A 72,089-nucleotide genomic window follows, 5' to 3' on the forward strand; every position below is an offset into this window, starting at 1 on the left:
AACCTATCAACCCTCAGCTTACCCTCATCTTCCATCACTCCCACTCAACTGTGAGACTTTCTTATAGAGGATAACTGAAAAAACAACCTCACTCTAATACCACTTGTTAGGATTAGACCATGAGTAGAAATAACAATTACATGCGAATATAACCAAAAACAAAAAATAATAGATCACATAGAAAAGAACACAGAACACCAAGATTTGACGTGGTTCACCCAATCCCTAGGTTATGTCCACCAAATAGCAAGTTCGATATTATTATGATCTAGTGATTGTAACCTTATTACAATCTATAACCCCTTACAACTTAGTACTGCTGCAAGAACCAATTTTGCATCACAACTATGAAACAATCCCTAACCCTAAGCTCTTTTATTCAAGTATTTTTACCACTTTAGGGTTATAATTAATAATTACATGTCAGCCCAAAATCCTGATAAAATAGGGCCCTAAATTTTTTTTTTTGGGCCTATGCTCCAAGCCCCAAAGAATTTATGAAGTATGTACAGTACTTTCCTAATCAATCACCACAATCTAACATAACCCTATTAAGATTTGTGCCAACCATGTTAGGAGTTGTAGAAGACAGAAGGACCCACTATCCAAATAGCTTATGGGGCAAGACCACTCAACTCACTATCCAACTGATCTCTCAACTATTCCTTGCAAAATATTTTTTTTTATTTTTCTTTAACTTCTTTCCTCTATCCTATCAACTAGATCAATCACTATTATACCTTGTAGACTAGATCATGAACCTCAGATCTAAGTATCAAACTTTGGATCACACAATAAAAGCTTAGCAATGAAGTTTCCTTCACCTTTTCTCTATTCTGCTTATCTTCGGATTCTACTCTTTATGATACTTAAAATCATTCACTTTCATCCATACATGATAAAGGAAAATTTCCTTTGATTATATCGAATCTATACCACAATTCCCTGAGTCAACTATTACACCTTCTCAATTAATTATTATAGAACCACATTAAGAACATTTTACACTTAGCGATAACATTAATCTTTCACCTTGTAACTTAAACAACTTTCCACACATGTAAAATTATGAAAAGCAAGCTTATCTATGTCATCTCTAGAATTTATTCTTTACATCTTTAACTTTGGCTTCTTAGAATAACAACTCTTCTAAGAGATGTAACAAGTTTACCAGAACATGGTTTTGTAAACTCTATCTCAGAACAATCTTCACCAAAAACCTACATAACTATTTATAGACTTAATATTTTATGCTTCTAAGGTTAGCTACATATACTAGACACTTAGTAGTATCTCCCTTTAACCTTTTCTAGTGAAAGTACTCAACAATCTATCTGTACCAACTTGATCTTTTTGTTATTCTTCTATCAAATACCACAAAAAATTGCTATGTTGACATCAATGACAAACATAGTCATGAATGTATTATATCATCATGATAATAATCTAATCATATTTATAAAATAATCCCCCATAGGAATATCATCAGCATTCATGCTTCCAACATTCTCCCCCTTTGGCATTGATGGCAACATAGATGAAAAACATCTTAGTTCCAAAAATGCCAACTACAAAAGACTGCTAACCTTTCTTTTCAAATCCTCTTCATAAATCATTCTTCCCCATTGATATGCCTCAATGTGCTTTATATAAAACTAATTTTCCATGTTGTAATTTTCCCAAACTATTACTTAGAACTCCCAAACTATTTTTCTATACTTCTTCCAAATTATTTTTATTCTCCAAAATAGTTTTTCATATTGTACTTCTCCCCTATTGACATCAATGTCAAATGTTTCTGCAACCATCATTCTTTGTAACAACTATCTCTAACCTACTGAAGTGTCCAAAGACATTGTTAGAAATAATATCCAACAAGAGTCTTAGATGACTTTGTCCATCATAGATACTCCCTCATATAAAAAGCATCAGCATTCAGTCTAGACAAACAATAGTGCTCTATTACACTAGACTGATGCACTCTGGCATCATCTCCTCTAATGTAGGAAGGGGCATAACCCCTAACATAGCTCACAAATACTCAAAAGTCTCTTTGGGAAGAGGCTTAGTGAAAATATCTACAATCTCCTCTTTGGTGCTTACATATTCCAATCTAATTTCCTTTTCTGTAACTTTTTCTCTCAACATGTGATACTTGATAGAAATGTGCGTAGTCTTAGAATGTAACACTACATTATTTAACATATTTAATGTGCTTGTGTTGTCACAATGTATGATAACAAGTTCACTAAATTCTATCCTTATATCCTTTAGCATCTGCTTTATCCAAACAACTTAATTACAACTGTTTGCTGCTACAACATATTCTGCTTTTGTTGTACTTTGTGAGGTATTGTCTTGCTTCTTACTTAGCCAAGAAACCAATCTTCCTCCAAGAAAGAAGGCTCCATCATTGGTGTTTTTTTTTTCATCCATACTACCTACCCAATTAGCATCAGTATAAGCATATAAAGTAAAATCATTAGATCTATCATATCACAATCCAAACTCTAGTGTTCCTTTTAGATTTCTAAATATCCTTTTGACTATTGCATAATGTGCTTCTCAAGGGTCAGCTTGAAATCTTGCAACAATTCCAACTACATTTTCTATATCTAGCCTTGTGTGAGTCAGATATTGCAATCCTCTAATCATAGATCTTTACTTCTTCTACTCAACAATAGGTGTCTCATCCTTTGTAGATAACTTGTGTCCTTTTACTATAGGTGTTACAATGAGTTTACATGTTTCCAAACCAAACCTTTTTAGTAGATCTTTCAAATACTTAGCCTGAGAAATAAACATTCCTTCTTTGTCCTACATAATTTGTAATCCTAGAAAATATTTCATTTCTCTTATCATGCTCATTTTAAATTCCTTCTTCATTTCTTTTGTAAACTTGTCACTTTCATCATCATTTCCTCCAAATATGATACCATCAACAAATATTACCAAAATCATCAATCCATCGTCAATTTATTTCCAATATAGATTACTACCTACCATACCTTTGCTATATCCAAGCTTTTTCAAATTCTTTTCTAACCTTGCATACCAAGTTTTGGATGCTTGCTTCAAGCCATATAATGCTTTCTTCAATCTACATGTTGTCTTTGTCATCTATTAAAGGACAACCTTCAGGCTATTCTATGTATACCTCTTCTTCAAGTTCTACATTTAGAAATGCTGAATTGACATATAGTTGATACACTTTGAATTTGTTGTATGCTACATATGCTAAGAATAACCTTACTACTTCTATTCTTGCCACAAGAGCATAGGTTTTGCCATAGTCTATTCCTTCTTACTATGAGTAACCTTTACATACCAATCTTGTTTTGTTCCTTACAACTTCACCTTGTTCATTTATCTTGTTTCTAAATACTCATTTTGTTCCTATCACATTCTTGTCTATTGGTCTGGGGACCAATTCCAATATCTTATTCTTCACTATCTGATCCAATTCTTCTTTCATATCTTGCTTCCAATAGTCATCTTTACATGCTTCATTTGCATTCTTTGGTTCAACTTTAGATATCAAACATAGTTCTTCATTGATTTTGCTTCTTGTCATCACACTTTTATCTTTTCTTCCAATGATCTATTTAGGTGGATGATTCTTTTTCATATTCTTACCCAAAGTCAGAGTTATTATCTCAAATCTTAGCTTTTTTGAAGGTTCCAAGATTTGTTCCTACCTTATCCCTCATTCATTCTACAAATCATTGTTAGTCTCAAAGAAAACTTCATCATTCCTTGGTTTAGTAACAACATTCGCATCATCTGAATTGTAGTAAAATATTCTTTCTTGTATCATGAATTTCTCATCACTCTTATATTTGAACTTTCTACAATAGTTTTAGTTCTTAGATTATAGCATCTATAGGTCTTCATTTTCAATTAATAACCAAGAAACATACCTTCATCACTTCTAGCATCAAATTTACCATTATCATCATCTCTTTTGATATAACATTTACTACCAAAATTTTTGAAATACTTAACTATAGGTGAGTGACCAAACCACAGTTCATAAGGGGTCTTTTTTGTGTCTTTCCCAACTTGCACTCTATTCATAGTGTAGACTATTTTATTCATAATTTCTCTCCAAAATATCTTGGATACATCATTCTCAGCTAACATAGCTCTTGCTACTTCTGTTACTAACTTGTTTCTTCTCTCTGCAATTCCATTCTACTCAGGAGTCATCAACTCAACTATTTCTTCTGCTCTAGGATAAGATCTCTTCTCATCAATCTAATTCCCATTCTACAAATCATTGCTAATGAAAACTTCTACATTTCCATGGTTAGATTTTTGATCAACAATAGCTACCAAAGTTATATCTTTTAATACTTCCTTTTTCCATTCACTCTTATCATCATAATCATTCAAGAATCTTTCTATACTTGCTTTAAATTCTTCATCTTCATTAGAAAGTGAACTCTTTCTAATTTTGCTTACTATTTTAGGGCATGTAGATGAAAAATGACCATACTCATTACAATTCCAACAAGAAAAAATTTCCATACCTTCTTGTTCTCTTTTCATAAGTAGATCAATACCTTCATTGATCTTCATGTCTTCTTCAGATATGGATCTATCCTTTCTTGTGCTTCTATCTAGAAACTCAATGCTGAAATCTATACACAATTTTGACCTCTCACCAAGAAGCTCTACCTTCTTACTAACAAAATTTCCTCCATTGGACTTAATTTTATCTTTTCTGAATATGTTAACCATGGATCTCCCAAAGTTGTTAGACTTTATCTTCAAGGACCTGATGCTCTAATACCAATAGTTAGAAACAATAGTCTACCAAGATAACTGGGGTGGGGGGGGGGGGGAGTGAATTAGTTATCCAATAATTAAAGCAATTATCCACCTTATATAATCTTAACCATTAAACCAAAGTAACAAAAACCATAACAAGATGCACATACACAATTACACCAAATATGTTAACTAGGGAAATCCTTGATTAGAGGGAAAGCCCCATTGGGAATGATGCCCACAAGATGATTTACTAATATAAATTTTCCTTGTTAGAGGATGGACCCTATTAGGAGTCTATTACAAAATTTAATATATATGAGTCCCTGTTAGGAGACTTTGAATCCTTGTTAGAAGAATCCAACCCTATTAGGAGTTGTGCCAACCCTATTAGGAGTTGTAGAAGATAGAAGGACCCACTATCCAAATAGCTTCTAGGTCAAGACCACTGAACTCATTGTCCAATTGATCTCTCAACTATTCCTTGTAGAATAATTATTTGTACTATTCTTTAACTTCTTTCCTCTATTCTATCAACCAGACCAATCATTGTCAGACCTTGTAGACTGGGTCATGAACCTCATATCCAAGTATTAAACTTTAGATCACACAACAAAACCTTGGCAATGAAGTTTCCTTCACCTTCACTCTACTATGCTTATCTTCACATTATGCTCTTTGTGCTTCTCACAATTATTCACTTTCATCCATACGTGATAAAGAAAAATGTCCTTCCTTTATACCAAATCCATACAACAATTCCCTGAGTCAGCTATTACATCATCTAAACTAATTATTATAGGACCACATTAAGAACATGTTACACTTAGTAATAACATTAATCCTTCACCTTGTAACTTGAATAAATTTCCATACATGTAACATTATGATGAGTGAGCTTAGCCACATCACCTCTAGACTGACTTCTTCACATCTTTAACTTCAGCTTCTTAGAATAATAAATCTGCTAAGAGATATAACAAGTTTACTAGAATATGCCTCTATAAACTCTATCTCAGAATAATCTTCATTGAAACTTACATAACTTCCAAAATGCATGGAAAAACTTTAATGTTAGAACATCCAAGATGGGGATTGTTAGAGAGATAATGAACCCCCAAATTTTGGGAGAAAAATAGGGCCAGCTCTAGCTTGAAGAACTTATTGATCTAGCTATGGTAGCAATAAGGGATAATGCTAGGGAAATGAGCATGAATTCATTGAACAATGCTCATAATAGCATGATTGAAAACTTCAAGTCAATCAAATGGTGTTACCACAATTTGGAAGAGGTCAAGGAAAAAATTGGCCAAATGGGAAATAGTAGGAAGGAGTTAGGTCTGGGAAATCAGAAGGATAACGAAGATAGAATCAGTTTAGCTGAGAAGAAAATCCTAAACCTAGAAAAGTATAATCACAATCTGGTGAATTAGATGATCTCCATCCTCAATTCTATCAATGATAACATTTTGTCCCTTACTGAAATATTAAAAGCTAGAGGCCTGATGGAGGAGAGGGAGGACAAGGATGGGGAAAGAGCCAGGGTGGAAGAGGATGTAGCCACAGAAATTACTTTTAGCAGCCTGGAGTAGGAAGCCCAGAAGAGTTAGGAGCAGATTGCTAAGGAGACTCACAAAGTCTATGAAGAAGCTCAGATGATGCAAGAACTTGAGCAAAAGATAGAAGAGTAATCATGTTTTATTTATTCCTGTCTTTTGCTATTAATTTACTATTATTTTTTGTCAAGTTGTCTTTTTCTTGTTCTAGCTTTTTAGATGTAAGTTGAACTAGCCTTTTCATTGGCCTTTGTGTTTGGTTGGGCTTTCATGCTTATTATCAGCTGTATGACTTGTCTATGTTTGGCTAGGCTTTATATGCTTATTATCAGCCTTGGTTTTTATTTTAACAATTGGGTTTCAGGATCCCTGTCAATTTTTCTTATCAAGAACTTCTTCTAGACTATATATCGTATGCATCCAAGGTTAGTTGCATATACTAGACACTTAGTAGTGTAGAACAAGATTTAGTATGCAAAGAACATTAACAAATAAAGTAAACATTCACAAACCAAAAACTAAATTCACATATATGCTTAGACAAAGAAAGCAAACAAGAAGTGCAAACTTCACAAGAGAAAACACTCCATGCTTTCTTAATTCTGTAGATGTGTCCTTTTGCTGTGGATGTATGCTCAAGATGCTCAAAAGCTGCTTCAATGGAGATGGGTAATGGCAAATTGGTAGCTTTGTGAGCTCTCAATTTGACATTATGAGGGTAAGATTGATGGCTTTGGTTCTCAAAATAGCATGGTAACTTTAGCTCAAAGATTGTTAATGAAATGGCTTGGGATGGGATTCAATTTATAGGCTAAGGGGTAGAGGGATGGAGGGCTTAGATGCAAGGATGGATGAAGGCTTAAGGAGGGCTAGGATGCACTCAAAGGAGAGCACATGGATTGTGCTTGTTTAGCACCAATGGGAAGGTGACACTTGTCACAAGGAGGATGAGTGTGAGAGGGTAGGTTAAAGGGTTGGTTAAAGGCATGATGAGTGGGGTTGAGTATGTAAGAGGGATGTAAGAGGAATGAGTGTGGAAGAGGGAAGAGTGTGGAAGATGGGTGTAAGAGTCATGAGTGGGCTTGTAAGAGTCTTTTGTGTTTTGTAAGAGCACTCATGACTTAGTGGTTGGGCTTTTTGAAGGGAGACTTTGGTTTGGATTAGGAAAGTCTTAAACTTGTTTAAGGAATGTGACAACATTAGGGGGTGGATTAGGCTTGGGTTTAGGAATAGATTAGAGATGTTAGAGATGTGCAAGTGGATGGCATTAATGAGGGTGGGTGAGTTAGTGGCTAAGCTTGGATAGTATGGGTGGATGGGGTGGATTAGGCTAAATGGAGGATTAGAGATAGGTTAGGGGTTTTTGAATTTGAGGATTTCATTTATCAAATAGATTTATTTAATAAATGGGGATTTTTGGAATTAGATAGAAGAATAGGATTTAATTGATAATTAATAGATTATTTGATTTATCAATTAGGACTATAGATGATTAATTAAATTAATCAACTAGGGGATGACAAAGGATTAATTAAATAGAAATTTAATTAATAATGCCCTTTTTAGATAACTAAATAGGATTACTAAAATAGTGTAATCAAATTTAGGTGTCTACATTTTGCCCCTCTTTGACATAGTGTTGAGACAACACTATTTCAAAGAAGTTTGAATGAAGATGACACGACGAAGATGTTTTAGCAACAAGGTTGCCCTAGTCTAGGATAAGAAGAGGAGAGACTAGACTTAGATGATGCCCCCTCAAGAAGGCGACGGGGAGAGAAATGAGGCTCGATGACTTCTTAAAAAGTACAAGAAATTGAGATGAGCTAAGACACCAGTTGGCAAAGAGAAGGGGCTGAATTAGCTCAAACTCTCACTACGGGAGAATGATAAAGGGAAATCAGAGGCACAATAGTAAAGCAAGCTTAAGACTTTCCAGGATTGGGGGGGGGGAGATGGAGGAGCGGAGTGCTATAAAAGGAATCCATGGTAGCGAGATGGATGATAGAATGATAAAGCTGATGCAATAGGATTTCAAAGAGTCAGATTAGCAGAAGATGGGTTTTGGAGATCCCTAGGACTAGGATTGTGGATCTTGAAAGACGAGGCTTAGTGGATTGATTTGATTGGTGGATCCCTAAGACTAGGATTGTGGATCCCTAAAGCTAAGCGTGAGGAGTGATTCAAAGAGATACTGATGCATAAGCTGGGGTAGGAGCGATAGATGTAGGATATGGATGGGGGATAATGGAGATGAAGGGAATCCATTGAAGCTTTTTGAGCGGGGGGATACTTCAAAGAGAAGTACCACCATGTAGTTGAGCACTAGATTTGCTATAGGACTGTTGGTTAATTGCCAGGGTTACCAAGAACATCAAGGCCTTTTTACCAACCTTCTAGAGGACTGACGAACTGACTCGAAACAAACATGCAAGGATTTCCCCAGTATCACACATGAATCCCAGAGGAAGCAGCATGGAAACAACACTAGGTAACCCACAAGCAGAAAAAGAAATTGAGCAAAAGACTTGATCAAGACCTTATGCTCTAATTGCCCCATTCGCAGCATACCATGATATGGAAGATCGTGGCAACCTTGAGGAGGGAACAAGGAGATTGCTTGGAAAAGATATTTCAAGACCCAAAAGGGAAGATCCCAAATCAAAAGAAAGCAAAAATTCAAAAGAGAATTGTTTGCCAACGAGATGGGTAGGACGAGGTACTAACGGACCAAGATCAGACACGAGGAAAGCTATATCCTGCAAGGATCTATTAGAGAGCACCTAAGCTGATGGATCTGGATGAGTGATGTGTCTGGCAAGCTGAACTAAGAAGGATAACACTTTAGTGACAGGAGATCTAGCTAAAGGATGCATTGGAATATCTAACCACGGTGTGTGATGTGTGAAAGATGTTGACCAAGGATGAACTAACACAAAAGCCAGATAGATACAATGATACTAAGCTAAAGAGGATGTACAAGCTGACAGACCAAGATATGTTACAAATGTACAAGTTTGTTCATGTTTTGGTTTTTTGTGAGATGGAAATGTTTGTGAAGGATGGGATGTCTATAATAGTTGATAGGTGGATAGGTAGATGGTTTGTGAAAAGCTTAAGGAAAATGGGATTCTGTGTGTGCATGTGATAGGATACAGGCTAGGATACAAGATTATTTACAAGCTGGAATATGGTACAAGCTTTAGACAAGATTCGTATATATACAAGGTATGGTACAAGAATTACAAGGTATAATACAAGCTTTGGTACAAGATTTACAAGCTGTACAGGAGGTATTGACAAGCTCCATTAGATTTTGGATATTTGATTGGAACACCAAGGGAACAAGCAGGTGTTTTATGGGATGGTGGGTGGATGGATGAGGGATAGGATAGTGATAGATAATGGATTAGTCTTTAGCACACAAGGCGCCTGAATTACCAGGTTTTCACCAAGGTACCTATCCAAGGCACTTGAATTGCCAAGTTTTCACCATTGGACGCTTATTTCTCTTTACTATTTTTTTTGTATTTTTTCAAAAGCTGGGTATACCAAGGATCTTCAAGCATAGAACTTCTTGAGATGAATGATGTTAGTGGGATCATTCAAGAGTTCTCCTTCTGGTGTAGATAATTGATAGGCTCCGGAGCCAAAGGAGGTAGTAACCACATAGGGACCAAGCCATGTAGGTTCAAACTTGCCTTTCTTTTCTCGATTTGCGTGGACTTTCATATTTTCTTTGAGGACCATGTCACCTGGCTGAAAGTGTCGTGGGAGCACCTTCTTGTTGAAATTCCTTTTGAGACAAGTTTGGTAGACTGTGAGATGGTCATAAGCTTGTTGTCTCTTCTCGTCTAAGAGATCTAGCTGGGTGAGTCGAGCTACTCTGTATTCTTCATCTGAGATTTGCCCTCGCAAAGATATGCATAGTGAGGGAAGTTCAACTTCTATAGGTAATACCACTTCGGCACCATAGACTAGGGAGTATGGAGTTGTGCCTATGGATGTACGGAAGGAAGTTCAATAGGCCCATAGAGCTGGATTTATTTGGAGGTGCTAATCACGGCCGGAATCATTGACAACTTTCTTTAGGATTTTGAGGAGGGTTTTATTAGTTGCCTCTGCCTGGCCGTTACCTTGTGGGAAATATGGGCTATAAAAGCGGTGATGGATGTGAAGGGAAGTGCATAATTCTTCCATGTTGAGATTTTCAAAGTTACCTCCGTGGTCAGTGAAGATGGTGGATGGGATGCCGAAGCGGCAAACAATGTGGTACAAGATGAACTTGGAGACTTGAACTCCTGTAGCTGAGACTAGGGGGACTGCTTCCACCCACTTAGTGAAATAGTCTATAGTTATTATTATCCATTTATGTCCATCAGATGAGAGAGGTGTGATAGTTCCAACTAGATCAAGGCCCCAACAAGCAAAAGGCCAAGGTGGTGCAATAGGCTGTAGATCCTGTGCTGGAGCGTGCACAAGATTTGCATGCTGCTGACATGGGAGACACTTTCTGACAAAGTCACAAGAGTCTTCTTCAATGGTAGGCCAATAGTAGCCTGCTCTAAGGATTTGTCGTGCTAGGACAATACCACTCGTGTGGGCATCGCAAAGTCTAGAATGTACTTCTTTTAATGCCATCGTGGCCACATTTTCATCTAAACATCGAGAGAGAGTATCGTGATAACCCCGACGATATAGGGTATTGGCTATGATAACATAGCGGGATGATTTTTGAGTAAGGATTTGGCGTTGGGTGCGTGTGAGGTGAGGGGATATGATACCATCATTAAGATAAGCGTGAATTTCATGGTACCAAGGGGATTGGGGACCAACCAAGATACAAACACGGTTTGAATCCTCATTCGCATAAGCGGGTGTGAGGAGCTGCTCAACTAAAAATTCATACTGCGTAGCTTCTTGGGGAATTTCCAAGAGCGAGCCGATAGTGGCCATGGCACCTGCTGCCTTATTCTACATTCGAGGCACTTGTGTAAACTGAAGCTTTGTAAAATGCTGGGTCAGCTGATCAACTAGCTCTTTGTAGGGTAATAGCTTTTCATCTTTGGTTTGATATTCATTTAAGACTTGTTTGATGATGAGTTGGGAATCACCAAAGATTTCTAACTCAGTGATATTCCATTCTGCAGCTATCTTTAATCCTGCTACAAGAGCTTCATATTCTGCTATATTGTTGGTGCTAGGGAATTATAGCTTGAAGGCTTTTGGAATGTAATCTCCTTGAGGTGTAACTAATAATATTCCTGCCCCTGATCCATGAGAGGTGTATGAGCCATCAAAATAAAGCTTCCATGGGGGTTGTTCTTCAATTAGGCAGATATGCTCATCTGGAAATTCTGTGAGCAAAGGATATGCATCTACTAGAGGTGCATCAGCTAGGTGATCTGCTATAGCTTGCCCTTTGATTGCCTTTCTGTCCACATACTGGATGTCAAACTCACTTAGTAGCATAACCCATTTGGCCAAATGGCCTGTAAGTGCTGTTCTGAAGAGCATATACTTGAGAGGGTCAATCTTGGAGACTAGTTGGATGGTATGACTTAGCATGTAGTGGCGAAGCTTTTGAGTTGAGAAAAAAATGTCAAACAAGCTTTTTCCATAGGAGTGCAATTGAGTTCATAACCAACTAGGGTTCTACTGATATAGTAGATGGCTCTCTCTCTGCTATAATCATCATGTTGTGCTAGAAGTGCCCCTAGAGCAGTAGATGTTGCTGATATATACAAGATCAAGGGACGACTAGGAACTAGTGGAACTAAGATAGGGGGATTGGTGAGATACTGCTTGAGCTGATCGAAGCTGTGCTGACATAAAAGATCCCACTTGAAGTTCTCATTCTTCTTTAGCAAGTGTGAAAATGGTGTACACTTATCTACAAGTTGGGAGATGAAGCGCCAGACAGATTGAAGTTTTCCTTGAAGAGAGTGAAGCTGTCGCAGTGTCTGGGGAGGAGGCATGTTTAAGATAGCCTTGACCTTTCTGGGGTCGATCTCTATACCTCGTTTAGAAACTATGAAGCCTAGAAGCATGCCAGATGTGACCCCAAAGACACACTTCTTGGGATTTAGCATGAGATGATATTGGGCCAACCTATCAAAGACTTTTTCCAGATTAGCAAGATGATCCATGAAGGTGTGAGATTTGACTAGGATATCGTCCACATAATCTTCCAAAATGCTATGGATAAGATCATGAAAAATGGCTGTCATAGCTCTTTGATAGGTAGCCCCAGCATTCTTTAGGCCAAAAGGCATCATGGTGTAGCAAAAGGTTCCCCAATGGGTAGTGAATGCTATCTTATGCTGGTCCTCTTCTGCAATCCTTATCTGATTATACCCGAAAAATCCATCCATAAGGGACAGAATTTCATGTCCAGCTATAAGATCTACAATCAGATATATGTTGGGCAAGGGAAAATCATCCTTTGGACAAGCTTTGTTAAGATCTCTAAAATCAGTGCAGATTCTGATGTCACCGGAAGGCTTAGTGACAGGGACCATGTTGGAGATCCATTCTAAGTAGTCGATAGGTCGGATAACCTTAGCAGCTAACATTCTTTCTAGTTCAGCTTTGACTAGTAAGACCACCTTGGGGTGCATTTTTCTAAGCTTTTGTCTTACGAGCTTGATCTTTGGATCGACTGCAAGATGATGAACTACAAGCTTTGGATCAAGTCCTGGCATGTCCTGATATGACCATGCAAATCGGCCAATGTTCTCTCGTAAAACCTCAAAGAGGAGGTCAGCTTGGTCTTGTGATAGGGATGCAGCAATGTGAACAATTCTAGGGATCTCTGAAGAACCAATGTTGACTTCTCTAGTATCCTCTATTAGAATAGAAGACACCTCTGGTCGATTATCTTGAGGAGGCAATACTAAATCCTCATGTTCTGCTTGTGGCTCTGGATTTTATTGCTGAGGGGTTCTCTTTGCTACCTTAGCTAGTCCCAGATTTACCTTAGTTCCAGTTTTGGGTGTATCGAAACTAGGTTGGGGATTTTCTCCAAAATACCCCGTGGGATCTAGCTTGTAGATGTAGGTAGAATCTGGCTTTGACTTCTTATGAGGAGTTTCGGCTCCCATGAATCTTAGAAGTGCTTCCTCTGATGCGAACTCATCAATATGTATGACACTTGGTTGGTCCCAATCTATGAGTTGTGGATGAGCAAGTGGTAGGTCAATGAGATGGATGGATAGTTCTCGGAGAACAGAGTCTCCTAGGAAGATTTGGTCTGGGATATCATCGTAGGCACTCTTTTCAACTTCCTCAGGAATGTCTTCGATTTCGACGAGGTCGCGGTGGATGTTCAAAAAAGTGTGACCGTTCTCGTTGGTGCCCCCAGTTGTGGGTATGCCAAAGCCAATTCCTGACTTCGTTTCCCAATTATGTGCTTCGATGGGACATTGCATGCCCCTTTCTTCTGGTCCTAGTCCACCTCCTTTATAGTTCCATTTTTTAGTGATGAGCTTATGTTGTTGGGGATACTTTTGGCTGAAGTGATCAAGGCATGCTTGATTTTTTGGAGGTGCATCCTTATGTAACCAATTGTTGATATCTAGAGTGAGCTCTTCATGAAGAGGGGTTTTTGAGGATACAAAGGTGGTTGGGCCAAACTATTTGTATCGAGGAGGTGGAATCTCCCTAGCTTTGTGATATGTCGATCGTCCATGGGTATGTGGATCAAGTGGGATTGCTCCGACAGCAAATGCATCTAACAGACTATATTCTCCACAACCTTTGTTGTTGATCTTTATGGTAGATAGGGTGGAGGTGAGGATGGTTTCTGCGTCATTACAAGTGTGGGATGAGCTGGCAATGGATGTGCCGATGTCTATTCCAGGGCAATGGTTTGTATATGAAGCTTCAACCGCATTGCAATAAGCAAAGGGTTCTGGATCGGCATGGATGGTTACCTCAGTGCCCTGATGCGGAAATTTGATGCACTGATGGTAGGTGGATGGAACGACCTTCATAGCATGAATCCATGGGCGACCGAGGAGGATGTTAAATGGTAGGTTTAGATCAACAACATGGCAAACTATCTCTTGGATGACTGGACCAACCTTGATTGGTAGCAAAATAGTCCCTTCTGTGGTTCTTTCCAAGTTGTCATAAGCTTTGATGGTGATAACTTCACTGATCATGTCTGCCTCAGTATACCCAGCTTGTTTTATGAATTTTAGGGTGCAAATGTTCAAGGCTGATCCATTATCTATCATTACTTTTTTCACGGTGAAATTGGATACCATGATGGCTATGCGAAGCAGAAGGGTGTGATCTGGCTCAACCACGGGTATGTCGGTGGGTTTGAAAGATAGGGCACATGAGGATGAGAGGTGTCCAACAAGATTAGGAAAATCAGTAGTATTGATATCAGAAGGGACATGGGATTCTATGAGAGCACTGTCAAGGATGTCTTTGTACACAGGACTAGTGCGGAGAAGGTCTAAAATGGAGATTTGGGCTGGCATGTTCCCAAGGTGTTCCAAGATATTGTACCAGCTTTTTGATGGAGCTGATGGTGCTGATGAAATTGGTGGGCCTGCGATGTTAAATTGTGCTCTTCGAGTGGTGACCGCACACTCATTGTCTGGTCCTCGGATATTGATAACATTGACAGAAGGCTCTTTCTCAGATATACAACCTATAAGGCTACCATAGTCTATATAGGATGAAGTGTGGTCATTGTTCTTCCCATGCTGTTGGTTTGGCTGGCGATTGTTGGTGTTGTTTTGGATAGGTGCTTTTCTAGGATTTTGGTTGTTGTGTGGAGGAAAAGCATTTTGATAAATCTGTAAGCCTGCATTGGGAGAGGTTTGGGCACCAACAGTGATTTCCTTCTGATCAATGAGGTCTTGCACATAGTCTTTCAGTTTCATGCATCTGAGGGTGGTGTGACCGTTTACCCTATGGAACTTGCAATACTCATTGTCCTTGTACCATGCAGCTTTGGATTGGCTTGGATCAATCTGCTGGGTAGGAGGAAATTTGATGAGGTTTTCCTTAGCCAATTTCTCAAAAATAACATCCAATGGCTCACCAAGGGGTGTATAGTTTCTAGGTGCAGGTTGGAATTTGGACTTTTGCCCTGCAGCTACATTGATGGCATTAGCTTGATTGTTAGACCCTTGAAAGTTGGGTCTTGTATTGTGGTTTTGATAGCTTTGGTTATTTCATTGTTGGTAATTGATAGCTTATTGGTTGTTTGTTTGATATGGTGGGTTAGACTGGTTTTGAGAAGGACCAACGATATTCACATGTCTGGTGTCAGTAACCCCATCTGTTGCAACATGCTTGTTTTTGTTCCAATACCTAGACCTGTCATTGGAATGTGATTGATTTTGGTTGGCCTCTTTGTAAATCTTTACCACACCATCTTTAATGAGTCCTTGCTCAAGGATCATTCCTTTCTCTTTGATATCCTTATAGGTCTGCAAACAGTTCATGGTCATGTGGTGAGCCAAGCTAGGATGTGCATTATCAATAAACATTTTCACCACATGGTGTTCTGGCAAGGTGCAGAATATGCGGGTGGTAAGGGTTTTCCATCTTTGCAGGTATTCGGCAAGGCTTTCTCCACTTTTTTTCTTTTTGTGGACAAGATCAACTATTGATAGCTCTGTTTCAACAAGATGGGCATATTGGGCTACAAATGCCTCAGATAATTCAGCAAAGTTTTTAATTATGCCATAGGGGATTCTATAAAACCATTCAAGAGCTGGTCTAGCCAAGCTTTTGGAAAAAAGGCGCAAGAGGAAGACATCATTGTATGCCACGTCCTAGCAATGCATGTAAAATTCTTTGATATGTGTGACAGGGTCTCCTTTTCCTCTGAATTTGTCAAATTTGGGTACCTCAAAGTGTTTGGGAAATGGTGTCGTGGTAATGGCTCTGTCAAATGGGTAAGGACACACATTCTCAAACTTGAATGTCTTTGGATCATTCCCTTCTTGGATGGCTTTTAGAGCTGTCTTCATTTGCTCCCACTCTGAATTGATAGGTGATGGTTGGGGTGCCCCCAATGTAGGAGTGCCTTGAGGTAGGTATGTGCTGGATGGGGCCATTGAATATGGATGGTTGTGAGGGATTTGCTGATAGGGATTGTACATTGTTTGGGCAGCTGCATGGTGGATGATGGATTGTTGAAGGGGAGATGGCACATATTGCTGCATGTGCTGCGAGGCTTGCTGTTGATATGGGATTTGAGGTTGGGATTGAGGAACATAAGCTGGCTGTGGGATAAATGGATTGCTTTTTGGGGGTAAGGTATAAGATGGTTGTGAGGGTTGGGGAAAGGATCGGAGGGCTTGTGGGGTTTGACCAATATATGTGGGTTGTGCCCCCATTTGGGATGGTATTTGCAAATAATTGGTGGTTGGCTGGGGTGGTGGATTACCTCCTAGAAGTGGCATTGAAAAGTAGTTGGTAATTGGAGGTAATGGATTAGTTGGTGGTGGAGGTGGTGGGAATTGAAAGCTTGGGAATGGAACTGATGGGGTTTGATAGCTTGTTGGCTGGATTTGGAAGCTCGGTAGAGTGGTGGCGGGAGCTGGGGTCACTTGGGAACTTGGTAGAAGATTGGCAGTAGCTTGTGGGATTTGATAGCTTTGTGGAGTGAAGGTAGTAGCTTGTGGATTTGTGGCTGGTGGTATTGAGCTCCCAAGACCTAATGGAAATGATGGGATTGTGCTTTGGGCTATGGTGAACAAGCTGGGGGCGATGAAAGGTTGATTACTTGGCCCCATGGGTGGCATCCCTGTTGTATATTGCTGAGGTTGGCCAAAGATGCTAGCAGTGATTTGGGAGATGGGTGGATTTAGAAGGCTGGGTTGGGGAGCAACAACAACAATAGTGAAGGGGGTGAATGGTGAGGTGTTTTGGGTAAAGGGGGTTTGGAGTGGAGAGGTATGAACCAAGGATGGAGTGGTGGTGGCTGGGTTGGCTTGCGGCATGTAGATTTCAACTTGGGTGGATGATGGTATGTTTGGGTCTATTGGGTCATATGGATTGGCTGGAGGTTCTTCTTTTGGAATATATTGAGGATAATTTGGATCATAAGAGCCTATGGGTGGTGGCAGCTGCCCAAACAATGGGTGAGGTGGATCTGATAATGGAGGGGGTCTTCCAAAGTCAAAGGTTCCTACATTGTCCCTTCGAAAATTAGCCATGATTGTCTCTTTGTTTTTGTCTATAATGGCGTTTACCAATACTGCATTTCCTAGTTGGTTCATGAAAGCTTCAATGTCAGTAGGTGATGGCATAGCTTGCTCTAGGCTGAAGGATGGCTGAGTGCTCAAGGGGGGTGAGGCTGTTCGATCCAAATGATAGGGCTCCATTGTTTCTTTCTTCTTGGCTAAGCGAGTGACGGGTGGCATGAAAAATGCTCCTAGGGATGAGATGCAATAATGCTGATGGATACAAAAAGGGGGAAGGCTTTTCTATGCAAATGATTTCCTAGGTTGAGGCAAAGCTATATGAAAAAACCTAAGGAGGATTGGGTTGGGGATTCTATCTTCAAAGATATGTTGTCAAAGCACAAAAGGTCTGCTTTCCTATGTGCAAGCTTGGTGGTGATTGTGTCAACTTAAGGATAGACTGATGATCCTTTAGGAAGATAACGAGATTGACCACTTGTGGATCCCAACCTTTAGCTCAAGGTGATGAGGGATAACAAGTGACAAAGCTAGATTACCCTAGACAAAGCTCTGTCAAAGGGATAACCTTGGTGAGATTGGTGGATTTAGAAGATTTTAGGAATGGCAAACTTTTAGCAAGGTGACAACAATTTTGAAAGCTTAAATGTGCAAATTTTTGATTACTAGCTAGATGGTATGATTCTAAATGAGATGGATGAGCTAATAATGCTTAAGGGGATAACCTAAGATGGCTGGCTTTTCTACAAAGATGACTCTAAAGTGAAGCTTATCCAAGAAGATGTGGAGAAACAAGGGTATCTAATCATAGAAATCATGCCTAGTTGGTAAGGCATAAGCAGGATTAACTCCTAGATGTTGGCTAAATTTGACGGTGCGCTCTAACCAGGCCTCTTGAAGTGCTTTGTCGGTAGCTTTGTCCTCTGCTTTGTGGAGTTTGGAAATTCGTGGGCTTGGTGTTATTTCTTTTCTCTTGGCTAAAAGTTCTTGGTATGCTAGAGATGGCTTGAGTTTGACCTTGTGAAACTTCTGTTTGGGTTTGGGTTGTTCCGACATAAATTCCTGAATTTGCTTGGCTTTGGAAAAAATCTCAGTTGTTTTGCTTCAACTTGTTCAATCTTCTAAAATAGGTAGTGACTACGCTAAGTGTGCCCTAAGCTAGGATTTGACCAAGTTTGGCAAACATTCATTCAACAAGTAAAATAAAAATAAGCAATAGATAGGAACACCCAGATAGAAGTTTGTGGTTCTCAGAATGTGATACTTACGCCGAGGAGTGTGTATGTTCTACAAATATTTCGATCAGTCACTCCAAACACATTAACATCCTCGATGGTTTTCTACAAGGCTGACAGTTGGTTTAGCTAGGGAGTCCTCGATATATACAAGGTACGTGAGGCCCAAATCCGTAGATGAGACCAAAAGGATGTCACATAGTCAAGAGGAGCGGTAACCCACTTCTCCTCTTTCACTTCTCAAGGGTATAAAGTTCCTTGAGGCTTAGCCCGAATGACAAAATCTTGATCCCAAGAGAGGTGTCTTTCGATTCACCTCCCGATTCTTATACTCCGTCGGAACGCTGGAGTTGAGGTCGTCCAAGGGGTGATGAAATCCCCAAGAAAGCCTCCTAAAAATAAACAAGGTTTTGGATCCTAATCTTATGCACCCAAGATGGCCTCGAAAGGCGACAAGGGGAGAGAAGACTTGGATGACCTTGGGCTAAAAAACATGCTTGTTCTTTTACCAACTGACTCTTATGTGTGCTAATCTAGACTTTGCAAGCACTCATGTTTAAGAGACAATATTCAATTCCAACTTGAAGCGCCAACAAAAGTAAATCGATCGAAGAATGCAAACAATAAGAAGAGTTAGGGTCAACAAAAGTAAACTCGCGCGCCCGGAGGCCCTCCACATCAAGTATCGATTAATTTTCTTTAAGGCATTCAAGATTGAGTGTGAGTTTGTTTTAAGCCCAAAACAAAAGTGTGTGAGATTTGATTTCATGCGCGTGCTCGGAGGCTCTCCACGTCAGTTGTTGTTCAATTTTAGTGCCCAAACTTGAAGTGTGATCGATTTAATTTAGAGTTTTGGCTATTTAAGAATTTTGATAAAGTTAAAGCAAACGTTCAAAGACCAAGTGAGTGAGTTAGATTGTGGAACATTTAACACCTTTTTCAAGTAGACCCATCCCCATAAATGGCACTGAGATTGCAACCAATGGTTAATATTTGATGGGTGATTAGAAAAAAGGTGAGTCCAAGGAACTACTCAAATTGATTTTTTTAAATTTGTATTTTAACTTAACAAAGTTTCTTAAATGTCCAAAAATCAAATTTTACCTAGATTGCATGTGGAAAAGAGATTTGTTTTGTTCAATTTTAGAAGCTCCAAATGAAGTGTTTGATATTGCAATGGTTAATTGATCCTTGGCATTCAAGATTGGATTTCTTTTTTTAAGCATGCATTCCAAGGAAAGTTGATTTTAATCCATGACATTCAAGAGTGTGTTTTGAGCAACATTCATTCAATGAAAAATGTGTTTAACCATTCAAGTTCATTTTTTTAGCAACATGCATTCAAAGACAAATGGTTAAACATTCAAGTTCATTTTTTAGCAACATGCAAACCTGCAAGAAACATGGTTAGTGGTTCCATATGTGCTCCAACCTGCAATGAGACAAAAAAAAAAAAAAAAAAAGCAATTTAGTTAGTTAGCCAAAATCTTCAAAAATGAGAGCTTAACTATGGGAAAAAAATTTTTAACTTTTTTTTGCTGTTTTTTCTACGCGTAAAAATGCTTAAAATGGTCTAAATCCTACGGAACCACTAAAAGTCAAATTTTGATTTATCCTCTTTTTTTTTTTTTTTTTTTTTTTTAAATTTTATTTTTTTAGCTACAAAGTGTAGAAATAAAGATTTTAAAACAGAAATGCAACATAAGCAGGCAGAGACGACAGTCTATCAAGCGGAGATGCCAAAATACGAAGACGCTGAAATACAGAGATTCTAGTATTCGGAGACGACAGAACAGATTTGCGGCGCAGAAAATAGGTGACAAGCAGAGACGCCGATTTGCGCAGATGCGGATTTTCGCAGATGACGATTTGGATTGGCGGTGGCGGAGACGTCAATTTGCGCAGACGCGGATTTTTACAGACGATGATTTGGATTGGCGGCGGCGGAGATGACAGAACAGGTTGTAGACGCCAAAACTGCAGAGACGACACTGCGCAAAAAAAGTTGAAAAACGCAAATTTTTGTTTTAGATGGTATTTCTTCTTCCTAAGTGCATTCTTTAACCTGCAAAAACAAGCAAAACACTCTCACAACACACTCAAACAACAACAAACATTAGATGGTTTAAAAAAATGACATATAGATGAAAATAGGTGATTAAATGACCCATAGTGGGGTCCCACTGAGCGTGCCAAAATGTAGAACAAGATTTAGTATGCAAAGAACATTAACAAATAAAGTAAACATTCACAAACCAAAAACTAAATTCACATATATGCTTAGACAAAGAAAGCAAACAAGAAGTGCAAACTTCACAAGAGAAAACACTCCATGCTTTCTTGATTCTGTAGATGTGTCCTTTTGCCGTGGATGTATGCTCAAGATGCTCAAAAGCTGCTTCAATGGAGATGGGTAATGGAAAATTGGTAGCTTTGTGAGCTCTCAATTTGGCATTATGAGGGTAAGATTGATGGCTTTGGTTCTCAAAATAGCATGGTAACTTTAGCTCAAAGATTGTTGATGAAATGGCTTGGGATGGGATTCAATTTATAGGCTAAGGGGTAGAGGGATGGAGGGCTTAGATGCAAGGATGGATGAAGGCTTAAGGAGGGCTAGGATGCACTCAAAGGAGAGCACATGGATTGTGCTTGTTTAGCACCAATGGGAAGGTGACACTTGTCACAAGGAGGATGAGTGTGAGAGGGTAGGGTAAAGGGTTGGTTAAAGGCATGATGAGTGGGGTTGATTATGTAAGAGGGATGTAAGAGGAATGAGTGTGGAAGAGGGAAGAGTGTGGAAGATGGGTGTAAGAGTCATGAGTGGGCTTGTAAGAGTCTTTTATGTTTTGTAAGAGCACTCATGACTTAGTGGTTGGGATTTTTGAGGGGAGACTTTGGTTTGGATTAGGAAAGTCTTAAACTTGTTTAAGGAATGTGACAACATTAGGGGGTGGATAAGGCTTGGGTTTAGGATTAGATTAGAGATGTTAGAGATGTGCAAGTGGATGGCATTAATGAGGGTGGGTGAGTTAGTGGCTAAGCTTGGATAGTATGGGTGGATGGGGTGGATTAGGCTAAATGGAGGATTAGAGATAGGTTAGGGGTTTTTGAATTTGAGGATTTCATTTATCAAATAGATTTATTTAATAAATGGGGATTTTTGGAATTAGATAGAAGAATAGGATTTAATTGATAATTAATAGATTATTTGATTTATCAATTAGGACTATAGATGATTAATTAAATTAATCAACTAGGGGATGACAAAGGATTAATTAAATAGAAATTTAATTAATAATGCCCTTTTTAGATAACTAAATAGGATTACTAAAATAGTGTAATCAAATTTAGGTGTCTACATTTTGCCCCTCTTTGACATAGTGTTGAGACAACACTATTTCAAAGAAGTTTGAATGAAGACGACACGAGGAAGATGTTTTAGCAACAAGGTTGCCCCAGTCTAGGATAAGAAGAGGAGAGACTAGACTTAGATGATGCCCCCTCAAGAAGGCGACGGGGAGAGAAATGAGGCTCGATGACTTCTTAAAAAGTACAAGAAATTGAGATGAGCTAAGACACCAGTTGGAAAAGAGAAGGGGCTGAATTAGCTCAAACTCTCACTACGGGAGAATGATAAAGGGAAATCAGAGGCACAATAGTAAAGCAAGCTTAAGACTTTCCAGGATTGGGGGGGGGGGGAGATGGAGGAGCGGAGTGCTATAAAAGGAATCCATGGTAGCGAGATGGATGATAGAATGATAAAGCTGATGCAATAGGATTTCAAAGAGTCAGATTGGCGGAAGATGGGTTTTGGAGATCCCTAGGACTAGGATTGTGGATCTCGAAAGATGAGGCTTGGTGGATTGATTTGATTGGTGGATCCCTAAGACTAGGATTGTGGATCCCTAAAGCTAAGCGTGAGGATTGACCAAATGGCAACATGCGCTTTTGCATAACATCAATTTAACATCTTATGTGGAATTTTCCAACCTTATCCGCCCAACTCATACATTTTTAATTGATGACACCATATCTTCATGAGTTTATGTGAACTATATTGCGGAAAACCATTAAAGATGGGGGCCATCTTCTCTTCAATTCATTTAAAAAGTATTTGACATTTGGCAATATTTGCGAGGGTTCAATCAACGCTTAAAAGGTACCCTTTTTTACACTTTTCTTTTCGTTTGGTGTGCGGGGACATTTTTTGGGTTTAGGACAATATAAAGAATTTCGGAGGATACATTCTTAGTGAATGAATTTATTTTGACGATTAGACTCTTTAATGATTGAAGTTTTGTATTATACATTAAATATAACATGACAAATGTTTTGTTATGGTTATTGAAAAAATTCATACTTGTGGACCTTTTTTTTTTAATATCATTATTTGACTTTTTGAAATCAAGTAAAAGATTTAAGAAATATCTATTATATCAAAATCTATTAAGTCATGATTTCAATCTTATTTTTTAAATGTAAAGTTAAAGTATTTAATGAGACATTTTGTAAGTCAAATATGTTCATCGATAAACTAGGAGTCACATGAGACAAAAATAATTTACTTTATATATTAATATTCATGAAATAACAAAACCTGTCATATTGAAAATGGAATGTTCAAAGTTTATGCACAAGACATTTACTCTTGAGAACAAGTGAATTAAAAGTTCACCTCTGTCACAAGTATGTTAGAGGTTAAGCTCATTTGAAAAACCCCTTGGACTACCAATAAGTTTTGAGTTCCTTCAAAGGTCATGATTATCGTGTACCTATTGGATTGAACGCCTTAATAAAGGGTTAAGATTTAGAGGTGAGATCGATTCTGCAAGCATTATGAACCCCCACCTATTCATGTTTCCAACCAAACCTCTAATGAAGACATGCAAGTACAAAGGATGTAGGTAGGAGCCCTTAAATAAGAACGACTAATTTTGGAAGACCTCTTTAAGGGAACAAACCCTAATAAAGGATCTAATCATGGAATATCAAAAGTTCCTAATGAACCCAAAAGCACTAGTAATAGTCAAGAATTGGAGTCTCAAAAAAGGATTTTAACCCTTGAAAAAGGGCAAAGTTATAGGAGTTCAAAGGGGATGAGAGTTGCTACTAAAGAAGTCTAGTGGTTGATTCTTAGTGAGCTCTAAAGCTTCTACAAGTGCAAACATGACAAAAAATAGGAAAGGTTCTTACAAGAAGGGGGACTTTTGACTAAGACTAAGAATAAATGCATATTTGATTTTTTTTATACTGAATCAACATGGCTTACAACTATTTCTTAGAGGCATATATTTAACCATATGAAAATGGGTTGTCATAGATTCATAAATCCCTATTAGTAGAGTTTATGTTTAAAAGTAAGAAAATCATTTAGGTTATCCTAGTGAAGATCCTTGAAAATGCCTAGTTCATTTTAGAATACAATATACTACTATTGGTAATCCATGAAACATGATGAACTGGAAGAATTTTCATACTACTATATTGAAATTTCAATTTTTTACAAAAATATTTTGTTAACAAAAGACAACAAGTAGCTTAGAAACTACATTTAGTTTCCTACAAATTCTATTATTACATATAAGATCAATAACTTGTTCAAGTTTTTACATTGACTAGTTGTCTAACTTTATTTTTTTGAAAAAATCATTGCCACTGAAGGCCCTAATTTGGCTTACCATGATCATTCACATACCCATATATTGATTATACACCTTGATTTTACCATTCTCATTTCCCAAATCATTTCAATAGTTGTGAGATGGATGCTACACCTACAAATCTAATTTAAAATTTTGTAAACTGAGACTCATTATAATTGATTTCTACCCATTCTTTTTTGACCTAATCATACTTATCACACATTTGTGGTATTATTTTCTTGCATCCATATTTAATGACATTTTGTTGTATCTATCAATAATATTTAAACATCAAGGAATATCATTTGAATTTAAGAACAATGTTAAGAAAACTTCATTTATGCACTCAAATAAATCTTGACCTAAATTATAACTCTTAACATGTATACATTTCTTAAGAATATTATTTTTACTACCCGACATTGTATAAATATAATCCTTTTATAGTGGTTTAATTATAAGAACTTGTCCCCTAGATAATTAACGAACTTGTTTAGTGTGGGGCTTGATTTGTCTCCAAGTCAGAGATTTTTAATATTGTGATGACTAATAATGTAGTGAGTGTTGATGTTGTGTCAAATTTTATGATATTCCCATCAGGATTAACTGTGTAGTTTTTGAGTCAAACTCATTGACCCATGTTGAATGAGTAGTGATTCAAACATTAATCCATCTCTGATGAGAATAAATGGAACACTTAGCACTCATTGGATCTAAGTGATGCTCATAGAGGTGAAGCACTAGGACTTCCTAGAGGTCACCCATCCTAGTATTACTCTAGCTTGAACGTGCTTAACTACAAAGTTTCCTCCATGGTTAAACCCAGGTTAAACCCACTCTTCTTGTTTCAAATAGGGTTGCAAGAAGAGTGGGTTTAACCATGGAGGAAAATTTGTAGTTAAGTGTGCTCGAGTTGGAGTAGTATTGAGATGGGTGACCTCTTGGGAAGCCTTGGTGCTTCACCTCTGTGAGCATCACCTAGATCCAATGAGTGTTAAGTGGTCCATTTATTCTCATCAGAGATGGATTGACCTATGAATCACACTCATGAAAAATGGGTCAATGAGTTTGTCTCAAAAACTACATAGTTAAACCCTGATAGCAATATCACAAGATGATATATATTGTCAAAATTAGAAAGTTAGGAAGAAAATGCAAACATTTAACATGCTCAAACTTGTGAGACTAAGAGTAGATCCATAGGTATGAAGTGACCTATAAGCACATATTTCACCTAAGTTGATGAATAAAATTGTGCAATATTCAAAGAAATTACTTTAAAAGAGGTCTATATTTCTAGTCTCCATAGTTTAGAATTCAAAACTATACCAATTATTTTTCCTTACTAGGCCTACATGTAAGTATTTATTCTTATTCACAATTACTTTCCTAGATTATTATTTATTATTTTTCAAAATTACTTTCAGTGATTGTCAGATAACATGGTATTACATTTGTCCATAATCATAATCTATTGATTTATATAATGTGCATAGAACTTATGAGATTAGCCTAGAATAAACTTAGACAAATGGTTAAATGTATTTTTCTTATCAAACTCAAACTTTGAAATATAGAAAAAATTACTTGTAGGATTTTTTTTGATTTTTTTAATTTTGGAATTAGGAAAATATATGTTAAATCATGTAGCAAATCATTGGCATTGATCTTGAATTGCATGTAAATAAATGATCAATCTAGTTTGATTTGACAAGGATTAAAGTAATACATTTCATAAAAATTGTGTCAAACATAGATTACAAAATATATTATTTATCTAATTGTAGATGTGGTTCAGTTACTTGATTGATGAAGATGTAACTTACATGGCAAGAAGTCATGGAGGAATAGAAAAATATACATTTCATTAAAATCAATTTGTACATGGTTCAAGTCTTCTTGTTTGGTGTATGAGTTATTGGAATTTTTTGGTTTACGGGAATGTAAAGGGTCTATGGGTATAGACATTCATCTAATTCATTTGGAGTATACAATTATATTCCTTTCATTAAGTGTTAATGATTGAAGTTTTATATTAAAAAATATTAAAAGCACATAGTATTTATTTTGTTATGTTAATTGATAGTACTATAATTTGTTTTTAATCAATTAAAGGAATAGAGGAAATTTATAAATCTATTTAGGACATGATCTCAATCTTACTTTTCAAAGATCTTAGATTAGGAACCATGGGCAAAGCTCATTCATTATTGTATCATTCTTGCTAGTTCTCATAAAAAATAATAATATGTTGGATAGATTGATTAACTTCTATTTGTTCCTCTCTTCAAATCAAAGCTCTATAACCCCTTCAATTTATATGGAAATCATGTTAACTTACTAGTATGCTCTTATGGTATAAAGATGATTCATTATTAAATGGGTTCAATTTTGGTAATTTATCCATGGAATTCAAGCATGCAATACCATGGTTCAAGTCTTGTTAATGCCTTTCCTAGACAGACTAGTTAATATTTTAAGAACAAAATTCACCAATTTGGTGATACTTGGGACTTCAATTCTATTTTGTGGTCTTTAAGGAAATTGTTGAAAGAAATATTTAAACTAAATAGTATGGCTTAGAGATTTTATTATTATTGTTAAGTCGTTGCATGAGTCAATCTTCTTATGAAGCTTTGCACTTTTCTTCAATGCATTTTTACCAAAGATTGTCTTTGGTTATCTAAATATAATTTTGTTAGTTTCCCCTTGCAAAATATTCATTTAGAATTACTTCCCAACTTGCACTACTACATTTGGGACCATTTTTTGATAGTCGTTCATTGTACCAAGTAATGGTCAAATGTGGAATGACTGAGTAAATGAGTTGTCACCGAAGGGGCATAAATTTTTTTTATGTATCTGAAACCATCACAATAATGATGATAAATATTATTGGTAGGATATGGTGAAGTCAGCCATGAAATAAACTCAATCATCACTACTATCGTAAGAGGTATGACATGTAGTCATCAATATTTTGATGATTTGCAGTTGAATTTACCAATGAGGATGTCATCGAATGTATAGAATCCTTTTCTTATGGTACAAAAGAAAAATAGTATTACAACACCAATGAGGTATATAAATGGTTTCTTGAGAGAAATATAGCAAGAGAACCAATCAGTTGCCAAATTTTGCAAAAAAGCTTTGAAACAAGTCCTTTTCCTAGGCTTAAACTATACTACTCATCAAAGTTACTATAACTATGCCACACCAATAGGTGCTTTGAGAGTTTTGAAATGTGGAATCCAAACCAATTCATAGCAAAGGATGAGCATGGTTCCATGGGGAAGCATTCATATTTTACTTTATTTGTATCTTTTCATCAATAGAATTTTAGGCTTGCTTTCCCAACAACAAGGCATTGTAGAACTTGAACTATACTTACTAAATTTATTCATGGATTTTTTCTCTTCCAATGGATTTCTAACATAAACATAATGTTAAGGTGATGTTCTATAAATAGTTTATTTCCATTTAAATTTATATCTCATGCTATACATCTGTTTGATTTAGACCACTATACCAAGTAAAGAAACATATGTAAGATAATTTGATAAGAACAACAACATTTCATCAAACTTACAGACGAATATGTAAGATAATTTTTTATAAATTACAATATCATTAGTTAAATATTTGAAGACAAAATTATAAGACTTACAGATGAATAACATGTTTTGTCATTTGTTCTTGATGGAGCTCTATGTAGACAATCAACAACAAATACTTGAAATTCTATTGTAGAGGACATACTTGAGATTCTATTGTAGAGGACATATAGAAAATACCTACAAGAAACACCCATTACAATTATAGTGATGTTAATATTTCTCTCTCATTTATTAGTATAAGAGAACAACAATTAGAAGAAACTATTGTGGAAACTTCTCATTTGTAGTGTTTGCAAATTGTAGTTACAAGTGATAAAGTTACATACTTTTGATCTTGAGTGCGCAAACAATGGATGCAAACAGTTGATTGACTAGGATAGTACAAAAGTTCAAGCCAAAAAAATTGCCTCTCTATGATAGTCATCCATGTAAAAGATTAATTTCATTAAATGATAAACCAAGAAAGTTTGAAGCACATATTAAAGAGATGTAAAATATCAATAATGAGGAAAGAAACATTCCTTAAATGTTGATATGAGATTTTTTTGAAGTGATGAATTGGTAATGGAACACTCATTGTTTTCTCATTGATGTCAAACCTGCTACTTGCTAGTAAGGCAACTGCTTAGTTGATTGAGTACTATCATTTTTTCGATTAATGAAGAGGATTTGATCAAATGGTATAACAAGAGAACCTAGAGGAAACGTTGGGTTATGGTATGAAAAAGGAGTACACAGATTAGTTAAGATAGTGATGATATACTGTATTATTTATCTACTTAAGGCTGCAAAGGTTGGATACACTAATTAAGTCTAGAAGAACAAGTAAGAAGAATTGTGTCTATCAAGCTTGACTGAGTGCATAGTAGGTGCCAAGAAAAGTTAGTGCAAGTCAAGAAAAAACTTAGTTGGAGCCAAGAAAATTGAAGATTTAGTGTATGTTGAGTGAATATAGTTTAAGCTGAGTAAAGTTTAGTTGATACTGAGCATTAGCAAACTTTAGTATTCACCAAGTAAACTAGTGGAAGATGAGTGGAAGAACAATATGGAAGTAAAGTAACATCATATTGATGTTGAGTGCTAGAATTCATGTTAAATCATAGATCTGATGAATTTGAGCCAACTATTTTATTTTCTTGAATTGTGTGAAGCATGTGGAAGATAACTATGATGAGCTGGTGGCATAGAATTTAAGGTAAACCATTTTGTGAAAAATTCAAGTAGGATTGAAGAAGAATTTTCTAGAGGAACCAAATGGAAAAGTGGGTAGATTCATTTTATCCTACCTAATCCTACCTAACCCGAAAATGGATGATTGTGGTTAAGCTACAAAAGATCATAAATCTATTTATAGAGAGAGTTGATCAGAAGTAAAGGTTGTCATGTGTGAGAACCTAAGGAAGACAACGAGTCTAGGGTATTGTTTCATTTAGTGGCCAAATAGAAGAGACTACACATAGCATGCAAAGAAAGAAGGCTTGAGAGTATTAAAGCTTGAAGGGTGAATATGCTATCTGAGCTAAAGTGTGTGAAAGAAAAGTAGAATGGAGGATTGAAATAGAGATTTGTAATTTGCAAATGAGTTGTAATTTGTTATTAGATCAAGCCTTATGGTTACTTTATAATCATTGTATTAGTCTAGGGTAAATCCTTTGGATTAAGGTTGACCTAAGGCTATGTGTAGGATCATGGTGTGCCAAAAAGTGGCGATCTAAAAAATATGTAGTTCTAAAATGCCTCAAACCATTTCAAAATCTATTCCAAGTATTTTCCCACCCATCTTGATACTAAATGAAAATAATTAATATCTTTATAAGGTCTACTATATTTTTTGATACCAACCCTATATGGTCAATTTTAAAACCATCGTAAAAATGTGTTTTTGGCCTGTTTTTATGTGATTTTTACTTCAAACATGTAGCTGATGACTTTTTTTTCACCAAAATTTGATGAAATGAAAATGGTTTCTTAAGAATGTTCTTATCTTTCCATAAATATACGGTTTGTCAAATTATGAGTTTACTAAGTAATTATTACTTATTTTCTATTGGAGTTACATATAAAGTGCTAACTAACACACTACTTGAAAAATAACTATAACTTTCAAATGGTAAAATATTTTTCAAATCCAAAAGATGCATCACATTCTATGTTTCTTCCACTATAAGGAAAAAATTATTATTTTTGCATAGTTTTGAATTAGTCAAGGTGGTCAGATACGAGATTTTTTTATTACAAAAATACTAAAGTCAAAAATTATTTATTTAGAATAAAAATAACCAAAAATATGTGTTACATCCAAGAATGAGTCTACTACTTATATCTAGAATATTATTAAAAGATAATATCATTTGATTTTGATTAAGGTGGTCAAACATACGTTTACTTCTTATTTTTGTTCTAAAATTTTTGTAATATTACATTAAAATTCAAAATTTTGACCAATAAATTTTATTTTTTTGAGATAAGTCCTAGTAGTTAAGAAACTAGATTCAATTTTCTAGAGATTATTTTCTCTCAACTTTTTGATATAAAGCTAATAACAAGTAGAAAATTGCGCATAAAGTTGACATAACCCTGATTTTCTTATTTTTTATTGCCACTTAAGAACATAGTTTGGTTGACCATGATCCTGCACATACCCCTAACAATCATTTGTAAATCCTTTAGTTGAGTGAAATTCTAAGTGAATGATCTAAAGTCCTCTAATAAGGCTCACTCTTAATAAGGTGATTGAATTCCTCTAACGAGGTCACATTTAATAGTGTGTGTTGTAACCTTTAATAGGGTTGACCTTTCATATGACATCCCTTCAGAAGAGTGAGAATTAGTAGCATATTACTAGTGGTTTTTCCCAAGTTGGGTTTCCATGTAAAATCCTTGTGTCAAATGTGTTATTGAATTTGTAATGTTTCATGTTTACATTTCTGCAGAATCATTTTGACCAAGGACAATAACCTACAAAGTTTAAGTATTGTATGATCTAATGAATGCATGCATAATAAGGTTTTATGGACATGGTCCTACTAAGAATTAAACAGTTTTATTTTTATATCTGGACCTTAGATAACTAATTCAAACCCCACTAGATGAAGATTCTAGAAACTAAGCTATAAATCAATAGCAAGTTCCAGTGACTATTGATTCACATACAATGAATGTTGAGTTGCATTGAGAACTAAGCTACAATCAGGTGTTGAGTTACAAACTAAAGCTAGGACACATTCTAATTTTGGGATTAGTGAACATGAAAGAGATGTTGAATTACCTAATAGAGAAGTACATAGTAATTCAAAAGTTGACATACCTAATGAGGAAAGTAGAGCAGAATCAAGATTGTCAAAGTATGTCAAAAGACATCACTCTACTGAAAAAACTATTGGAGATAGAGATGCTAGACCAGTGACAAGAAACAAGATGAAAAGTGATACATGTTTATTGAGCAAGTCAGTGAAAGATGCCTTAGAAAATGTGGGCTAGAGTAAATCCATGAAAGAAGAGATCGAACAGATTGAGAAGAACAAGACATGGACTCTAGTTTCTAGACCAAAGGACAAGAATGTGATAGGAACCAAGTGGGTGTATAGAAACAAGTTAGATGAAAATGGTGAAGTCACAAGGAATAAGGCAACATTATTTTGCAAGGGTTATACACAAGAAGAAGGGATAGAGTATGGAGAAATATTTTCCCATGTTGCAAGATTGGAAGGAGTAAGAACTCTACTTGCTTACTTTGCATACAAAGGTTTCAACATTTATCAAATGGATGTGAAATCTACATTTCTAAATGGCATATTAGAAAAAGAGGCCTATATAGAACAACCAAAAGGATTTTTTGATGCTAACAACAAGAACATGGTATGTAGACTACACAAATCTTTATATGGTTTAAAAAAATCCCCAAGAGTATGGTATGAAAGCCTTCAAAATTATCTTATGAAGATTGGATTTGAGAAGATTGATGATAACAACAATCTGTACTTGAAGACAAAAGGAGGCAAAGGTATTTTACTAGCTGAATTTTTTGTTGATGATATCATACTTGGAGGTCAAGATGGATTATGTAATGCATTTGCAAATGAAATGCAACACTATGTTTGGAGAGATCAAGTTCTTTGTTGGCTTGCAAGTATATTAGATGAAATATGGTATATACATCACTTAGTCTAAATATGTGAAAGAAATATTAAATTTTTTTGGATTGAAGATTCCAAACCAGTTAGCACACCTATGGTGACAAGATACAAGTTGTCAAAGAATGATGAATCAACTATTATGAATCAAACATTGTATAGGTCTATGATTGAAAATTGGAATGTGTAGTACATAGCAGACCTGGCATTACATCGTCTTTTGGGATTGTTTCAAGATTCTCCGCTAATCCTAAGGAGAATCATGTGATGGTTGTTATAAGAATAATGATAAATATGAAAGGAACAATAGACTATGGTCTATACTACAAGAAAAATGAGAAGTTTGAGTTGAGAGCTTAAACTGATGCTAATTGGGTTGGAAACATTGATGATAGAAAGAGCACTAGTGGAAGATCATTGTTCTTGGGAAAGAGGTTGGTAACTTGGAGCAACAAGAAAAAAAAATTCCAAATCTCAATCTATTGCTGAAGCTAAATATGTGGTTGATGCAGTAAATTGTACAAACATTGTATGGATCAAACAACTACTTAAAGGTATGAAGGAAGAAATCACTAAACCCATGGTACTTTATTGTGATAATACAAGTTCTATAAATATATCAAAGAACCCTATGATGGACAAAGACTAAGAACATTGCAATCAAGTATCATTACTTAAGAGAGTTAGTTCAAGATAAAGAAGTGAGGATAGACTATGTGAATACAAAAGCTTTACCTAAGGATGCTCATGAGTATCTAGGAGGTAAACTAGGGGTAACACCCCTATCCAAAGCTACTTAAGAAGCACAAGTAGTGCCCTACATAAACCAAGATAAATGTTGTATCTTACAACTTGATGTAGTTGATAGTACTTTAGGATCTACCTATGATGGAGTTGAATTACCTAAATTACAGTCACAAGTAAGGTGACAGAGGGAGAAACTAAAATTTTTAACATCTACATGTTCAGATGACAAGTCTTTGACATTATTGTCAAAGAGGGAGAAATAAAGAATACCAAACAAAGGGATAAATACTTTAGAGGGAGAAAGAAATGTGAAATATCTACATAGAGGGAAATAGTGTACCTAATAGTTTCTATTGAGGCATCTACCTAGTAAGAAGGAGATAGTACTGAGGGAGATATAAGAACAAAGCAGATAGAGATGGATACCTGAATATCATAAAGATGAAGTGATCAAAGAAATTTAGAAGGAGAAACCCTGTAAGATGACAGATGAAGGGAGTCATAAGGAAGAGTTGATTGTCTGTTGATTTGAATAGAATTTTGTAGCCTATACAGAAGATGAAAGTTGTTAATAGAGGGATATATTTCAATACAAGGAATTATTTTCTTTTTGGTATTGTTGTTGATATTGGTTTTCCATCAATGCTAAAGAGGGAGATCTTTTGTATGAGATTGTTTTGAGTGAAGAATCTATAATGGAACAATCATTGTTTTTTCACTGATGTCAAACCTACTAGTTGTTGGTAAGACACTTTCTTAGTTGATTTGAGTATTGTAATTTATTTTATTAATGAAGAGGATTTGATCAAATGAGATAATAAGAGACTCTAGAGGAAAGGTTGAGTTATGGTATGAAAAATTAGTACAAAAATTAGTTAAGATAATGATGATATAGTATCTTGTTTATCTACTTAGGGCTGCAAAGGTTGGATACACTAATTATGTCTAGAGGAACAAGTAAGAAGAATTGTGTCTACGAAGCTTGATCATGTGCATAGTAGGTGTTAATAAAAGTTAGTGCAAGCCGAGAAAAAACTCAACTGGAGCAAAGAAAAGTGAAGATTTAGTTTATGCCAAGTGAATATATTTTAAGCTAAGTAAATTTTAGTTGATGTCGAGCATCAATAAACTATAGTGTTTGCCTAGTAAACTAGTGGAAGATGAGTGGAAGAATAGTATGGAAGCTGAGTAACAACATATTGATGCCAAGTGCTAGTATTCATGTTAAATTGTAGATTTGAGCAAGCTGAGCTACTTATATTGTTTTCTTGAATTGTGTGAATCATGTGGAAGATAACTATGATAAGATGGTGTCACATAATTAAAAATAAACCATTTTGTGATGAATTGAAGGAGGATTATGGAAGAAGTTTCTAGAGGAACCAAATGGAAAAGTGGGTAGATTCATTGTATCCTACATAATCCTACCTAAACCTAAAATGGATGATTAAGCGACAAAAGATCTTAAATCTCTATTTATAGAGAGATATGGTTAGAAGCAAAGGTTTTCATGTGTGAGAACCTAAGGAAGACAAGGATTCTAGGGTATTGCTTCATTCAGTGGGTGAATAGAAGAGATTGCATATAATATACAAAGAAAGAAGACTTAATAGTATAAGTTCTTGAAGGGTGAACAAACTATCCAAGCTAAAGTGTGTGAAAGCCAAGTAGAATGGAGGACTGAAATAGAGATCTATAATCTATAAGTGAGTTGTAATTTATTATTAGATCAAGCCTTACTATTACTTTCTAATAATTGTAATAGTCTAGGGTAAATTTTTTGGATACCTAATAGTCATTTGTAAATCCTTTAATTGTGTGACATTCTAAGTGAGTGGTCTAAATTTCTCTAACAAGGCTCACTCCTAATAAAGTGATTGACATCCTGTAACCAGGTCACATTCAATAGTGTGTATTGTAATGTTTAACAGGGTTGGCCTTTTACAGGGCATCACTTTAGAAGAGTGAGAATTAGGAGCATGTTATTGGTGGTTTTTCCCAAATTGGGTTTCCACATAAAATCCTTGTGTAAAATGTCTTATTGAATTTGTAGTGTTTCATGTTTATGTTTCTACAAAGTTATTTTGACCTAGGACAATAATCTACAAAGTTTAAGTATTGTGTGATCTAATGGATGCATTCATAATTTAAGCTTTATGGATATGGGTCTACTAAGCATTGAAAAGTTGTACATTTGGACCTTGGATAAATGAGTCAACCCCCCTCTCAGTTATTTTAAAGAATTCCAACATAAACTGATAAGGTTCCATGGAAAATGAGTTGTCAAAATGAGGTGAGTGTAGAGTCTACTACATTAAAGACAAGGAAGATAAAAATTAATATTTTATAGTAAAGACAAGCATAGTAGGAAGAAATTTTTTCATAGTAGGATTATTTGAAATAAACATATCTTATTGAAATATAGAGGATACATTAAGAGGTGGAGACATTACTTATTACTAAAGGAGTTCATTGTATATACGAATAACCAAGCACTTAACTTCCTCTATATCCAAGACAAAATATGTCATAGGGAAATAAAATGGGTGGAGTCTTTGAAGGCCTATATCTTCACCATCATGCACAAGAAGGGCATAGCTAACAAATCACTTGATGCACTTAGTAGAAGGAACATAACTATTTCATGACATGTATGCAACAAATACTAATTATGGATAAATTTATAAGGTATGGAGTTTGGTGATAACTATCATGTTGAATTTTCTTATTTTCTAATTTAGGACATACTTCTCTTCAAAGGAGGACAAATTCAAACTGATGTCGAAAACCTTATGGAAACATGCATGATTTTTCAAATATCTAAAGCAAGGACTAAAAATTTAGTTCTCTATTAATGTTTGTCAATACCATCTAGGCCATGAGAAAGCATAATAATGGATTTCATGATGGGGTTTCCAAGGACACAAAGAGGACATGATAGTGTTCTTATGGTAGTTGATAGGTTCAACAAAATGGTTTAGTTGTTTCCATGAAATTAAACCAATGATGCTTCCCATAAAGAAATTTTTTTTTTCTAAGAAGTTATAAGGATTTATGGGCTACCTCACAACATAGATTTGGAACATGATGTGATGTTTGTGGGACACTTTTTAAGGTTTTAAAAAAATACTTCTGAGATTCAATTTTCACCTAGGATTGGGATCTCTCCCATCTTCAATATTTGGATGCTATGTGGATGATGGAGAAAGACATAGAGAAGGTCATCTCAAGTGGGCTCGAGATAAAAAGTTTTAGGTTGTATGGTGTAGGGGCACCTAAATGAAGAAATTTTCTTTGCATTTCAACAAGTCACATGTAAATAACTCCACCATAAATATTAGAATAGGTCATTTCATGTTTTCCAGCCTTTTGATTTCTTTAATTTTTAATAAAAGCCTATTTTGTAAGGCATTGGCATGACTTAGCACACCTATAGCCATAATGATCAAGTTCATAATTAGGGCTATTTAAATTTCTTAGAAGGGTCACACAAATAGGGATGCATATTAGTTCAATAATGTTGGCATATTACAAAAGTTGTACTTTTACAAGTATGCAACTTTGGCAACAGAACAGGACTAAGATTCATTTGGCTTTACAAGATTATGAAAAGACATAAGATAATGTATTTATACCAGAAATAATTAAATGGGATTAGTGGTGAGGGTATTTTTAGAAGCTTAATTGGGATGCTAAGATACTAAGAAGAAGAAGAAGGGTGGGGGGTTGTGAATCAAGATCTATTCAACTTTAATCCTTCAAAACAACTTTACAAAATTCACCATATTGATCTTCTCATATCTATTTTATGCATAACATAACTTGTAAAATCAAATGTTGTAATAAATAGATCTAACTATAAATCACATTCATGAAATGTAAACTCATAACACAAAATATTTTGTTACCCAGAAACTTTCCAAGGTGAAGGTAAAATTGGGGTGGGGATGACACCCACAAATATTCACTACTAGAGTAACAAAGTTAATCTATTAGGGTTAAAATTTGGATCACTTTTGATGATCTACCCTATGAGGAGCCTACCCTATTAAATGCATTTTAGACTATTAGGTCTTACCCTATTAAAGGATTTAATACTTACAACAAAGTAAGGACTCTATTAGGAGATTTACAAAGGTCTGTTAAAACCACTTTGTTAAGAGATTTTCCTTGATTGAATCTATTAGAACTATCTTGGTACCTGATCTTTTAGTCTACACTATAATTGTTGATTACAAATCTTCTCCTTCTAATCTATGATCTTATCTCCAGTTTGATATAATGTTACTTAGTCCTTCACTACTTCATAAGGTTGTCAACCTCAATTCTTCTCAACTCTCTTAGATGTTAGCATGAATGTTGGTGGTATTCCTTTGGGGGAGTATCCTAAGCATTGGAGATCATGTGGAAGTGTTGAGATGTTGCATTCATGACTATGTTTTTCATTGATGTTAATATAGCACTAATTTTGTGAGGACTAGCAGAGTAGAAAACAAAGATTATCGTCATATAGACAACATTTTGATGATCAAGTGATGTAAGATTAAGGACATGTATGTCCTGATGACAATATTAAGTGTACATAACATAAGTAGAAGAGATACAAAAGATATATGTGATTTATAGAGAGCAATGCAAAAATAAAGTACTTGAGAAGAAATTTCTAATGATTATATTTTATCTCTTAACAAAGATATAATCAAGATACAAAAAAGCAATATAGTGATAGTGGACCTTCTGATGATGATGTCAACAAGTGCACATGTCCTAAAATCACATGTGTGAGAAGTTGTGTAGATTATGAGCTGATAGTATTATATGATTGTGAAATAATTAATTATCTTACTATGGTCCTATTATAATTAATTGGGAAAGCCTCAAGGCTGACTCAAGAAATTGTTTTGAGGACTTGGTATAAAGGAAAGTATTTTCCTTGATTGTAAAGTGTAATTGAATGCAAAGTGTTTATGGAAGTGGGAACAAGAGGAGAGTGTTTGGTAAATGTGAGTAAGCAATCTAAGGGATTATTAGATGCAAATTTTATGAATTGGTATCAAGATCAAAAGGAGCAAAAATCTAGTTGACAAGAAAGAGAAAGAGGAAGGAGAAGTACAATTCAATTATATTATTTTGCAAGGAACAATACATAGATCATTTGGACATTGGGTTCATTAGTCTTGCCCCTAAAGTTGTTTGGATAGTGGGTCCATTTGCCTTCCACAACTCCTAATAGGGTTGAAATCTCTTAATAGGGATTCAAAGTCTCCTAATAGGGTCTATCCTCTAACAAGGAATATTTATATTAGTATATATCTCGTGAATACCATTCACACATAGGTTTTCCCTATGATCAAGGGTTTTCCTTGTTAACATATCTGGTGTTATTGTGCATGAGTATATTATTGTGTTTTATGATTATATTTCTTATATGGTTAAGATTTAATAAGGTTAATAATTGTGATAATAGTTGGATAATTGATTCACCCCCTCCCCCTCTCATTTATATTGGTGGACCATATATTCTAACATCAGGCATGCAATATCCAAAACTTAACTTCTTTGCTCCTTTGCACACCTCACAATCTCATATTTGATAGCTCACTCTTCTATGTTAAAATAGGGTTTGGATATATCTATTTCTATGGAGCCTTCTAGATGCTTCCCTTTTGGCCTCTTCATTTGATTGGTTGTTCATTCCTCATTATATATAAAAACCTCTATAAAAAACTCTACAACCATTAAATGTCATGTCCATGTTAGCTTGAAACAATTACCTCAAATTTTGTAACATTCTAGACTTTTATGTTCACTTTGTTTTACTTAGAACTCACTATTTCTGATGCTCAGTCATAACTACTCTTCATTCTATTGCTTGACCTTAACTATACATGGCTCATTCTACATAACTTGACATCTATGTGCTCGGTCTACTTGAAATTCATTAGGCTTGGCTTGTACTAAAAATAATCGGTGACCAAATAATTTCTTGGATCCTGTAGAGCTTGAAATTTACATGATTATTTACAAGTCTTTTATGTGACTCAACTTATGTAGATTAGCTTGGTCGCAATGATGACAATCTAACTCTGCCTTATATATGACTAAGTGTTTGACACTAATAGACAACAAGACTTAGATATATCAAAAATCTCCCCCTTTGACAATAGTGGCAAAAATACTTTTTCATGATTACATCTTTATATTACAAAGAATAATAGTACTCCCCCTAAGCTTATGACTCAGTTCTTATAGAACTTCAAAACTTGCCTTTGAAATATAATATACTATTGGAAGCATGAACATTGATGATATTCCTATGGGGGAGTATTGTAGAAACATTATTTTGATGATATGTTACATTCATGATTGTGTTTTTCATTGATGTCAACATAGTAGTTTTCTATGGTATCTAATAGAAGAACAATGGTAAAAATCAAGTTGGTATGAATAGATCATTCAATAGTTTCACTAGCGAGGTTAATGAGAGATACTACTAAGTGTCTAGTGTATGAAGCTAACCTCAGAAGCATAAGATATTAAGTTTGGAAGAAGATATGCAAGTTTTGGTGAAGACTAACCTCAGATAGAGTTTTAAGAACCATGTTCCGGTAAACATGTTATATCTCCTAGTAGAGTTGTTATTTTAAAAAGAAAAGTTAAAGGTTTGTAGAAAACATGTTGGTGATGACATGGATAAGCTTTCTCATTATAATATTACATGTATGAAAAGTTATTCAACTTACAAGGTGACATATTAATGATATCACTAGGTATAACATGCTCTTAATGAGGTCCTATAATAATTAATTGAGAAGGTGTAATAGATGACTCAAGGATTTTTTTTTATGGATTCAATATAAAGGAAGGAAATTTTCCTTTGCTATGTATGGATGTATGAACAATTTCATGAAGCACAAAGATTAAAATAGAAGAGAAATATGTTGATAAGAAAGGATAAGTAGAGCATATTGAAGTAGGGAAAAAAAAATGTTGTTGGGGTTTTATTCTGAGATCCAAGGTTTGATATTTGGATTCAAAGTTTATGACTTGGTCTACAAGGTCTGGAAATGATTGGTCTAGTTGACAAGATAGAGGAAAGAGGTTAAAGCACAATACAAACAATTATTCTACAAGGAATAGTTGAGAGATCAATTGGATAGTGAAGTTCAGTGGTCTTGCTCCATAGGCTATTTGGATAGTGGGTCCTTCATCCTTCTACTATTGGAAATATAGATGGAGTAACTGAGAGGGGGGGTGAATTAGTTACCACAAAAATAAATCCACAAATAACTTAGATGTCTTATAAAATTAGTTATTGCTGTCACTTGGTAGCCACACAAAAAAATGATGTAACTCGATAGATGTATGTTAACTTATTAAGCATTCACAAAGATTTAACATGCATGCATAAAAGAAATAACATCAACACAAGAGACACTAGATTTAACGTGAAAACCCAAAATGAGAAAAACCACCAAGTAACTAGCTACCAATTTTCACTCTTTTGAAGTGAGCTTTGTTAGGAGCCAACCCTATTAAAGGTTACAAAACATATTTAAGGTGTGACCTTGTTAAAGGATTTAATCACCCTACTAGGAGTGGCCTTGCTAGAGGACTTTAGAACAATTCAATAGAACTATCCACCTTGTTAGAGGGTTTAAAAAATGGTTATTAAACCAACTCTATTAAGAGTCTTAGGAATCACTACTACAATGATGAAAAAGTAACAATGGAGTGACCTGAATGAGATGCAACTAAAATTTGTTGATACAGATCGCTATTCTGCTTCACTAGATCCTCTCTGATCAAATACACTTTTGCTACTCCTCAAGGATATCTGATCCTTCTTCAAAATTTGCTCACACTTTCCTCTCCACACTTGCATGCTTTCTTATTACACACATCCATTCATACACTAGAATTCACAACTTGACCTTTAATTTATACCTTGCAAATTATCTAGTCAACTCATTTACAAGTTACAATTACCAATAATCATTACATCAATCAGCTACATACATTACATGAAACAATTAAACTTTATTTTCTAAAACAATGAAATCCTTCATTGGTCGACTTTGCTTGGTAAACACTACTCCAAAAATGATTTCCAGTGTTAACCAACTAAAGCTTGGTAAACACTGAGAATTCTACAAAATCCTTTGGAGATTGAGTGAACTCGGTAAACACTAACTTTCCTTCACTAACCTTGTGAGCTAGGTAGAAACTGACTTGAACCAAAAAAACCTTTGATGCCCGAGTGAGCTTAGTAGAAACTATTTCCACAGAGTATATTTAGGAATGCTCGGTAGACTTAGGAATCTGTTTTGCTGACCAACTTAGCTCGATAGACTCTATTTTATAACTAATATGACATCTGTGTAACATCAAAGACAACACACAATTGAATAAGTGTATCCAACAATCTCCCTCTTTGGCATTGATGGGAACGCAACATGTCATAGAAAAATGAAATTTGAGAGCAAGTCTTTTCTAATAGAACATTTTTGTAGGAATTGATGAAATCCAACTCCGCAGTCGCCAAGATCACATACATGCAAATAGCTTGCTAAAGAGAAACCGAAGGAGCAAGAGCTTGAAGCAAACAATCCAAGAGAATATATTTCATAATAAGAAAATGAAATTGCTATGTGAATGGATGATTTTACAATGAGAGAGAGACCACTTATAAAGGCCTCAAGGAAGCTTGTAGAACAAGCTAGAAGGAGGTGGAAGATAAGATTGACAACTAAGCACTCTTCCACAAAAAAGTGGAACATCCTAGAAGGGAACAAACTCCTGTGCTGTCAACAACTCATCACTACAACTATTAACTACTAAATATTAAATAAATGCATTAACCTAAGTAAGCTTAAGTAAATAGAATAAATAATTATTAATTAATTATTTACTCTAACACCCCCCTTAAGTGCAACTTAGGGGAATGCCTTAAGCTCACAAAACTAAGATGAAAATGCAGAATGGGTCTTGGAAACGAGGCCATGTTAGGTACCCATGTACAATGCAAAGAGAAAAAAAACATGAAGTGAAGGAAGGAAGGCCTCAACCAATCCCCCCAAGGACAACTTCTGCCAAAAAAGAGTCAAGAGACCCACTCAAAACCATAAGTACAACTAGCCCCCCCATGAGAATAGACACCAAAGACCCCCCAGAATGATGGAGCTCCTGTAGAAATGATCAAACCAATGAAACTCCAATGTGGAAGGAAAAAAGGTACATAACAAGGAAACCCCTGAATGAGAGGGGAAACTAGAAGACCTAGCTGATGCCCAAAAGAAAAAGGATGAGGATCCTAAAATGGAATCCCCAAGGCAGGTGTGATGACATTGTCATGAATGTCCACTATAGTATCTGCAACAAGTGTACTTGGAGTCTCAATGAATGAAGCTGGAGGATCAAGCAGAGAAGAAGAAGAATCATGTGGAAGAGAAAAGCCCTCAACTAGATGTGGTGTGAAAGTCAAAATAGGGATCTCAGGAACAATACAAAGGTTCAAGTATCTTGACTGCACCACATGATGCTCCTACGTAAGAGAAGTAGTGTGCTCCAACAATGGAGATGGTGGACCAAAGTGCGAGAAGGTGTAGAGATGAGTGGAAGGATAAACTACCCCTGTAGCAATAAGACCTCCTATTACATGACCCTGAATGAAGACTAAATTAGTAATGAACTCAATTGTCTTCCCTGATTCACTACGTGTAATCTAAGAAATTGAGAGAAGGTTGGCAGACAAAGATGGAACATACAATACATCATTGAATATACCATCTTGGATGTGAATTGAACCTTTCCCATAGATTGGTAGTGCAGTGTTATTCCCCATGAGAATATAAGGAATAGGAGAAGCCTCAAGAGTAGAGAAGACACCTTGAGAAGATGTCATATGGTGAGAAGCACCTAAATCCAGTATCCAAGGAACCTGTGAAGAAGATGCAATGGTAGCCTATAATGCATGACCCTTTCCAAGATCCAATGTAGATGGTGAAGATGTGGAAGAAGACTAAAAGGTAGACCCCTGTGAGGTAGAAGAGGATGGAGAAGAGAAAATGTTCTTCTAAAGAAGTGCTTGCAAATTCGCAATTTGTTTCTCATAGCCATCAAATCTCTTCTGAAAACAATGTGCCTCATCATGAGATCCTTTCCCACAATAGGAATAGGTAGGAGTCTCAGTCTTCTTTTTCTCCTTCTTCTTAGAAGATGATGAACCAGTAGAAGAGGGATCTAATATTTTCTTTGACTTCTGCTCCTGTGTAAGCAATGCCTATGATTGTGAACCTGAAAGTGAATCCATTTGATTGATCTTGGATTGTTCACGAGTTCACCGATCACAAAATGTCTCAAAAGAAGGCATCCTATGTCTATCACCCAAGGCATCCATAGTGGAGTAGAAAGTGGAAGAGAAGATTTGATACTGTCCCCTCAACTTTGAGAGTATCAAAAAGATACACTCATCATCTGTCTTGGTTTTCCCAAATCCTTGCAAAAGTGTACATAGATATTTGAACTTCATCAAGTCCTCAATGGTGGGAAAGTTGTCAGGTGTCAAAGAAGTGAACTCTACATCTAGCTAAAGTGCTTGGAACTCATTCACTATGCCAAACAAAGTCTGAAATTTGAGCCAATAAGCTTGTGGAGTAGTCAAACCATCCAAGTGAAATAGTAGATTGTCTGAAATGTTTAGTGCAATCAATCCCATGGCCTCATCCATTTTGTTCCTATGCTGAAGAACCTCAAAAGCTCATGTAAGAATAGGTTGATTCTCATCCAGACATGACCATAAGCCCCTTGACATGAGAAGCCATGTCATTTGTGCCTTCCAGGTGTGATAGTTGTGTGGTGTGAGACGGGTCATTGATGGATCCACCACTGAGAGAAAAAAGAAGATAGAAGTAGAAGGGTCTTATTTTGAAGTAAATTATAGAAAAGAAAATGCTCCCCCCCCCCCCCCCCCCACAATGTATAAATTGGGTATTCTTTATTCAGTGCGATTACAATAGCCAATTTAGGGCCTATTTTTGAAAGTAATATTTCTGTCCATAGAACCTATAATCTAATTGTAGATCTGAAAAGTAGACAAAAAAATATACACTTTCAAAAAAAAAAGAACCTAATTATGTGTCCAGATGAACCTGTATAAAGCATTTGAAGTGGCAAAATTTGAGAATTGTGAGTTGCAAAAAAAATCAGGAATAGGGATCTCAAACCACCTGTACCAATGTTTAGATCACAAAATCCTACCCCAAAACAAAAAAAATTGCTCAAAAAAATGAGTTCATATGAGGGAGATATCACTATTTGAAAATCACTGCTGTAGTTTTTTTTTTTGAATTGCTGCCGTCGCATCTGAAAAAAATAAAGAAAAAAGTCCAAAAAATATTAGATCTACTATGTCAAATCCTCTTTCTCCTTTTTCTCCAAATGCTGAAAAAAATGCTCTTCCTCCTTATTGAATAAAAAATCACAAACAAACTAGTGTTTGTGTCTCCGAATCACGGCTTCAACAAAAACCTTCGAACAAGAAGCAACAGGGAGGCTCTGATACCATGTAAGAGTTGATGAAATCCAACTCTTTAGTTGCCAAGATCACCTACATGCAAATAGCTTGCTGAAGAGAAATCAAAGGAGCAAGAGCTTGAAGCAAACAGTACAAGAGAATATATTTCACAATAGGAAAATGAAATTGCTATGTGAATGGATGATTTTACAATAAGAGAGAGACCACTTATAAAGGTCTCAAGGAAGCTTGTAGAACAAGCTAGAAGGAGGTAGAAGATAAGATTGACAACTAAGCACTCCTCCACAAAAAAGTGGAACATGCTAGAAGCGAACAAACTCCCGTGTTGTCAACATCTCATCACTACAACTATTAACTACTAAATATTAAATAAATGCATTAACCTAAGTAAGCTTAAGTAAATAGAATAAATAATTATTAATTAATTATTTACTCTAACAATTTCTTCCTCTTAGATTTTATGCCACAAATTTCTCAAATACAGTAATCTCCCTCTATGAAGGAATTACATAGCTTCTTTAAAAAAAAAAAAACTCTCCACAAACAAAATCAAATTTTAGAAAGATATGATAGTACACTCTCCCTCTTTGACAACATATGCCAAAGATAACACAAACCAAATGAGTAACAATGTACCTTAAGTACTATTTCATATGCAATATTTCCATGACTATGCTCCATCAACTAAATGATTTTCAACTTGGTCCCTGTTGATGCATCACTAAAACTTCATTTTAGTGAGCTTCAAATAGGGGAATGAACCCTAGCTTACCTCTTAGATAGAAGAATGCATCCTTAGGTAATGACTTGGTGAACATGTTAGAAATTTTTTCCTCTATATGGATAAATTCTAATCTAATTTCCTTATCTTGCACCAATTCTCTAACAAAGTGATACTTTATTGCAATGTGCTTAGTTTTTTAATGCATTACTAGATTCTTTGATATATTGATTGCACTTGTATTGTCACAAAACATAACAATGGGTTCTTTGATTTCCACCTTCATGCCTTCCAATAATTGTTTGAACCAAACAATATTAGAACAGTTTACTGCTACTGAAACATACTCTGCTTCTACTATAGATTGAGATGTGCAATTTTTCTTTTTAGTTGTCCAAGAAACCAACCTCCTTCCAAGAAAGAATGCTCCTCCACTTGTACTTTTCCTATCATCAATATTTCCTACCCAATCAACATCAGTAAACACTTTCAAATCTAGATTACCTCCAAATTTTTACCATAATCCATAATCTTCAATGCCTTTCAAGTATCTCATGATTCTTTTGATTTCCATCATATGATTTTCTCTTGGTTTTGCTGAAAATCTTACTACAATACCAATTGCAAGAGCAATATCTGTCCTTGTATGAAATACATAATGAAACTTTTCAATCATCGACCTATATAATGTCTGATCTAACTTGTTTGATTCATCATCCTTGGTGAGCTTTAGTCTAGTGCACATAGGAGTCCCAACTGGTTTACAATATTCCATACCAAATTTCTTGAGTATCTCCTTGATGTATTTTGACTGAGTAATGTAGATGCCATTCTTACTCTTCTGAATTTGAAGACCAACAAAGAATTTGATCTCACCAAACATTGACATCTCAAATTCCTTGTTCATTTTCCTTGAAAATTCTTTATAGAGATCATCATTCCCTATAAACAAAGTATCATCCACAAATATTTCTACCAAAATAATCTTATTATCTAGTCCTTACTTGATATACAAGCTATTGTTATCATTAGTTCTTTGAAAAACCAATCTAAATAAGATAGTTATGCAATCTTTCATACCATGCTCCAGGGGCTTGTTTCAGACCATAGAATATTTTGTGTAATTTGAAGACCATGCTCTTCTTGTCTGGATCAACAAAACCTTCAAGCTGTTCAATGTATACTTCTTCATCAAGAATACCATTGAGAAAAGTAGATTTGACATCCATCTGATATACATTAAATCCTTTGTATGAAGCATATGTAAGTAAGGTCCTGACACCTTCCAATCTTGAAACAGGAGTAAAAGTCTCTCCATAGTCTATCCCTTCTTCTTGAGAGTATCCTTTACATACTAGTCTAGCATTGTTCCCTGACACCTTACCATCTTCATTCAACTTATTTTTGAATACCCACTTAGTTCCAATCACATTTTTATCTTTAGGCTTGGGTACAAGAGTCCAAGTTTTGTTCTTCTCTATTTTCTCTATCTCTTCATTCATAGCCTCAATCCAACTTTCATTTTCTAATGCATCTTTGGCATTTCTAGGTTCAAAATTAGCAAGTAAACAAGTACCTTTTAACTTACTTCTTGTGATAGTACCTTTAGATTTGTCTCTAATAATTTGATTTCATGCACGATGTCTCCTGACATACTTGGCTAATATAGTTTCCTTGCCTTTTGAATGAATTGCATTGTCATTCTCCTATATTTCAAATTCAGGCCCTGGTTGTTTTGCTTGTTGCTTAGGTCCTTCAGACTTGTTAGGCATTGGCTTGATAGCATCTGAATGTGGCTCAAGTTCCTGTATCCTAGTTTGAACTTCTTGTAACTCAGTGACTAAAGAATCAGGAGTAGAAATTTTTTGATTGATAGATGTATTTGGCACTGTATCAGGTTCAATGAAAATAAATCTTGTGTAATCTTTTAGTTCCCTTTTGCTTTCTTCTTTAGTCCTTTTTGCAAACTCATCAACTTTCACATGTGCACTTTCTATGATTTTGTGAATAGACAAATTGAAACATCTATATGCCTTACTCTTGCAAGAATATCCCAAAAATATTCCTTCATCACCCTTCAAATCAAATTTACCTTTTTTTAGATTCTTTCAAAATATAACATTTACTTCCAAATACTTTTAGGTAACTTACATTGGGTTTATAGCCATACCATAACTCATACGAGGTTTTGAATGAGTCCTTCTTCAACTGTACTCAGTTCAAGGTATGAACTACAATGCTAATAGCTTCCTTCTAGTATTTGATAGCAATGTTCTTTTCAATCATTAAAGTTCTTACACAGTCCATGATAGATCTATTCTTTCTTTCAATTATTCCATTTTTCTCAAGAGTTCTAGGTGCTGATACTTGCCTTTGATTCCCCCTTTAATGAAAAAGTTATTGAATTCATGGGAGATGAATTCTAGTGCAAATATAGATGGATTAACTGAGAGACGGGGGGAGGGGGGGAATTAGTTACCACAAAAACAAATCCATAGATTCCTTAGATGTCTTATAAACTTAGTTACTACTATCAGTCAATAGCCACACAAAAAAATGTTGTAACTTGGTAGATGTATTGTGTATTAAATAATTACTAATCTTTAAACATTCACAAATATTTAACATCCATGCATAAAAAAAATAACATCAACATAAGAGACACCAGATGTAACATGCAAACCCAAAATGAGAAAAACCATCAAATAACTAGCTACCAATTTTTTCTCTTTTGAAGTGAGCCCTATTAGGAGCCAACCCTATTTAAGGTACAAAACACACTATTATGTGTGACCCTATTAGAGGATTTAAAAACCCTATTAGGAGTTGCCTTGCTAGAGGACTTTAGAACAATTCAATAGAACTGTCCACCTTGTTAAAAGATTTACAAAAATGGCTATTGAGAGATTTGGGAATCATTGCTACAATGATGAAAAAGTAAAAATGAAGTGACCTAAATGAGATGCAATTAAACTTTGCTATTACAAATCTCTGTTCTGCTTCACTAGATCCTTACTAATCAAATACACCTTTGCTACTCCTCAAGGATATCTGATCCTTCTTCAAAATTTTCTCACACCTTCCTCTTCACAATTAATTCACTTGCATGCTCATTCATTCATCCATACTATTGAATTCACAATTTGACCTTTTATTTATACATTGCAAATTATCAAGTTGGCTCATTTATAGGTTATAATTACCAATAATCATTACATTAGTCAGCTACAATCATTACATTAAACAATTAAACTTTATTTTCCAAAAAAATGAAATCTTTCATTGGTCGACCCTGCTCGATAAACACTGCTCTAGAAATGATTTCCAGTGTTAACAAACTGAAGCTTGGTAAACACTGTGAACTCTATAAAATTCTTTAGAGACTGAGTGAACTTGATAAACACTAACTTTCTTTTGTTGACCTTGTGAGCTTGGTAGAAACTAACTTTTGCCACAGAATCCTTCAAAGCCTGAGTGAGCTTAGTAGAAATTGTCTCCATAGTGTAATATTTAGGAATTCTTGGTAGACTCTGTAATTCACTTTGCTAACCATTTGAGCTCGGTAGACTCTATCTTTTTCTTTGCTGACCAACTGAGCTTGGTAGACTCTGTTTGATAACTGATATGACATTTGTGTAACATCAAAGATAATACACAATTGAACAATTATATCCAAAAATCTCCCTCTTTGGCATTGATGGCAACACAACATGTCATAGAAGAATGAAATTTGAGAACAAGTCTTTTTTTGATAGAATATTTCTCCCTCTTAGATCTTATTATAAAAACTTCTCAAATACAGTAATCTCCCTTTGTGAAGGAATTACATAACTTCTTTTCAAATAGTAGACTCTCCACAAACAAATTCAAATTTCAAAAAGACATGATAGTATACTCTCCCTCTTTGACAACACATGCCAAAGACAACATAAGACAAATAATTAGCAATGTACCTTAAGTACTGATTCATATGCAATGTTGTCAAATTATACTACATCAACTGAAAAATCTTCAACTTGGTACTTGTTGATGCATCACTAAAACTTCATTTTAGTGAGCCTTAGATAGGGGAATGACCCCTAACTTACCTCTGAGATACAAGAATGCATCCTTAGGTAATGGTTTGGTGAATATGTCAACAATTTGTTCTTTCATATGGACATATTCCAATCTGATCTCCTTATCATGCACCAATTCTCTGACAAAGTGATACTTTATTGAAATGTACTTAGTTTTTGAATGCATTACTAGATTCTTAGATATGTTGATTGCACTTGTATTTTCACAAAACATAACAATAGGTTCTTTGATTTCCACCTTCATACCTTCCAATAATTGTTTGAACCAAACAATATTAGAACAGTTTACTGCTACTGCAACATACTCTGCTTCTGCTATAGATTGAGATGTATAATTTTTCTTTTTACTTGTCCAAGAGACCAACCTCTTTCCAAGAAATAAAGCTCCTCCACTTGTACTCTTCCTATCATCAATGTTTCCTGCCCAATTTGCATCAGTAAATACTTTCAAATCTAGATTACCTCCAAATTTGTACCATAATCCATAATCTTCAGTGCCTTTCAAGTATCTCATGATCCTTTTGATTTCCATCATGTGATTCTCTCTTGGTTTTGCTAAAAATATCTTTATAATACCAACTGTAAGAACAATATCTGGCCTTGTATAAACTACATACTACAACTTTCCAATCATTTATCTATATAATGTCTGATCTACCTCTTTTGATTCATCACTCTTGGTAAGCTTTAGACTAGTGCACATAGGAGTTCCAACTGGTTTACAAGCCTCCATACCAAACTTTTTTAGTATCCCCTTGATCTATTTAGATTGAGTGATGTAGATACCATTCTTAGTATCCTCTTGATCTATTTAGATTGAGTGATGTAGATACCATTCTTACTCTGCCAAATTTGAAGGCCAACAATGAATTTAATTTCACTAAACATTGACATCTCAAATTCCTTGTTCATTTTCTCTAAAAATTCTTTGCAAAGATCATCATTTCCTATAAATAAAGTATTATCCAAAAATATTTCTGTCAAAACAATCTTGTTATCTGGTTCTTCCTTGATATACAAGCTACTATTATCATTAGTTCCCTGAAAACAAATCTAAATAAGATAGTTATGCAATCTTTCATACCATGCTCTAGGGGCTTGCTTCAGACCATACAATTCTTTGTGTAATTTGTAGACCATGTCCTTTTCTAGATCAACAAAACCTTTAAACTATTTAGTGTAGACTTCTTCATCAAATATACCATTGAGAAATGCTGATTTGACATCCATTTGATATACTTTAAATCTTTTGTATGTAGCATATGCAAGTAAGGTCCTAACATGTTCCAATCTTGAAACAGGAGCAAAAGTCTCTCCATAGTCTATTCCTTCTTCTTGAGAGTATCCTTTACATACTAGTCTAGCTTTGTTCCTTGACACCTTACCATTTTCATTCAACTTATTTCTGAATACCCACGTAGTTCCAATTACATTTTTATCTTTAGGCCTAGGTAAAAGAGTCCATGTTTTATTCTTCTCTATTTTCTCTATCTCTTCATTCATAGCCTCAATCCAACTTTCATTTTCTAATACATCTTTGACACTTTTAGGTTCAAAGTCAACAAGTAAACAAGTACCTTTTAGCTTACTTCTTGTCATAGTACCTTCATATTTGTCTCCAATGATCCAATCTAGTACATGATGCCTCTTGACATACTTGGCTAATACAAGTTCCTTGCCTTTTGAACAAATTGCATTGTCATCCTCTTGCACTTCAACCTCAGGTTCTAGCTATTCTATCTGATTTGACTATTGCTCAAGTCCTTCAAACTTGGTAGGCATTAGCTCAGTAGCATTTGAATGTGACTCAAGTTCCTGCAACTCAGTTTGAACTTCCTACAACTTGGTGACTAAAGACTCGGGAGTAGAAGATTCCTAATTGATAGATGTATCTGGCACTATATTAGGTTCAATGAAAACAAATCTCTTGTAATCTTCTAATTTCTTTTTGCTTTCTTCTTCAGTCCTTTCTACAAACTCATCAACTTTTGTTACTCTTTCAATGCAAAAGTTATTGAACTCATTGGAGATGAATTTACCACCTCTATTTGACCTCAAGCATTTTAGCCTTTTCCCTATTTCCTTCTTTACTTTGGCCAAATACCATTTGAACTTTTCAAATGCTTTTCATTTCTCTCTCAAATACATGAAAGTCATCATTCTAGAGTAATCATAAACAAAAAGAATGAAGAACTTTTCTCTAGTATAGCTTTCAATTCCAATAGTTCCACACAAATTAGTATGCACAATTTCCAAAACTTCTTCAGATTGATAGTTCTTACTTTTAACGCTAGTCTTTCCCATCTTACCGATCTAACAATTCTTGCATAGACCAACATCAAGTTTTTTTATACTAGGAATGCCTCTTACTTTCTTGAATTTTCTTATCTCTACTAGATTAAAAAATTTCACATGACATAACCTTCTATGCCATAACCAACTTTCTTCAACTTGAGCAATAAAGCATGAAAATTCACCAAGTTCAAGGTAGAACAAGTTACCTTTTGTTTATATGCTTAATTCAATCAACTTTCCTTTGTCATCGAGTAGTCTTGTTTTTCCATGCATGAATTCCACTTTGAATCCAATATTGAGTAGTTGTGCCACACTCAATAGATTGTGTTTTAGACCTTCAACCCAATAGGCATTATCACATACAAGATCTTTGGTTAGTGAGATACTTCCTCTTCCTTTTATGCAAAAAGGTTCATTGTTACCAAACCTCACACTACCACCATCACAGTCTTCAAAATATTCAAACTTAGTTTTATCACAAGTCATATGATGAGAAAAACCACTATTTATGATCCATGTATCATTTTTACTCATATGAGAGATAAGTGCCATTTTATCTCCCTCATCATTATCAGATTCATCTTTTATAGCAATATAAACAATTTCATCTTCACCATCATCAGAATCATTAGAATCCTTAGTCATAAAACATGTTTTCTTACTTTTTTCCATAAATGATTTGAAGTCTTTCTTGCCATTGCACTTATGACCTTTCTTCTCATCCTTGTTTTTCTTGTTTGGGCACCTAGTAGCAATATAACCAATTTTCTCTCATGAAAAATAAATTAAAGGAACTTTACCTTTGCATTTTCCTCTGCCTCTAAAATTTTTCCTTGCTAGTAGAGCTTCAACCACCTCAAGGTCACTATTAGAGCACTGTTCTAATTCTTCTTCACTTTCTGACTAAGATTCCTTTATCTTCTTGCCTCTTTCTTTGAGTGAAAGCTTGGCTTCAAATGCTAATTCAATGTTCTTGGAAGTTGGAACATAGTTGTCATAGTTATCTAGCCCAAATGCAATCAATCTTCCAACTATGGCCTCTAAATTTATCTTATGATTTGCTTCACATCTTCTTTCTTGAATTGCAAAAACTCCAATTGCATAAATGGGAAGTAATTTTCTAAGAACTTTACTTACAATTGTTTCCTCCTCAATGTCTCTTCCAGAAGCCTTGATTGCATTGACAACTACTTTGACTCTTTCAACATATTTGGCAATGTTTTCATCCTCATTTGATCAAATTTTCCTTTTAGAATTTCTTGTTTGGCTCTTCTCACATTATCGTCACTTCCGTAGATATCTTTTAGCTTGTTCCACATTTCAAAGGTAGTTTTGTAGTCCTTGACATAATCAAATTCTTCATAGGTTAGGGTAGATGCTATGTCTATCATCATGGTGTTATGAGTCTTCTTCTCAGCAATGTCATTAGTAAATAATGTGCCAAAAGGAGCTCCATATGCTTCATCAAGATATTTCAATCCTGTATCTCCAATGGAAGCTAGATGGAGTCTCATGAGACCTTGCCATGCTAAAAAGTTATCCCTGTCAAGCCTTGGAATTTTCCTCTTGTAAGACATCTTGATCTTTAGCTTGGATCCTTGAAATCCTTCCTACAAGCACCAAATTTTCTAATACCAACTGTTGGAAATATAGATGGAGTAACTAAGAGGGCTGGGGGGGGGGGGGGGGGGGGGGGTGAATCAGTTATCAGGAAAAAAATCCATAGATCCCTTAGATGTCTTATAAACTTAGTTTCTATAACTCAGCAGATGTACTGTGTATTAACTTATTACTGATCTTTAAGCATTCACAAAGATTTAACATGCATGCATAAAAGAAATAACATCAACACAAGAGACACTAGATTTAACTTGGAAACTCAATATGGGAAAAACCACCAAGTAACTAGCTACCAATTTTCACTCTTCTGAAGTGAGCCCTATTAGGAGCCAACCCTGTTAAAGGTTACAAAACACACTATTAGGTGTGATCCTATTAGAGGATTTAAACATCTTGCTAGAAGTGGCCTTGCTAGAGGAATTTAAAAAAATTCAATAGAACTATCCACCTTGTTAAAGGATTTACAAAAATGGCTGTTAAACCAACTCTGTTAAGAGATTTAGGAATCACTGCTACAATGATGAAAAAGTAACAATGAAGTGACCTGAATAAGATGCAAGTAAACTTTGTTGTTATAGATCTCTATTTTTCTTTGCTAGATCCTTACTGATCGAATACACCTTTGCTGCCCCTCAAGGATATCTAATCCTTCTTCAAAATTCTCTCACACCTTCCTCTTCACAATTGACTCACTTGCATGCTCGATCATTCATCCATACTATTGAATTCAAAACTTGACGTTTTATTTATACATTACAAATTGTCAAGTTGGCTCATTTATAGGTTACAATTACCAACAATAATTACATCAATAGGCTACAATCATTACATTAAACAATTAAACTTTATTTCTCAAAATAATGAAATCTTTCATTGGCCAACTCCACTCGATAAACACTACTTCAGAAATGATTTCCAATGTTAACTGTTGCTCATTTTGCACCCCGCCAATATTCAAATTTTAAATTCTTGCCCACCAAAGGCTAGTTCCCAGAGTTAATGTTATTTTAAATGCCTGAGAAACATCAAAGTTTTTTTTTAAAAAAAAAATCAAACTTATGATATGTTTCGGCCGGCCTGCATCCTATCCCGTCATTGGATCTTCTCAGGATCTACGACCCTCGCTATGTCACCAAGAAAAGCTGCTTGATAGATATGCATAGTGACTTAGCGAGTGTTTTCCACATGGATCGACGGGCCCAATTTGGTAGTGGTGGTTTTTTGTTTTTTCGGCGTCGAGTTTGGATAAAGTCACCAGTGCTCGCTACCTCGCTAGTAGAAAATTCAAACAGCTTGTCATTAGCGACATAGCGAGTCACTGTGAAATGAGTGTTTGGTGGGACCTCATGTGACATGGATGCTTAGGAGGGATTCTAACTGTCGGATCAATGCAAAATCAACAGTCCTCGCTAACTCGCTATGGAAAGATGCTCATAAGATGTATATAGCAAGATAGTGATTCACTGCCACGTGTCTTGTGGGGCTAGGTTTCTTCCATAAGCCACAGGGTGGACCTTGAACCAATGATGCACCAAGAATGAGTGTACAAATTAATGACACATTGGTAGTTGGTTGATTTCTCATTAGCTAGGGCGATGACAATACAAAAGTGGGCCAATCCCTTCAGTGCATCTTTCACTATCGTCAGATCAACATGGATCAAAGGTCCTCGTTAACTCGCTATGGGAAGATGCACGCTATTTAGGTATAGAAAATTAATGACCTAGTGACACATGGATTGTGGGTCCTATTTTCCTTGGTAGGCCACAAAAGAAAGAACTTACTGGACAAGTTGGAGAAAGGCCAAGTTTCTATTGGTTAGCACACTGACAGAGTGGGTGTATCTTCAAGACCATCGGATGGTGGAAGATTGATGTTTCTCGCTAGGTCATTATGAAAAAGATGCTTGATCTTTAGCTATAGTGATATAGCAAGGATTTTCCATGTATCCTCAGAGTTCTATGGGTCTAGTTGAGGTAGTAACAATTAGATGTAGTTGGTGGTTAGTGTAACATCACGGTCAAGATTTTTCGAGAAAAGTTGGCATAGTTAGTGAAGGAAGGAATGGTGAACCATGTAAGACCCGCAAGGTGGCATAATGGAATGAACTGATTGGCCCACATGGCTCATCCTGGTGCCAAGATAGATTGACTAAGTTAACTTGCTGATTCACAAACCAAGAACAAAGGAAATCAAGGTTTTTTGTGAATCTGATCTTCATGATCAATCTCAACCACCAGGAAATGAATGCTAAACATGGGAGAGCACTCCACCACCTCCGATAATCCATATACCTAGTCAAAGCATAGTTATGGAACCATTTCTGTCTTCTCGAGACATTATTTGATATAGAAGATCAGATATCATTGCCTTAGATCTGTATCCATGAGCAGATTTTCCCCATGATTGTTTTTTGTAGGACTTTAATGAAGTGGTTGAGGAGTAACTACAATTAGAGGACATCTCAGTTATGCCTACACTATAAAGGCAAATTTTGTAAATTTTGAAAGGGTCGAAACATTCTTTGTTGTTCTCTACTATTACTCTACAATTCTAGTGTAAAATTTCCCTTGCCTCTGAACTGTATGATTCTCTACCTTATCTCCTTCAACCATTGGTATGAAAGTGCAAGAACTCTTTGCCTTCACCATTGTTTTGTGAAAGTCTGTAATCTGCCTGACTATATCTCTTTCAGCCTATGAATGACATATAAGTGAATCTTCTCTTTCCTTGTGTCATTCATTCAACTTTTCTAGTCTGCATGTGGTTATTAGATTAAAAGTAAGTCTGAATGTGTATATCCTTAGTTTATTTTGGTTCAATAGTGCATATATGGCCAGAGATTGGTCTGAACACTCTATTTTGGTGCATCACCTCTTTAGATTAGATTAGGTAGATTTTCTTTCATGCTCTCCTTCTCCCTTGTCCTCTCCAAGAGTAATTAGGTGCATCCTGATAGTAAGAGGAAACTGGCCTTCTCCGAAGACTCAACCTCACAGTTCAAGTCCCATAGCTTGGAGGTTGTTTCCATGTTTCAGTAGGTTGTCCTCATGCATAGGCTTTGGACAAGGGTGCAAACCTAAGTGACAACATTAACCAACTAACACTTGGTAAACATTGCAAACTCTATAAAATCCTTTGGAGACTAAGTGAACTTGGTAAATAGTAACTTGCCTTCACTAACCTTGTGAGCTCATTAGAAACTAACTTTTGCCACAAAGTCCTTCAATGCTTGAGTGAGCTTGGTAGAAACTATCTCCTTAGTGTAATATTTAGGAATTCTTTGTAGACTTTGTAATTCACTTTGCTAGCCATCTGAGCTTGGTAGACTCTATCTGATAATTGATCTGACATTTGTGTAACATCAAAGACAACACACAATTGAACAATTGTATCCAATAGAATTTACCACCTCTGTCTGACATCAAGCATTTTAGTCTTTTCCCTATTTCCTGCTCTACTCTAGCCAAATACCATTTGAACTTCTCAAATGCTTCTGATTTCTCACTCAAGTATATGATAGTCATCATTCTAGAGTAATCATCAACAAAAAGAATGAAGAACTTTTCTCCAATATAAATTTCAATTCTAATAGGTCCACACAAATCAGTATGCACAATTTCTAAAATTTCTTTAAACTAATAATTCTTACATTTAAAGCTAGTTTTTCCCATCTTACCAATCTGACAATTCTTGCATAGACCAACATCAGGTTTCTTTATTCTAAGAATGCCTCTTACTTTCCTGAATTTTCTTATTTTCACTAGATTATCAAAGTTTACATGACATAACCTTCTATGCCATAACCAAATTTCTTCAACTTGAGCAATAAAACATGAACATTCACCAAATTCAAGATAGAACAAGTTACCTTTTGTTTGTATGCCTAATCCATCAGCTTTCCTTTGTCATCCAATAGTCTTGCTTTTCCATGCAGAAATTCAACTTTGATTCCAATATTGATTAGTTGTGCCACACTCAATGGATTGTGTTTTAGTCCTTCAACCCAATAGGCATTATCACATACAAGCTCTTTGGTTAGTAAGATTCTTCCTCTTCCTTTTATGCAACAAGGTTCATTATTACCAAATCTCACACTACCAACATCATAGTCTTCAAATTGTTCAAACTTGGTTTTGTCACTAGTCATATGATGAGAGCAACCACTGTCTATGATCCATGTATCATTCTTTCTCACATGAGAGATAAGTGCCATTTTATCTTCCTCATCATTATCATATTCAAAGTGTATCAGATGGATGTCAAGTCAACATTTCTGAATGGAAAGCTTGAGGAAGAGGTGTACATAGAACAACCTGAAGGTTTTCCTTTAGCAAATGACAAGGGTGCGGTATACAGATTAAAGAAAGCATTTTATGGCTTAAGAAAAGCACCCACAACATGGTATGCAAGGTTGGACAAGAATTTGACAAAGCTTAGATTTAGCAAAGGTGTGCCAGACAATAAGCTATACTAGAAAGAAATAGATGATGGATTGATAATTTTGGTAGTATTTGTTGATGGTATCATATTTGGAGGAGATGATGATGAAAGTGAAAAGTTTGTAGAAGAAATGAAGGAATTTTAAATGAGTATGATAAGAGAAATGAATTACTTCCTAGGATTATAGATTGTGTAGGATAAAGAAGGAATCTTTATTTTTGAGACTTAAGTATTTGAAAGATCTATTGAAATAATTTGGTTTGGAAACATGTAAAATATTTGGAATACTTATGATAATTGGACACAAATTATCTACAAAGGATGAGACACTTACTATTGAGCAAAAGAAGTATAGATCTATGATTGGAGGATTACAATATCTAACTCATACAAGGCTAGATATAACAAATACAGTTGGAATTATTACAAGATTTCAAGCTAACCCCAGAGAAGAACATTATGCAAGAATTAAAAGGATATTTAAATATCTGAAGGGAACACTAGAGTTCAGATTGTGGTATGAAAGATCTAATGATTTTACTTTAAATGCCTATCCTGATGCTGATTGGGCAAGTGGTATGGATACCAAAAAGAGCATCAGTGGTGGAGAATTCTTTCTTGGAGGAATATTAGTTTCTTGGTTAAGAAAGAACCATGATTGTATCTTATAGAGTGCAACAGAGGTAGAATATGTTGTAGTAGCAAACAATTGTAATCAAGTTGTTTGGATGAAGCAAATGTTGAAGGATATAAGGATAGAACTCAATGAAATTTTTGTCATACATTGTGATAACACAAGCATAGTGAATATGTCTAAGAATATAGTGTTTCATTCCAAGAATAAGAACATTTCTATAAAATATCACATGTTGAGAGAGAAAGTTGTAGAAAAGGAAATAAGATTGGAGTATGTAAGCACCAAAGAGCATAGTGCAAATATTTTCACTAAGCTTCTTCCCAAAGAGACTTTTGAGTATTTGTAAGGTATGCTAGGGCTTATTCTTCTACCTACATTAGAGTAGATGATGAAAGAGTGCATGAGTCCAATGATATAAAGCACTATTGTTTTCTAGATTGAATTATGATGCTTCCTATATGGGGGAGTATCTATGATGGAAAAAGTCATCTAGGACTCTTGATAGATGTTATTTTGAACAATGTCTTTGGACACTTGAGAAGGTCACTAACAGTTGTTGCAGTGATAGATGGTTGCTGAAATATTTGAAATTGATGTCAATGGGGGAGAGATTACATCATGAAAAATAGTTTGATACAGAGCACATTGAGGTATATCAATGGGGGAGAATGATTAATGAAGAGGATTTGAAAAGAAAGGATAACAATATTTTATAGTTGGTATTCTTGGAACTAGATGTTTTTCATCTATGTTGACATTAATGCCAAAGGGGGAGATTTTTGGAAGCATGAATACTAATGATATTCTTATAGGGAAGTATTTTAGAAACATTATTTTGATGATATGTTACATTCATGACTGTGTTTGTAATTGATGTCAACATAGTAGTTTTCTACAATATTTGATAGAAGAACAACAGTTAAGATCAAGTTGGTTTGAATAGATTGTTGAGTATTTCCACTAGGTTAATGAAAGATACTACTAAGTTTCTAGTATATAAATCTAATATTAGAAGCATAAGATATTAATTCTAGAAGAATTTATGCAAGTTTTGGTAAAGACTGGCCTGAGATAGACTTTACAAAAGCATGTTCTAGTAAACTTGTTATATCTCTTAGCAGAGTTGTTATTCTGAGAAGCAAGGTTAAAGGCATGTAGAAAACATGTTGGAGATGATGTGGCTAATCTTTCTCATCATAATATTACATGTATGTAAATTTATTCAACTTACAAGGTGATAGATTAATGTTATCGCTAAGTATAACATGTTCTTAATGAGGTCCTATAATAATTAATTGAAAAGGTGTAACAATCGACTCAAGGAATTGTTTAATATATTTGATATAAAGGAAGGAAATTTTCCTTTGTTATTTATGGATGTATGAATGATTGCATGAAGCATGAAGATCAAAATAAAAGAGAAATAAGTTGTTAAGAAAGGATAAGCAAAGTAGAGCAAAGTAGAAGAAAAATTCATTGCCAAGGTTTTATTTTGAGATTTGAGGTTTGATATTTTGATCTAAGGTTCATGAAATGGTGTACAAGGTCTACTAGTGATTGGTCTAGTTGATAGGGTAGAGGAAAGAGGTTAAAACACAATAAAAACAATTATTTAGCAAGGAATAGTTGAGAGATTAATTGGATAGTGAAGTTTAGTAGTCTTTCCCTAGAAGCTGTTTGGATAAAGGGTCCTTCTGCCTTATACAATTCCTAATAGGATTGGCATAACTCCTAATAGGGCTGGAATCTCCTAACAGGGATTCAAAGTCTCTCAATAGGGACTCTTATGTATTGAATATGTTTATAGACTCCTAATATGTTCCATCCTCTAACAAGGAATATATATAAGTATATATTTGTGGGCATCGTTCCTATTGGAGTTTTTCCTTTGATCAAGGGTTTTCCTAGTTAACAAATTTGGTGTAATTGTGTGTGTGCATCTTGTTATGGTTTCTATTTACTTTGATTTAATTTTTAAGATTAATTAAGGTTGATAAATTTTTTAATTAGATAATTGATTCATCCCCCCTCCCCCTCCTAGTTATCTTGGTGGACTATTACTTCTAACATATACAATACAAACTTTACATGACTCAAAAGTTTGATTTTAACTTTGTCATGCATTGTCTGCTATCTATCCACTTTTTGCTCTCTGAAGTCTAAGTCTCATCATTATGGTTTCAACTTCATTTTCACTTTATTATTTCAATTATCATTCAATCATCATTCCCCCTTGTATATATCGATCATTAATCATCTATCCCTATTGTTTTTGACACCTATGTTTGTTTCTTTTGTTGTTGGGGTTGTGAGGGTGTTGGAATCAAACCATATTTATCAATGAATGTCTTGTGAATTTGATTGATCATAGCAAGTGCATGATCCCATGTGGTTCTTGTTGATTCCAAAACATAAATCTGCAACTCCAAATTCACTGTTAAGTGAATTAGGTTGTCAATACTCGAAAGATTGTGATATATTTACTCTAGATTCTTTGCTGAAATCTACTCTCATTGCATAACCTCCAAATGAGGTATCAACATTGACTATATATAGATCAATTTGGCTCTCATTCTAATATCTATTCTATTTAGCTCAACCAACATTCCTTGTGCAAACAATAACTTTTTATAATGCTTTGAGCTTGATTCAGCTAATAGAGAGATAGATTCATCGAATTACTTCATGTCACCTTGAATCCTCTATATGTTTAACTTGTTATAATGCTTGGAGCTTGATTCAGCTAATAGAGAGATAGATTCACTAGATTGCTGCATTTCAGCTTGAATCCTCTATACGTTTGGCTGAAATTCACTTATAAATCTGGGCACTTCAAAAAGTATATTCTACAGATCTTGTACTTTCTTTAAAATTTCTTCAATGTTCTATGCAAGTGCTTGCAACTCAACTTTTCTAACAACATTGACAGTAGAAACTTTCTCCAAGACTCTTCTCAAATTTCCTTTTAGACCAAGCATTAGTATTTCATTTTCCTCAATATCTTTAGTGTTGACCTTTTCAACAATTTGTACCAACTAAGAGATAATGGGGGTCTATTTATCAATGATTTGAATATCAAAGGAATCAACAAATATGTCTTTGATGTCATGTTACACTTGTTTTTGTTTTAGTTCTCGCCTCATCTCTTCTTGCTTATTCTTCTTGTCTAATATATCCTATAAGGTGACAATTTTCTCAAAAGTGAGATTGGCTAGATCCCATTTTGGCATATCAATTACTTCAGCCAAACCAATAGTAACATCTAGAGAACTATCCTTAACCTTCTTTCCTTTAATTTTCTTTGGAGTGCCACTACTTGGCACTGCTAGAGTAAGAGTAGGTGATGGGATGTCACCACTTGGTCTTGCTTTAACTTTAGTGCTTGGAACAAAAATGGTAGAACTCGACACTATATCCTCTTTTACTATTTCTACTTCTCTAGTCTCCTTATTTCCCTCTTCCTAAGGTCCTGAGACATGTAGTCCTTCTTGACTTGTAGTAGACATCTCTACATTTTTTTCCTTGACTAATTATCCTTGCTCTTGCAGCTCACTATTTGGTTCCTCTCCTTCTAAGATCTTTATTTGTTGATTAATGGGAGTCTCATGTGTGGTGGCATGGATAGGTGATATTTTTCCTTATGGACTTAGAACACCTAAGCTTTCTTTATCACTTTGATCATCTTCAATAGTCATTGTGTCCAATGTTCACTCATGTTCTACTCCTTAATTAATTAATCCAAAAATGCTCTTCCATAACAACTTATTTCGTTTTCCTAAAACCTCAATCTTATTCTATAGAATCATGAGTTTTCTAAATTTAGGAACAAATCAGTTCCTATGATTTTCCAAAAAATGTTGTCATTTATTTATTTGATAATTCAAGCATAATCTTGGCCAATGTGCCTTCTCTTATTTGTTTCTCTACTTCTAATACATGTTCCTATCTTCTATCTAATCTATTATACAAGTAACTTGGAATTTTCTTTTCAAATTCAGTAGGATGTAGTCTATTTTTAGACAAAATTTATCATAGCCTCATCTACTTTGATTCTGTCATCATTTCTTAGTGTATCATATTTCACATATCTCAAACTTGATAATCCTATAGAGCTTCTCATGTTGGCACATACCTCATCAATATTTCTTGGTTTTGTAGGTACAATGACTTGGTGATGTCCAAGTTCATCAGACTCGGTCTACTCTTCTTTTCCCTCTTTAATCTCTTTCATCTTTTCCAACCTTCTTTGTTTTATCTAGTCTATATTGTCTATCACTTTCCTCTTCTTTTCATTGGTGCCAATAGGTTTGGTGATTTTAACCACTCTTTTCTTGTCTAGTGACTTCGCACTTACTAATGATGTTGCTTTGGTCCTCTGTCCTTGTGTTGGAGGAGGAGAGAGGGGTTTAGGTATTGTCTCCTCCACAACATGTGCCATCTTAGGGTTTTTGATTTTCCTTGTCTTAGCCTACTTTTCTTGTTGGGTGACCAATGCTATGGATTTTCCCATTTTTCTTCACTTACTTCCTCTTCCTCATCACCACTATCATTTTATTCATCTTCTCCTTGATGTTGAGTCAGCATCAAGGGTTCTTTTCTTTTTGTTTTCTTTCCTAGCTTCTCTTCTAGGTCTTCAATCATTTTCTTTCTCTTGTTATTTGTAGAAGAAATTTTGATATCAATTTTAATCCTACCCATTACTTCTTCATACTTTCAAAATTACTCTACCTCTGCATCAATTTCCCCCTTAAGTAGTGGATCAATTCTTGCACTTACATCATCAACTTCAATCTCATAATCAATGTATTATCTATATCTACCAAAAAACATACATCATTGTAATGTTTGATCACTAATGATCCAGAGATCCTCATTCTCTTTTTCATCTTTTGTCTAAATTCCTCAAAATAATTACCCATAATACTTTCAAAATTTTATCCTAGCTGTATTATGTACTCACCAATCTATTTTGTAACTAGTTTTCCTTGTTCCCAAACAACATTTCTAATGGCATGAAAATAATTTTGAATATAGAAGAAAATAAACATAACTAATGATCCAAACTTACACATAGAATTATTTTCCTTCTTGATTGATGTTAGGTTCTCTGCCAGTTGTGGCCTCTATAACTTGACAAGATCCTATTCATGATCTTTCATCACAAGCTTCAATGCTTGATCAACTACCATACAAGGCACACTATTTAGTCTACTCAACTAATAAAGTTCATGAGTGATGACTCTCACTACAAACTTAATCATTAGATCAGTAATGGTTGAAATAGAAAATCCTCATCCATTCCACTTAACTTTTGTATTAGCCTTAATTTCTTCTCTATTTAGGCAACACATAGTATTCTTTTTATCCATCGTTGGGTATCTAGTTACATTATGAATTAGCTTCTTCAAAATCTTGATAAGTCCATTATCTAACCACAACTTAATGTCATGAATTCTTCTCAACACAATTTTCATCCACTCAATCTTAAAATTGCTCAAAAATCTAGGGCATGAGTTAAACCTTTCTTTTCAACAATTTTGAATTCACCCTTTAGTTTACCTTCATCACATAATGTCTCATATGTCACACATATATCATAATCTCCAACTTTTCCAATTTAGCACATGTAGCAGTTGTGTACATTATGCATCATAATAACCTTAGGTGGTATCAATGATAACACACCGATTCAATCTCCTTTCATAGTAATATGCAAAATAATATGAAACTTAGGTGGAGGACAAGTGTCACTCATCACCAATTGAACATTGCTTACCTCTATTCCTTGATTCTTAATTGTAGATGATGAAGATGGAATATTCTCATGTTAGGGTTCTAAAACTTCAATTTTTGAACCATTCAACACAACTAAAGATCAATTCTTGATGGCTTTTTCACTTTTAGTCTTCTTTCAGTCACTTTTAAATCACTTCACTGATTTCTCAAATTGCCCTATTCTCTCAAAATTTGAATGCAAGGTGTGAAGAATACCTTCAAATTCTCAATATATACCTCCATTCATTCAAGTTAGGGTCTTGATTAATGTTGAGAACTCTATTAGGTGGAATCCAACTATCTCAGCTGATACTAAACTTTTTGAACTCAATCTCCAGTATATAGCGTGTCTAATTCCATCTAACTTGGCATGTACATAAGTGTTGCGTTGGGGTGCTTGCTCCATGCAATACTCGGTCAATATAGACAATTTTATTGATGTTTGACACCAATCATGTAACTAATTCTTTTGCACTATTCTTCCCATAAATATGTTCTTATGTATCTTTTGTCATGTTGATATGAACTTTTTCATATTTTATGTTAGGAAATGATGTAAGATAAATCATTAAGTACACGGTTCCTTACATACCTTTTTTTTTATCAATTTGAGATGGTGTGATCACCTTCTCTATTGGATTGGGTGACCTTAGCCTCATTCATTCCACTACCTCTAGTTTCCACCTTTTTCTTCCAATTTTGATTCATCTTCTTCTTTGTCTACTCAACATCCACTTTTCCTTTAGCCTTGTTGTGTTTATTAGTTGGTATTGGTGCTCGTGTTCTACAGTTCTTTCTCACATGTCCAATCTTGTGACAACTGGATCAAATTTCCTTAGGTGCATTCATGTTTGTTTAGTTGGGTTTTTCTTGTAATATGCAATCATATGCTCTATATCCAAACTTTTGACAATTGTAACAATAACTTTCAAATCTAGGTGTAGTTAATGTATTTTTCATTCTTTTTCTACACTCATCTATTTGGTATCCTAGCTTCTTCCAATAAAAACAATAACCATTAAACTTGGGTTTAGGGTTTTGCATACAATTCTTATTTTTGCAAATGTTTGCATTGTGCCCAAGTTTACCACAATGATAACATGTAGGTTTTCCTTTTGACTTTGCATTTCATAGCTCTCCACTCTTGGATGATTATCCTTCTTCAGTAGGTGAATGTTGCTTTTTATTTCCTTGTCTAGAGGTGATGTCAAATGAAGTAGGTGATTTCATCAATTCTTCAAAGTATTTTAATGCTTTATTGGGTTTGTTCATATTTTCAACAAGTTCTTTCTTATATCTTAACTAATTCCTCAGTAGATTAGTTTGTGAACTCATATTTTCTATCTCCATGTCTTTCCTATTCAATTCCTAATTTTCAAGCATCAATTGATTCATCATTTCTAGCTTAGTGTTTGTAAGCTTATGCACATCATATGACCTTTCTTCAAGTTTGATAGCCATTTGTATTTTACCTTCCTCATCTAAAAATTTTCCTTCTTCAATTTTATTCTTTAGTTTAGTCACTTCAAATAGCCTTACTGATTGAATTTCATGTTCTCTTTTCAATCCTCTGACTTCTTGATTCATGATAATGTTCTTCTTTAGTATATTTGCAATGGATGCATCATTATTATTAGCATTTCTAGTGTTAAGAAATCCTTGTGTATCAAATTCTTCATAATGTGTATCATTATGTTGAATGGACATATCCTTTCTCCTTCTAAAGGATTTCCTCAATTCCTCTCTTGCTACTTCAAGTTGCTGAAGTATGAGATGGATGTTAATGATTTGATTGTCAATAACCTTTCCCAATTTTCAAGTCTCCATCTCCAAGGTTTGAACTCACAAGTTGTTAGACTTCCTTCAAAAGAACCAAAGCTCTAATACCAATTGTTGGAAGTTTAATTGGGAAAATAAGATATTGAGAAGGGGGGTGGGTGAATCATGATCTATAACACTTTTATGCTTCAAAACAACTTTATTGCATTCACCATATTGACCCTCTCAGTATCTTAGTTTCTCAATAAAAAATCCAATAGATTTTTGGATTGGTTACACATTAAGGAATACCAAAATCCCAAGAACTATATTTTTCCTGTGCACTATCATTGATCACAACTTAGTATAGAGGTGTATGGATTGCAACAAGGTTGGAACCACCATGCATGTTTGAAGGGTCAAGCTAGCTATGATTTAGAACATATTTGAGATATTGAAATGTTAATATATGGAGGAAAGATCAAGATATTGGCATGATGTATATAGGAAATTTGGAAAATGATCTTGGAAGACAAGATGATGCTGACATTATGTTGGCAAAGGGTTGACATGATGCTGAAAAGATCATGATGTTGAATGGTTGGATCTAGTATATTAAATTGAGCTTCACTTTGTTTAGATAATATTTTACTCTTCTCTACTTAATAGGGCCAACCATGTGAAGGTGGAAGCTCAAATGCCTCCCCCAACTAACATAGCTATAAGTTCCCCATTAACATTCTAACATTCATTCATTCCTTCATCATCAATGGGATGAAACATAAATTTAGGAGGTAGTTATGCATCACCCTTATCATGACTATTGTGTTAACTTATTATATGGGTGTTAGGAGAGATGAGAGAACAAGATGAGAATATGGGATGTGTGGAGAGACACAAATCATAGATGAATACAAATTAATCCTATTGATAGTCTAAAATAGATTCACTCAACCTAGTGTATACATGTTAAATAATCATGATAGAAATGCTTGCTTTTTGTTAGAAGAGTATGTGTATATATTATTATCATTAAAGGAGGGGGAGAGGGAGGTGTTGATAGAATAAACAATTCATATTGTATCAAACAAGAGTTGAAGTATGGTATATACACATAATATATATGATAATATGAAATGAAATGGGTGGGTTAAGATTATGCACACAATTTGTGTATCAAACTAGGGTTATACTATAGTATATAATATAAGTATATACACATGATATATATGATAATATGAGAAAAAATATGTGCGCAAGATTATGTAGGTATGGTCTATCCATCTAAGAAGGGTTATAGCATATACAAACAATATAGATGATGATATGATAAGAAATGGATGTGTGAGATTATGTTGATACAATTTGTGTATCAAACAAGGGTATGGGGTGGTGTATACACATGATACATTATATATGATACCATGAGAAGGAATGGGTGTATGAGATTATGTAGGCATAATTTGTACACAAGGATATGTGGGTGTGATCCTACATAGAAAAGTTTTGAGATGATCAAACAAGAGGACACATTTGAGAGCATAGATTAATGCAATTTTTAGATGATCATATGAAATGAGATGGGCATGTAAGTAGAAAAAATTTATGAAGGTATGAAATTGATGCAGCTATAGTACCTAGTACAAACACTCAATATTTAATAAATTGCACATATCATCATTTGAGATCGAATGGCTGTGTAGAATTATACACATAATGAATAACAAAGGAGGACATACTAGGGAGATCCCAAGGTTCACAATTTTTGAGGCCCACTTGAGAAGTGACTCTTCCTATTAAAATATTGTCAAAAAACTTTCTCATGAGATAATGTGTAATGATCTCTTCATTAGTGGGATGGAACTTGAATATAGGAGGCAATTGTGCATCACCCTTACTATGAATGTAACCAAAGTTAAGACCCTCCATTATTCAGTTCTCTTCCCAATATTCTCACAACAACACAAGAGACAAATGGATCATTTCAACTATCCTCCACCATATAGGTCATGACATCCCAATCCAACTCAATTTGTGAGATGCCCACTTAGCCTTTGCAAAATTGGATATGTGGGTTATTGTGTTGACTTCTTTTATTGGTGTAAAGGACTAGAGGTGGGAAAATATGATGAGATGGGATCTATGGAGACACAAAGATCAAGGATGAATACATATGAATCATATTGCAAGTCTGAAATGGATTCCCTCATCCTAGTGTGTACATTGTAAGAAAATCATTACCATAGACATGCTTGCTTGGTGTTAGAATAGTGTGTGTATATTCTTACCCATGTTGGAAAAATCCCAACTATTTGTCATCAAATCCCACCTAGATTTATAAATCAAAACCATATAAACTAGATTTAAAAAAACCATAATTAGGGTCAACAGATATGCTAAATGAATATATGAATTCCATTGGAATGGGCATGTTGTATGGTTGGGCTAGGACATTGTGTGTGTGCTGAAACTTAGTGTTGATAGCTAGGAAGTCATCCCAAAATGATTGGTGCCATAGATTGTGCTACTCAAACGTGATAAGGGTTTCAATATTCTTAAGATGCCATTGATGGTGTTTTTGTACATATTTTTTGTTGTTTCAAGTAATTTATTTTGAAATAAGATCTAGTTTCAAGCTAGACAATTTCATTTCCAAATCATATAAATTTGGTTTCAAACAATTCCATTTTGAAATCATGTAAGTCATGTTTCTAGTAATTTCATTTTCATATCACATCAAATTGAAGTAGTACATGTCCTTACCCAAGTAGTGTTGATGATATATAGGCTTGCAAGGTTGAGTGACTCACACTAGAATTTGGTGCTCAAACCTCATAACGTTGGATTTGTTTCTTTCAGATGCATATGATTGATTGTGAAAATGTTTGTTGTTTTATCCTTTTTTTGTATTGCTTGTGATTTTTGGCATTCCAATTGTCTCAAAGTAGGTAGTTAGAATTCCGATGACATCAGGGGAAATTTAAAAAAAAACAATTTCAAAGAATGTTCCTCTGACATAAAAAATTAACACTAAAAATTAGGGCCAATTGTAGTAGTATTGCCATTAAACCCCAAATTGAATAAGCATTAGAGATGTAGGATTAATGAAAGGAAGTGGATGAATTTGGATGTCTAAATTTGATGCTAATGCTCAAAATTTTGTATAGGAAAACTTACATTATTAATTATAGGTTGGTGTCAAGTTGAAATTTGTGAACCAATATAGTAAATATGCAATCCAACCTATCAAATGCTCCTTTTTTCAACATGGTGAGAACTTAAAACATGCATTTTGGGATTTCCCTTCAATAAGTATGAATTGGAATGCGATTTTCAAGTACTTTCCTAAAATTTATTTATCATTCCTTGTGTTGGGAAAAACATTAGTTGGTGTTTGTACCCATAATAATGTTGTAGTTGATACTTCCACGTAATTTTTCTTCTTAATATATGAAATGAATGTGTATGTCAATTTTTTATTATCAACCAACTCACCTAGAAACACATATTATAATTTAATCATACTTTGACACCTTGCTTCAAATTTATTAACTTTTTTGTCAATTGTAGTAGGGTTCTAGGAACAATAATAAGACCAGTTATTTTATAGACTATATCAAGCTTCAAATTCTTAATCAACAAAAAAATGAACCTAAGCACATACTAGATGCAACTTCAAAGACTCTTTAAATTCAACGTTTAGGATTATTTTCTTATTTCTATATGGTTTTTAACCTTAATGATATTGTATTACAATTAACTGTTATATTTCTAAGAATTGTAAAAGTTGTAGATTTTTTATGTTAGGAAGTCTTATGGTGGAAATGTTATTGATATTAAAAGAAACATTTAAATAGTGTGTTGTCTCTTTGCATAGTATCTTATAGGGCATATAATAAGCATGACACACAAAAGCAACACATTAACATCAAATTATGGATATCAAATAATCAAAATATAACAATTAGCATCATCATAACCTTACAAGCTAGAGTTTTTGTTGCACCAAAAGATTGACCTCTTAATGCTCGATACAACCACTAGACTTATAGAACACAAGAGCCAATTAATCTGAGTCATGAATCCTAAAGGGGAAGGCTGGCTGTTAGTCCAAAAATTCCCCCCTTAGCATTATCTGAGGAGATTCAAACCTATGACCAAGCTCTAATATCACTTGTTATAAGCTAGAGTTGTCATTGCACCAAAAGATCAACCTCTTAATCCCTGATGCAACCACTAGACTTAAAGAACACAAGAGGTAGTTAAGCCATGTCACAAATCCCCAAGGAGAAGACTGGTGGTTAGTCCAACACATAAAATAGGAACTATAACCTTTGAAGCTTATGTCCAACAAGCCATCTAAACTACTAGCTAAGTCTTATAAAATTCCATTGAGGGTCATCCATAATTACATTGATAACTAATCTACTTGAAGTTTAAGAATGTTGAATATAAACAAATTTAATAGTCTTAACATAATGGTAACTATGGCTATTAACATAAAAATAGAAGAAGATATAAGGGGCCTCACCCCTAGCAAGCTCCTCTAAATACCCATCCCTGGTGAGCTCCTTTGAATCTATAGCCCCATTGTTCCAAAACATTAAACCAATTCTTAGTCATAATCTTGAAGAGTTCTTTATAGTTGTCATGATTTCTCATATCCACACCTAGAATTTTCTTTTGTAAGAGGGAAAAAGAGGTGGTTGAGTTGTGCAAAACTCATAGGCTAAACCTAGAGTTGCTTGCAATTTTTTGTTCAAGTTTAGCCACCTTGCCTTTCATCTTTTCTAGCTTGTCGACCATAGTATTGGAATTTATGAAAATGTCATGAACCTACTCTATTTTGTTATAATTGAGTTGTAGCAACAATTTTCACTTTATTTTTTTTGTAAATATTTATAGATTTTTATTTTTTAACAATTTTTTTCCATGCATTATTTCAATAAAAAAGAAAAGTAAAAAAAACTCAATGACACTTGGTTCTTAGTACTATTTTAGCAAGTCAAATAGTGTCAAAAATAAACTAAGAATCACATGACAAAATGAAATAAATATCATATATTAATGTCCATGAAACACCTAAACTAATTTGTGGGATTTAAATTAGAATACCCAAAGCTTACGCCCTAATACATTAATGGTAAAACAACATAAAAAAAGAAGTCACAAAACAAGAGAAACATGGACAAGTCGTAATGTACTCTTTTGTGCACAAGATGGTATATAACCTTGTAATGCCACCTTCAAAAACCACATTGTTGTACAATTTAAGGTGACATAAGTAGTAGACTTAAAATACTACAAGATAAACATTATAATAAACTCAAACATCACGATATGGAAGAGAGTTAGGTTCTAGCTAGAAGCAAATTATAAAGCACAATGCCTTACCTTATTAAGCCACTTGCCTAACATCTCAAAAAATGGAACAACAAAGATAATTCTAAACTCGTCAAGCTTGAGAATCTAAACTACAATAAGTTCGAATTGAAGAGCCTAATTAAGATGGCTTGGACCTTAGGGTTTGTGTAGCATCTTCCTTTCTGAAACACCTTACTTTAGTGTCTAAATTGTTTAATGCAAGTAGATAATACCTTCTTAGCACCAATTCTTGGAATATTAATGCTTTCAACTTGAAGCCCCATATAAAAAATTACAACTATAGAAGTACAAGCCAACCTTGAGCTTGTGGATAAAAAACTTAAGGTTTCAAGGTTCAATCAATAACATACAATATGGACATTCAAGTCTAGATTATAGTTCACAATAACATTCAATATATTTCAAAATATTGGGTTTGAGAATCTTTACACCATGTCAAAACCCTAGACTATGTCTGAACTTCAACCAATAAGAGGTTCAAGCTTCATAGTTTGAATTATATTCTAAAATATACAAAATTGATTTAATAACTCTAAAATTTGAACTCAATAAGATTCAAGCTATAGTTTGTGACTATGAACTATTAAAATTTGATAAGTCTAAAACTTACAAGATCTATATTCATGACTAATAGGGCATAAATTCTACAAGTTGTATATCAAGAGAAAATGCCTTAGAGAAAATGTTTGGACACTTATGAGATATATATTGGTTGAATAATCATAGTAAGAAATTGCATGTTTTTTCTTGTGTTTCAATACGGTAAATTATTAGACTAAAGAAAGACGTCCGATAAAAGAAAATGACCAAATCAATAACAAGCCAATACCTTATACAAGTATATCATTCACACTTATTCCAAACACATACATAACTTGCACTAGGTATCTTACATGGGTCCTTAGAGACGTTTAGTGTAAATAATTCCCTAATTTTTATTTATAATATATTTGAATTTCATTA

The sequence above is a fragment of the Cupressus sempervirens genome, chromosome 1, assembly GCF_028749045.1.
Source record: "Cupressus sempervirens isolate cs-2001-9-10 chromosome 1, ASM2874904v1, whole genome shotgun sequence".
In the NCBI taxonomy this organism is placed as follows: domain Eukaryota; kingdom Viridiplantae; phylum Streptophyta; class Pinopsida; order Cupressales; family Cupressaceae; genus Cupressus; species Cupressus sempervirens.